Source organism: Diceros bicornis, chromosome 11, assembly GCF_020826845.1.
Source record: "Diceros bicornis minor isolate mBicDic1 chromosome 11, mDicBic1.mat.cur, whole genome shotgun sequence".
Taxonomy (NCBI): Eukaryota; Metazoa; Chordata; class Mammalia; order Perissodactyla; family Rhinocerotidae; genus Diceros; species Diceros bicornis.
Genome location: NC_080750.1, coordinates 67500540 through 67572628, shown reverse-complemented (window position 1 = coordinate 67572628; position 72089 = coordinate 67500540). Strand labels below are relative to the sequence as shown.

At 38.9% G+C, this 72089-nt stretch overlaps 1 protein-coding gene across 1 annotated transcript; it reads left to right on the top strand.

Moving 5' to 3' along the window:
* The first annotated feature begins 29255 nt into the window (after positions 1–29255).
* On the top strand, positions 29256–50728 carry BNIP3L (BCL2 interacting protein 3 like). The gene is made up of 6 exons (XM_058550481.1): positions 29256–29427; positions 36421–36604; positions 40257–40329; positions 45672–45775; positions 45911–46060; positions 47964–50728. The coding sequence occupies exons 1-6, from the start codon at positions 29328–29330 to the stop codon at positions 48010–48012; spliced, it is 660 nt and encodes a 219-aa protein (XP_058406464.1). The 5' UTR covers positions 29256–29327; the 3' UTR covers positions 48013–50728.
* The last annotated feature ends 21361 nt before the right edge of the window (positions 50729–72089 follow it).

Sequence of the window (72089 nt, the reverse complement as noted above, 5' to 3'; positions counted from 1 at the left end):
AAGCTATGGGCCAACAAATTGGATAACCTAGAAGAAATGGATAAATTCTTAGAATCATACAACCTCCCAAAACTGAATCAAGAAGAAATGGAGAATATGAACAGACCAATCACAAGTAAAGAGATTGAAACAGTAATCAAAAACCTCCCCCCCAAAACAGTCCAGGACCAGATGGCTTCTCTGGTGAATTCTATTAAACATTTAAAAAAGACTTAACATCCATTCTTCTCAAAAAATTGAAGAGGACAGGATGCTTCCCAACTCATTTTATGTGGCCAACATCACCCTGATACCAAAACCACAGAAAGACAACACAAAAAAGGAGAAGTACAGGCCAATATTGCTGATGAACATAGATGCAAAAATCCTCAAAAAAAATACTGGAAAATCGAATAAAACAAGACATTAAAAGGATCATACACCACGATTAAGTGGGATTTATTCCAGGGATGTGGGGATGGTTCAATATCTGCAAACAATCAACGTGATACACCACATTAACAAAATGAGGAATAAAAATCACATGATCCTCTCAATAGAAGCAGAAAAAGCACTTGACAAGATCCAACATCCATTTATGACAAAAACTCTCAATAAAAGGAGCATGGAAGGAAAGTACCTCAACATAATGAAGGCCATATATGACAAACCCACAACTAACATCATACCCAACAGTGAAAAATGGAAAGCTATTCCTCTGAGAACAGGAACAAGACAAGGATGCTCACTCTTGCCACACTTATTCAACATAGTACTGGAAGTTTTAGCCAGTGCAATTAGGCAAGATAAAGAAATAAATGGGATGCAAACTGGAAAGGAAGAAATAAAACTGTCACTATTTGTGGATGACATGATTCTATATATAGAAAACCCTAAAAAACCCACCAAAAAACTCTTGGATACAATCAATGAACACAGTCAAGTTGCAGAGTACAAAATCAACATACAAAAATCAGTAGCATTTCTATAACTAATAATGAACTAGCAGAAAAAGAAATGAAGAATACAATCCCATTTACAATTGCAACAAAAAGAATAAAATACCTAGGAATAAATTTAACCAAGGAGATGAAAGACCTATACACTGAAAACTATAAGACATTATTGAAAGAAATTGAATAAGACATAAAGAAATGGAAAGACACTCCATGCTCATGGATTGAAAGAATAAACATAGTTTAAATGTCCATATTACCTAAAGTAATCTACAGATTCAATGCAACCCCAATCAAAATACCAATGACATTCTTCACGGAAATAGAAAAAACAACCCTAAAATTTATATGGAACAAAAAAAGACCCTGAATAGCCAAAGCAATCCTGAGAAAAAGAACAAAGTTGGAGACACTACAATCCCTGACTTCAAAATATACTACAAAGTTATAGTAATCAAAACAGCATGGCACTAGCAGAAAAACAGACACACAGATCAATGGAACAGAATTGAGAGCCCAGAAATAAAACCGCATATCTATGGACAGCTAATCTTCAACAAAGGAGCCAAGAACATACAATGGAGAAAGGAAAGTCTCTTCAATAAATGGTGTTGGGAAAACTGGACAGCCATGTGCAAAAGAATGGAAGTAGACCAGTATCTCACAGCATATACAAAAATTAACTCAAAATGGATTAAAGACTTGAATGTAGACCTGAAACCATAAAACTCCCAGAAGAAAATATAGGTGGTACACTCTTTGACATTGGTCTTAGCAGTATCTTTTTGAGTACCATGTCTACTCAGGCAAGGGAAACAAAAGAAAAGATAAACAAATGGGACTACATAAGACTACAAAGCTTCTACATGGCAAAGGAAACCATGAACAAAATGAAAAGACAACTCACCAACTGGGAGAAAATATTTGCAAATCATATATCCAACAAGGGGTTAACTTCCAAAATATATAAAGAACTCATACAACTCAAGAACAAAAAAATGAACAACCCAATCAAAAAATAGGCAGGGGAGGAGCCAGCCCGGTGGCGCAAGTGGTTAAGTGTGTGTGCTCCACTGCGGCAGCCCGGGGTTCGCTGGTTTGGATCCCGGGCGTGCATCGACGCACCGCTTGTCAAGCCATGCTGTGGCGGCATCCCATATAAAGTAGAGGAAGATGGCCATGGATGTTAGCCCAGGGCCAGTCTTCCTCAGCAAAAAAAAAAAAAAGAGGAGGATTGGCAGATGTTAGCTCATGGCCGATCTTCCTCACACACACAAAAAAAATGGGCAGGGGATATGAACAGACATTTTTCCAAAGAAGATATACAGGTAGCCAACAGGCACATGAAAAGATGCTCAACATCACTAATTATTAGGGAAATGTAAATCAAAACTACAATGAGATATCACCTCACACCCATCAGAATGGCTATAATTAACAAGACAAGAAATAACAAGTGATGGAGAGGATGTGGAGAAAAGGGAACCCTCATTCACTGCTGGTGGGAGTGCAAACTGGTGGAGCCTCTATGGAAAACAGTATGGAGATTTATCAAAAAATTAAAAATAGAAATACCATAAGACCCAGCTATTCCACTACTGGGCATTTATCCAAAAAGCATGAAATCAATAATTCAAAAAGCTTTATGCCTCCCTATGTTCATCACAGCATTATTCACAATAGCCAAGACATTGAAGTGGATGTATCCATCAGCGGATGAATGGATAATGAAGATGTGGTATATATATAATGGAATACTACTCAGCCATAAAAAAGACAAAATTGTGCCATTTGCAACAACATGGACCTTGAGGGTATTATGCTAAGCGAAATAAGTCAGACAGAGAAAAACAAATACTGTATAATTTCACTCATATGTGGAAGATAAACACTTAGATAAGGAGAACAGATTAGTGGTTACCAGAGGGGATGGGGGTTGGGGGAGGGCGAAAGGGGTAAAGGGACACATATGTATGGTGATGGATAAAAACTAGACTATTGGTGGTGAACACGATGCAGTCTATACAGAAACTGATACATAATAACGTACACCTGAAATTGACACAATGTTATAAGCCAATATGACCTCCATAAAATAATTTTTAAAAAACAGCCCATAATGAGAAGAATAATCAAGCAATTGATACCAACCCAGAACAGTCACAGAAGATAGAATAGAAGTGCATTAAAGTAATTTTTAAATCTGTATTCTATATGCTAAAAAAATTAAGGAGAGACATGCAAGATATACAACATACTCAAATAATACTTCTAGGGATAAAAACTACAATGACATGAAAAATACACCAGATAAGATTAATGGCAGATTAAATATTGCAGAAGAAAAGATTAGTGAACTTGAAAGCATAGCAATAGAAACTATTCTAAATGAAACATAGAGGAAAAAAAATAATGAAAAGAGCACCAGTGAGCTTGAGGACAACTTTAAGCAACCTAATATATGAATAAATAATGTCCCCAAGGAGAGGAGAGAGAACAGGAGACTGAAAAAACTTTTGAAGAAATAATGGCTATTTTTCTAAATTTGATGAGAACTATAAACTCAGAGATCCAAAAAGTTTAATGAACCCCAAGCATAAGAACTATGAAGAAAATTAAATCAAGACACCTCATAATCAAATTGCTGAAAATCATTAATAAAGAACAAATCTTAAAGGAAGCCAGAAAAACAGAAAAAGACATTTTACATAGAGGAACAAAGAAAAGGATGATATCAGATTTCTCACTGGAAAGAACGCAAACAAGAAGACAGCAAAGCAACATTTTTAATGTAGCGAAAGAAAAAAACTGTCAACCTAGAATTCTATACCCCCAAAAATATCTTTCAAAGGCTAAGGCAATAGTGATATGAGCAAAAATGGTGGAAGTAATTTCAAGGGCCTGTTTCTCTATAGAAACACTGAAAAACCAAGCAAAAACTGTCAGAATCAAAATTTTCAGGACTCTGGATAATAGTAAACAGCAATCAAAGGAATGCTGAATTATGAAAAAGACAACTAAAAAATAGTAGGAAAGCTTTGTGGCATTTCTACTTGCCCTGGACCCACACGTCCCTGGCTCAGAGATGGTCCTGAGGATGGCAGTCTGCATTCCTACTGTGGGGCCCTGGTCCTTGGTTCCAGAGAGATACTAGCAGACTGTATTCTCAAAGAAACATGTTTGTCTGTTCTAACGCGTGTTGGGGCTACCTGAAGGTGCTTGCCTCTATTTCACCTAATTTGGAAGCCAATCAGGGCAGAAAAGTGGCTTTATAAAAGGAAATTCTTGGAATCACCATAAAGTAAATGAACTACTGCTGCTGCCTGAGCAAAGGATTACAGCTGAGGCAAGGAGTGGATGCACCAAAAACCTGCGAGGGAAAGCTGGGGAGAGTTTTTTTGGTAAATTACGGCATTCAAGTGACCAGGTATACTGAGGAATTTAGAAAGCCATGCATATGCCCAAGGCAGGACGTGTGCTTGCAAAGACCCGAGAAGAGCCTAAATGTTCAACCCCGCTGATCTCTACACTCAGCACATGTAAGAGGCAGAGGCTCAGACAGAGCTGCAAATGGCCTGGCAAGGCACTGAAGGAGTGCCCCAACACACACTGAGAGTGTATTTCACATTTATTTCTTTTCTTTTCTTTTTTCTTTGGCTCCAGACATTCAAGGAAATCTCTGTCAAAACACTAACTGAGCACAAGCTAAAGGAACAGAGACTTCAGAGATCTCACATGACAAAGAATATACACTTTACAAAAATAGTTTTTAAAAACCACTAAACGGGCCGGCCCCGTGGCTTAGCAGTTAAGTGCGCATGCTCCGCTATTGGCGGCCCGGGGTTCAGATCCCAGGCGTGCATCAACACACCACTTCTCTGGCCATGCTGAGGCCGCGTCCCACATACAGCAACTAGAAGGATGTGCAACTATGACACAGAACTATCTACTGGGACTTTGGGGGAAAAAAAAAGGAGGAGGATTGGCAATAGATGTTAGCTCAGAGCTGGTTTTCCTCAGCAAAAAGGGGAGGATTAGCATGGATGTTAGCTCACACACACACACAAAAAAATTCAAAAAAAAAAAAACCACTAAAAAACTAGACAACTACAGTCCATAACTAACAATAAAATAAACCCAAGAAGGGAAAAATCTGCTTTCCAGAGTTGCCATATTATAATATGCAAAATGTCCAGTTTTCAACAAAATATCATGAAGCATATAAAAAAACAAAAAAGTATGGCCCATTTACAGAAGAAATTAACAGAAACTGTGTCTGAGGAAGCACAGACATTGGACTTACTAGACAATGACTTTAAATCAACTGTTTTAAATATACTCAAAATGCTAAAGAAAACCATAAAGAGCTAAAGGAAACAGGGACAATAATGTGTCAACGAACAGGGAATACCAATAAAGAGAAAGAAATTATAAAAAGGAACCAAAGAGAAATTCTGGAACTGAAGAGTACAATAATTGAAATGAAAAACTCAGTAACAGATTTGAGCAGACAGAATAGAAAACTTGAAGATAGGTCAGTTGAAATTATCCAGTCTGAGGAGCATAAAGAAAAAAGAATGAATAAATACAAAGTCTTCTGGTTTGTGGCCTGGCATGTAAGAAGCTTGGAAGTCACCGCTCCATCCTATCAAAAAGTAAAAAGCTAAACAAACCGAAAAATCAACAACTCTTCTTAGATCCATAAGAGAAGTGAGGATGCAGGGCAAACTGCTACACCCCAAAATGGAGAGACTGTCAGGGAAATACAGAGAAGCACAACTTTCCCAGGTAGAAATTCATGAGCTGAAACTTCCCCAGGAGCCAGTGCTGGGGGTAGGAAAACCTGAACTGTAATTGATGAATTGCTAAAGGCTCAGTGTAGGCAACACTGAGAGTTAAAAACTCCAGGGGGACCCAGTCATTGAGAGGTCCCCACACTTGTGAATTTTACCTCCTAGATTTCTACCAGGTTCTCACAGTAAATACTGGAGAAAAATCCCCTTGTACTTCCAGCAGGAGGAGGGGAAAAGAAACCATTTTGAAATATGCCAGATCATTCCATTCTTAACAAGGTCTGCCCTCAGGAGAAACTATTTAACCAGACTCATAACTCTGGGGTTTTTATCAGAGCCTAATTGACCTGAGGGAAGGGAAATACCCAACCCAGATGACTCCAGCCTTCCACGTGGAGGAAGGGAAGTACTCAACTCCAGGCCCCTCTAGACTTTCCATGTGGGAGAAGGAAAACACCCAACTTCAGCCCACTCTAGCCATCCTGTCTCACCTAAGGGGAGTGGAGACTGAGAAGCCTGTGTGAAGGGCACAGTCTAGAAGCAGAGGCTCACCAAAAGGCTGAGACCTAATCATAGGACTGTAGAACATTTCCCCTCATCTACACCTTACCAGCATGTTACTAAAGGCTTATTTACAGCAGATCCTTTTACCCAGTATATCATGCTCCAGTTATCAAAAAAAAAAAAAACAAGACATACTAAAAGGCAAAAAACACAGTTTGAAGAGGCAGTGCAAGCATCAGAAGCAGACTCAGATATGGCAGGGATGTTGGAATTTTCAGGCTGAGAATTTTAAAGATTTTATTTATTTATTTTCCCCCCAAAGCCCCAGTAGATTGTTGTATGTCATAGCTGCACATCCCTCTAGTGGCTGTATGTGGGACATGGCCTCAGCATGGCCGGAGAAGCGGTGCGTCAGTGCACGCCCGGGATCCGAACCCAGGCCGCCAGCAGCGGAGCGCGTGCACCTAACCGCCAAGCCACGGGGCCGGCCCTCAGGCTGAGAATTTTAAACAACTATGATTTATATGCTAAAGGCTCTAAAAGATAAAGTAGACAACATGCAAAAACATATGGGCAAGGTAAACAGGGAGATGGAAATTCTAAGAAAGAACCAAAAAGAAATACTAGAGATAAAAAAACACTGCAAGAGAAATAAAGAATGCCTTTGATGGGCTTATTAGTAGACTGGAAAGGGCTGAGGAAAGAATCTCTGAGTTTGAGAATATCTCAACAGAAACCTCCCAAACTACAAAGCTACCAGACAAAAGACTGGAAAAAGCAGAACACAGTATCCAAGAACTGTGGGACAGCTACAAAAGATGTAACATATATAGGTTATAACAGAAGGAGAAGAAAAAGGAACAGAAGTATTTGAAACAACAATGACTGAGAGTTTCCCCAAATTAATATCAAACACCAAGCCACTGATACTGGAAGCTCAGAGAACACCAAGCAGGAAAAACGTCAACTACATCTAGGCATATCATTTTCAAAATACTGAAAATCAAAGATAAAGAAAAAAATCCTAAGGAAGCTAGAGGAATAAAGACAATTACATCTGACTTCTCAGAAACCACGCACATGGGAATGAAATGAAATATTTAAAATGTTGAGAGAAAAAAACCCACTAACCTAGAATTCTGCATCCTATGAAATTATCCTTCAAAAGTGAAAGAGAAATAAAGACTTTCTCAAAAAAAATTGGGGGAATTTGTTCCTGGTAGTCCTGCCTTGCACAAAATGTCTTTCTTTAGAGAGAAGGAAAATTACATAGGTCAGAAACTCAGATGTACATATAGACAGGAAGAGCATTGAAGAAGAAATAATTGAAGGTAAAATAAAAAGTTATTTTTCTTATTCTTAATTGATCTAACAATTACTGTTTGTTCAAAATAATAATAATAGTAAAGATGAATATACACTTATGTATAAGTGAAATAAATGACAACACAGGGAAGGGATGGAAGAATTAGATTATTTTGTAATTAGAAGGTATTGAAACTACCTGAGAAGCAGTATAATTTTATTTGAAAGTAGACTTGGATTAGTTGTAAATGTATATTGCAAACTCTAGGGCAACTGCTGAGAAAAGGAGGAAAGTAAAATGATATGCTAAGAAAGGAGAGAAAATGGAATCATATAAAAAACTCAATTAAAATGACACATGGCAGAAAAAGAGTGGAAGACAAAAATAGGAAGAAAAAGGGCAAAAAAAAAAGAAAAGAGTAACAAGTAACAGCCATAAAAAAGAATGAAATCTTGCCATTTGTGATAACATGGATGGATCTCAAGGGTATTATGCTAAGTGAAATAAGTCAGACAGAGAAAGACAAATACTGTATGATCTCTCTTATATGTGGAATCTAAAATAAATAATTAAAAAACCAAGCTCACCACAGATTGGTGGTTGCCAGAGGCATGGGGTCAGGTGTGGGAGAAATGGCTCAACAGTTATTGGGTGTTTTTAGTTTAAATAAATTGAATTAAACAAAAGAAAACTAACAAATATGGCAAATATTAGTCCAACTACATCAATAATAGCTTTGAACATAAATGTTCTAAATGGGCCAATTAAAAGACAGAGATTGTCAGAGTGGATCAAAAAAACAAGACCCAACTATATGTCTACATACATATATATACTCTACAGAAAAGTTATTATAAATATAAAGACAGATGTAGATTAAAAATTTGCAGCGTTACTCACAATAGCCAAGACTTGGAAGCAACCTAAGTGCCCATCAAGGGACAAATGGATAAGGAAGATGTGGTATATATACACAATGGAATACTACTCAGCCATAAGAAACAATGAAATCCAGCCATTTGTGACAACATGGATGGACATTGAGGGTCTTATGCAAAGTGAAATAAGTCAGAGGGAGAAGGTCAAATACCGTATGATCTCACACAATAAGTAGTAGATAATAACAACAACAAACAAACACATCGAGACAGAGATTGGATTGGTGGTTACCAGAGGGAAGGGGGGAGGGAGGAGGGTGAAAGGGATAATTCAGCACATGTGTGGTGATGGGTTGTAATCAGTATTTGGGTGGTGAACATGATGTAATCTATGCAGAAATAGAAGTATAATGATGTACACCTGAAATTTATACAATGTTATAAACCAACATTACTGCAATAAACAAAAAATTAAGAAAAAAGATATAAAGAAAAAAGAAGTAAAGAAATGAAGAAAGATATACCGTGTTAACATTAATCAAAAGAAAGCAGAAGTAGCAATATTAACTTCAGACAGAGCAGACCAGAAAAAGGAAAGTTTTTAGGGATAAATAATTATTATTAAATAATGATAAAGGGATCAATTCTTCAAGAAGACATAACAATCCTTAACATGTATGCACCAAACAACAGAGCATCAAACTACATCAGGCAAGAACAGATAGAACTAGAAGAAAGAGACGAATCTACTATTATAGCTGGAGACCTCAACACACCTGTGTCAGAAATGGACAGATCCAACTGGCAGAAAATCATTAAGGACAGTTGAAATCAACAACACCATTGATCAACTGGACATAAAGAACATCCATAGACTACTTCATCCAACAACAGCAGGATACACATTATTCTCAAGTTCACATGGAACATTCACAGAGACAGACCATGTTCTGGGCCATAAAACATACCTTAACAAATCTAAAAGAATAGAAATCATATAATAACTGTTCTCAGATCACAGTGGAATTAAACTAGAATTCAATAACAGAAAATTAGCTGGACAATTCCCAGATGCTCAGAGATTAAACAATACAATTCTAAATAACACATGGGTCAAAAAAGAAATCTCAAGAGAAATTTAAAAATATTTGACCTAAATGAAAATTAAAACTCAAGTTGTCAAAATCTGTGGGATGCAGTGAAAGCAGTGTTTAGAGGAAAATTTATAGTATTGAATGCATATATTAGAATAGAAGAAAGATCTAAAATCAATAATTTAAGCATCCATCTTAGGAAACTAGAAAAAGAAGAGCAAATTAAATCCAAACTACACAGAAGAAAACAATAAAAATTAGAAGAGAAATCAATGAAATTGAAAAACAGTAAATTGATAGAGAAAATCAAAGAAACAAATAGCTGGTTCTTTGAAAAGATCAACAAAATCAATAAGCCTCTAGCCAGGCTAATTAAGAAAAAAAAAAGAAAGAGGACACAGAGTAGTGATGTCAGTGTCATGGCGGAGTGAGCTTTCCCGTAAACTCTTCCCCCAATAAGATACAACAAAAGGAACAGTCACAGACCAACAATGGAATCCTAGACAGTGAAAAGCAGGATCGGAAAGATCCACACTGCCGCACATCTGAGAGTGGAACATGCTGGGCCCCCAGAGGAAGTGGGGAGAGGTAAGGAGAACTCCCCTCCCTCCCCATCAGATCAGTGATCCTGGTCTGCACGGCTCCCAGAGACGGGGGAGGGGTGACCCTCTGCGGGGAAACCGTAGCTCTTTGGGCTCTCTCAGCCAGTGGGAAACTCCCACACAGAGGACTCAAAATTGCTACAGGGTACCATCAACATCTGAGCACCCCAGAGAGCGGATAACAAGGGATAACAATGAGAAGCCCCCGACTCCAGGGACCCAGTGTGCAAAAGAGAGAGCACCCCCCTCCCTGCAAACCGGACCCTGCAGCTAAGCCGACCAGACCAGACCAAGCGACCCACGGATCGTGGATGGCAGCAACAGCCGGGGCAGAGCGCAGGCGGCTCAGATTACACAGCCCTTTACCCCCACACAGTGGCAGCGGGTGGAAATTACAACCAGAGATTTCCAGGATGAGGAAAAACAAAGCCAACATAGGAACCACAATGCAAAAATACATGAAATCACCAGACCAGAAGCAAAATGACAAGCACCCAGAAAGCAACCCTGAAGACACAGAAATCCATAACCTAAACGACAGAGATTTCAAAATAGCTATCATAAAAACACTCAACGAAATGCGAGACAACACAGACAAACAATTCAATGAGATTAGGAGTTTCTTCACAAAAGAGATTGAAATCATAAAGAAAAACCAATCAGTGCTGATGGAAATGAAGAACAGAATGGAGGAGATAAAGGAGAATCTGGAATCTTTAAAGAACAAAGCTGACAATATGGAGGAAAGAATTAGCATTTTAGAGGATAGGAATACAGATATGCTCCAGATAGAAGAGGAAAGAGTACTAAGGCTAAAAAGAAATGAAGAAAGTCTCCAAGAAATATCTGACTCTATTAGGAAACGTAACATAAGAATTATAGGTATTCCTGAGGGAGAAGAGAGGGAAAGAGGAACAGAGAGCCTATTCAAGGAAATAATAGCTGAGAATTTCCCAACTCTGGGGAAGGAGCAGGAAATACCAGTAAGCGAAGCCAACAGGTCACCTAAACATGTCAACAGGCAAAGGCCCACACCACGACACCTAGTGGTAAGGCTAGCCAGAGTCAATGACAAAGAAACAATATTAAGGGCAGCTAGACAAAAACAAAAAATAACATACAAAGGAACTCCCAGGCTCTCAGCGGATTTCTCAACAGAAATTTTACAGGTTAGGAGAGACTGGAATGATATATTCAAAATACTGAAAGACAAAACCTTTTAGCCAAGAATACTCTTTCCAGCAAAAATATCCTTCAAATATGATGGAGAAATAGTAACTCTTCCAGAGAAACCAGAGAAACAAAAGCTAAGGGAGTTCATGGCCACGAGACCCCCACTACAAGAAATACTCAAGAAGGCCCTCAGGCCTGAAAAAAAGAAGAGAAAGGGAATACAAAGCTTGGAGCAAGGAGAAAAATAGGTAGATAAACTCAGAAAAATAGTAGATCTTTACCAGAATAGGTTAGCAACAACTTAAATACCAAAATCAAAGATCAAAGGAAGGAATTCACCAAAAATAAATTTAACCTCATCACTGTAAACACACAGCCACAACACAAGATAGAATAAGGTATAACAAGAATGACTTAGAAGGGGAAGAGGAAAGTGATTGAATTGACTTAGTATAAGGAAATAGGAGGCCATCAGATAACAGACTATCTCATACACAAGATTTTTTACACAAACCTCAAGGTAACCACTAAACAAATAATCAAAACAAAATCACATATGATAAACAAGGAGAAAACTAGAAGAGTCATAAGACAGAACAACCACACTGAATTGGCAGTCCGAAACAAATGGGACAAGAAACAAAGGAAATGCAAAAGAACCAGAAAACAAGTGACAAAACAGCAATATTAAGCCCTCATATACCAATAATTACCCTAAATGTAAATGGATTGAACTCTCCAATCAAAAGATACAGAGTGGCAGGATGGATTAAAAGGCAGGACCCAACAATATGCTGCCTCCCGGAAACACATCTCAGCTCTAAAGACAAGCACAGGCTCACAGCGAAAGGATGGAAGACAATACTCCAAGCTAATGGCAAACAAAAGAAAGCAGGTGTTGCCATACTCATATCAGACAAAGTAGACTTCAAGATAAAACAGGTGAAGAAAGACAAAGAAGGGAAATATATAATGATAAAAGGGACACTCCATCAAGAAGACATATCACTTACAAATATATATGCACCCAACATAGGAGCACCAATGTACATAAAGCAACTATTAACAAACCTAAAAGGAGAAATCAACAACAACACAATAATAGTAGGGGATCTTAATACCCCACTTACATCAATGGATAGATCATCCAGACAAAAAGTCAATAAAGAAATAGTAGACTTTCTATATTACCTAAAGCAATCTACAGATTCAATGCAATCCCAATCAGAATCCCAATGACATTCTTCACAGAAATAGAAAAAAGAATACTAAAATTTATATGGGGCAACAAAAGACCCCGAATAGCTAAAGAAATCCTAAAGAAAAAGAACAAAGCAGGAGGCATCACAATTCCTGACTTCAAAACATACTACAAAGCAATAGTAATCAAAACAGCATGGTACTGGTACAAAAACAGACACACAGATCAATGGAACAGAATTGAAAGCCCAGAAATAAAACCACACATATACGGACAGCTAATTTTCGACAAAGGTGCTAAGGACATGCAATGGAGAAAGGAAAGTCTCTTCAATAAATGGTGTTGGGAAAACTGGACAGCCACATGCAAAAGAATGAAAGTGGACCATGTGCTATCGCCATACACAAAAATTAACTCAAAATGGATCAAAGACCTGAAGGTGAGACCTGAAACTATAAAACTCATAGAAGAAAATATAGGCAACACACTATTTGACATTGGGTTTAAAGGAATCTTTTCGGATGACATGCCTACCCAGACTAGGGAAACTAAAGAAAAAATAAACAAGTGGGACTTTATCAGACTAAAGAGCTTTTATAAGACAAATGAAATCAGAATCAAGATGAACAAACAACCAACCAGCTGGGAGAGAATATTTGCAAAACATACATCTGACAAGGGGTTGATCTCCATAATATATAAAGAACTCACACAATTGAACAACAAAAAAACAAACAACCCGATCAAAAAATGGGCAGAGGAAATGAACAGACACTTCTCCAAGGAAGATATACAGATGGCCAATAGGCACATGAAAAGATGCTCAACATCACTAATCATCAGGGAAATGCAAATCAAAACAACACTAAGATACCACCTCACGCCCGTTAGAATGGCTATAATCACCAAGACAAAAAACAACAAATGTTGGAGAGGATGTGGAGAAACAGGAACCCTCATACACAGCTGGTGGGAATGCAAATTGGTGCAGCCTCTATGGAAAACGGTATGGAGATTCCTCAAAGAATTAAAAATAGAGATGCCCTATGATCCAGCCATCCCACTACTGGGAATCTATCCAACGCACCTGAAATCAACAATCCAAAGAGGCTTATGCACCCCTATGTTCATTGCAGCATTATTCACCATAGCCAAGAAGTGGAAGCAACCTAAGTGTCCCTCGACTGACGATTGGATTAAGAAAATGTGGTATATATATACAATGGAATACTACTCAGCCATAAAAAAAGACAAAATCTTCCCATTTGCAACAACATGGATGGGCCTGGAGCGTATTATGTTAAGTGAAATAAGCCAGAAAGAGAAAGACAAACACTGTATGATCTCACTCATATGTGGAATATAAACCAACACATGGACAGAGAAAACTGGACTGTGGTTACCCGGGAAGTGGGGGTGGGGGGTGGGCACAAGGGGTGAAGGGAGTCATATATGGGGTGATGGACAAACAAAAATGTACAACCCAAAATTTCACAATGTTAGAAACCATTAAAATATCAATAAAAATCAAAAAAAAAAAAAGAACATTATAACAAGCCACCAATGGCCAAAGTCAAAAAAAAAAAAAAAAAAAGAAATAGTAGACTTAAATGAAAAACTGACGAGATGGACCTAGTAGACATATACAGAGCACTCCATCCAAAAACAGCTGACTACACATTCTTCTCAAGCGCGCATGGAACATTCTCTAGGATAGACCATATGTTGGGAAACAAAGCAAGCCTCAATAAATTTAAGAAGATTGAAATCATAACAAGCATCTTTTCAGACCATAATGCTATGAAACTGGAAATGAACCATAAAAAAAAAAACTGGGAAAGTGACAAAAATGTGGAGATTAAACAAGATTCTACTGAACAACCAAAGGATCATTGATGAAATTAAAGGAGATATCAAAAACTATCTGGAAACAAATGAAAACAAAAATATGCCATACCAAACCATATGGGATGCAGCAAAAGTGGTCCTGAGAGGGAAACTCATAGCGATACAAGCCCACCTTAACAAACAAGAAAAAGCCCAAATAAGCAACCTTAAATTACACCTAACAGAACTAGAAAAAGAAGAACAAACAAAGCCCAAAGTCAGCAGAAGAAGAGAAATAATAAAAATCAGAGCAGAAATAAATGAAATTGAGACCAAAAAAACAGTAGAAAGGATTAATGAAACAAAGAGTTGGTTCTTTGAGAAGATAAACAAAATCGACAAACCCTTAGCCAGGCTTACTAAGAAAAAAAGAGAAAAGGCTCAAGTAAATAAAATTAGAAATGAAAGAGAAGAAATTACAATGGATACCACGGAAATACAGAGGATTATATGAGAATACTATGAGAAATTATATGCCAACAAATTGGATAATCTAGAAGAAATGGATAAATTCTTAGACTCATACGACCTCCCAAAACTGAACCAAGAAGAAATGGAGAATCTGAATAGACCAATCACAAGTAAAGAGATTGAAATAGTAATCAAAAACCTCCCAAAAAATAAAAGTCCAGGACCAAAGGGCTTCTCCGGTGAATTTTACCAAACATTCAAGGAAGATTTAATACCCATCCTTCTCAAACTATTCCAAAAAATACAGGAAGATGGAACACTTCCTAAATCATTCTACAAGGCCAATATCACCCTGATACCAAAGCCAGACAAAGACAATACAAAGAAAGAAAATTACAGGCCAATATCACTGATGAACATAGATGCAAAAATCCTCAACAAAATTTTGGCAAACCGAATACAGCAATACATTAAAAAGATCATACACCATGATCAAGTGGGATTTACACCAGGGATGCAGGGATGGTTCAATATCCGTAAATCAATCAACATGATACGTCACATCAACAAAACAAAGAATAAAAACCACATGGTCATCTCAATAGACCAGAGAAGGCATTTGACAAGATACAACATCCATTTATGATAAAAACCCTCAATAAAATGGGAATAGAAGGAAAGTACCTCAACATAGTAAGGCTATTTATGACAAACCCACAGCCGACATCATACTCAACAGGGAAAGACTGAAAGCCATTCCTCTGAGAACAGGAACAAGGCAGGGCTGCCCACTCTCACCACTCCTGTTCAACATAGTACTGGAGGTTTTGGCCAGAGCAATTAGGCAAGAAAAAGGAATAAAAGGAATTCAAACAGGTAACGAAGAAGTGAAACTCTCACTATTTGCAGATGACATGATTTTATATATAGAAAACCCTAAAGAATCCGTTGGAAAACTATTAGAAATAATCAACAACTACAGCAAAGTTGCAGGGTACAAAATCAATCTACAAAAATCAGTTGCATTTCTGTATGCTAATAATGAACCAACAGAAAGAGAGCTCAAAAAGATAATACCACTTACAATTGCATCAAAAAGAATAAAATACCTAGGAATAAATCTTACCAAGGAGGTGAATGACCTATACAATGAGAACTACAAGACATTATTGAAAGAAATTGATGGTGACATAAAGAAATGGAAAGATATCCCATGCATGTGGATTGGAAGAATAAACATAGTTAAAATGTCTATATTACCTAAAGCAATTTACAGATTCAATGCAATCTCAATCAGAATCCCAATGACATTCTTCACGGAAATAGAAAAAAGAATACTAAAATTTATATGGGGCAACAAAAGACCCCGAATAGCTAAAGAAATCCTAAGAAAAAAAAACAAGGCAGGAGGCATCACAATCCCTGACTTCAAAACATACTACAAAGCAATTATAATCAAAACAGCATGGTACTGGTACAAAAACAGACACACAGATCAATGGAACAGAATTGAAAGCCCAGAAATAAAACCACACATACACGGACAGCTAATTTTCGACAAAGGAGCTAAGAACATACAATGGAGAAAGGAAAGTCTCTTCAATAAATGGTGTTGGGAAAACTGGACAGCCACATGCAAAAGAATGAAAGTGGACCATGTGCTATCGCCATTCACAAAAATTAACTCAAAATGGATCAAAGACCTGAAGGTGAGACCTGAAACTATAAAACTCATAGAAGAAAATATAGGCAACACACTATTGGACATTGGTCATAAAGGAATCTTTTCGGATGACATGCCTACCCAGACTAGGGAAACTAAAGAAAAAATAAACAAGTGGGACTTTATCAGATTAAAGAGCTTCTACAAGACAAACGAAACCAGAATCAAGATGAACAGACAACCCACCAGCTGAGAGAGAATATTTGCAAAACATACATCTGACAAAGGGTTGATCTCCATAATATATAAAGAACTCACACAACTGAACAACAAAAAAAAACAAACAACCCGATCAAAAAATGGGCAGAGGAAATGAACAGACACTTCTCCAAAGAAGATATACGGATGGCCAATAGGCACATGAAAAGATGTTCAACATCATTAATCATCAGGGAAATGCAAATCAAAACAACACCAAGATATCACCTCATGCCCGTTAGAATGGCTATAATCACCAAGACAAAAAACAACAAATGTTGGAGAGGATGTGGAGAAACAGGAACCCTCATACACAGCTGGTGGGAATGCACACTGGTGCAGTCTCTATGGAAAACGGTATGGAGATTCCTCAAAGAATTAAAAATAGAGATGCCCTATGATCCAGCCATCCCACTACTGGGAATCTATCCAACGAACCTGAAATGAACAATCCAAAGAGGCTTATGCACCCCTATGTTCATTGCAGCATTATTCACCATAGCCAAGAAGTGAAAGCAACCTAAGTGTTCCTCGACTGACAATTGGATCAAGAAGATGTGGTATATATATACAATGGAATACTGCTCAGCCATAAAAAAAGACAAAATCGTCCCATTTGCAACAACATGGATGGGCCTGGAGGGTATTATGTTAAATGAAGGAAGCCAGAAGGAGAAAGACAAACACTGTATGATCTCACTCATATGTGGAATATAAACCAACACATGGACAGAGAAAACTGTATTGTGGTTACCAGGGGCTATGGGGGTGGTGGTGGAGGTGGGGGGTGGGCACAAGGGGTGAAGGGAGACATATATATGGTGATGGACAAACAAAAGTATACAACCCAAAATTTCATAATGTTAAAAACTATTAAAACATCAATAAAAATAAATAAATAAAAAAATGAGAGAAAAAAAAGAGGACACAAATTACTAATATCGGGAATGAGAGAGGGAACATTAATATAGATCCCATGGGCATTAAAGGGAAAATAAAGGAATACTATGAACAACTCTCAGCCCACAAATTTGGTAACCTGGATGAAATGAATGAATTTCGTGAAAGACATGATCTGCCAAAACTCACACAAGAAGAGAGAGACCATCTGAATAGGCCTATATCTACTGAATAAATTGAATTAATAATTAATAACCTTCCAAAACAGAAAGCACCAAGATGGGTTCATTGGTGAATTACATCAAAAATTTAAGGAAGAAATCACATCAATTCTCTAGAATCTCTTTGAGAAGATAGAAGCAGAGAGAATTCTTCCTAAACCATTCTATGAGGCTAGCATACCCTAATACCAAATACCAAATGTGGTATACTAAATACCAAAACCAGACAAAGATGTTATAAGAAAACTGCAATGTCTCTCATGAACACAAATGCAAAAATCCTCAAAAACCATATTAGCAGATCAAATCCAACAATGTATAAAAAGAATTATATACCACAACCAAGTGAGATTTATCCCAGGTATGCAAGGCTGGTTCATATTAGAACATCAATTAATGTAATCTATCACATCAACAGGCTAAAGAAGAAAAATCACAAGATCATATCAATAGATGCAGAAAAAGCATTTGACAAAGTTTAATACCCACTCATGATAAAAACTCAGTAAACTGAGAAAAGAAGGGAACTTCCTCCACTTGATAAAGAATATCTACAAAAACCCTACAACTAACATCATACTTAACGGTAAGAAATTTGAAGCTTTCTCTCCAAGATCAGGTACAAGGCAAGAACATCCCCTCCCACCACTCCTTTTCAACATCATACTGGAAGTTCTAGCTAATGCAATAAGACAAGAAAATAAAATAAAAGGTAAACAAATTGGGAAGGAAGAAATAAAATTGTCTTTGTTCACAGATGACATGATCATCTACGTAGAAAATCCAAAATAATCAAGAAGAAAACTCCTGGAATTAAGAAGCAATTATAGCAAGGTTGCAGGATACAAGGTTAATATAAAAAAGTCCATCACTTTCTATATACCAGAAATGAATAAGTGGAATTTTAAATTAAAAAACACAGTACCCTTTACATTAGCACCCCAAAAATGAAATAGTTAGGTATAAATCTAACAAAATATGTACAACATCTATATAACAAATACTATAAAACTCTGATAAAAGAAATTAAAGAACTAAATAAATTGAGAGATACTCATGTTGATGTATAGGAAGACTGAATATTGTTGAGAAGTCAGTGCTTCCCAACTTCATCTATAGATTCAACACAATCACAATAAAAATCCTAGCAAGTTATTTTGTAGATATAGACAAAGTGATTCTAATGTTTATACGGAGATGCAAAGGCCCAGAATAGCCAACACAATATTGAACATAAGAACGAAGGTGGAGGACTGACACTACCGGACTTCAAGATTTACTAAAAATCTAAAATATCAAGACAGTGTGGTATTGGTGAAAGAACAGATAAATAGACCAATGGAACAGAATAGAGAGCCTAGAAATAGATGCACATAAATATAGTTAACTGATCTTTGACAAGGAGCAAAGGTGATACAATGGAGAAAAGATAGTCTTTTCAACAAATGGTGCCAGAACAACAGGACATCCATATGCAAAAAAAATGAATCTAGACCTGGACTTTACATCTTTCACAAAAATTCACTCAAAATGGATCATAGACCTAAATGTAAAACACAAAACTACAAAACTAGAAGATGACATATGAAAAAATCTAGGTGACCTTGTGTTTGGCAATAGCTTTTTAGCTGCAACACCAAAGGCATGATCCATGAAAGCAATAATTGATAGGCTGGACTTCTTTAAAATAAAAACTGCTCCTTGAAAAACATTGTTAAGAGAATGAAAAGACAATCCGCAGACTGGGAGAATATATTTGCAAAAGATATATCTAATAAAGGACTGTTCTGCAAAATATACAAAGAACTTAAAACTCAACTAAGAAAACAAACAATCTGATTTAAAAAAGGGGGGGGGCAAAGACGTTAACAGACACCTCATCAAAGAAGATAAACAGATGGCAAGTAAGCATATGAAAAGATGCTCCACATCATATGTCATCAGGGAAATGCAAATTAAAACAGTGAGATACCACTACACACCTATCACAATGACCAAAATCCAGAACACTAACAACATCAAATGCTGGCAATGATGTGGAGCAATAGGAACTCTCATTTATTACTGATGGGAATACAAAATGGTAGAGCCACTTTGCTATGGCAGTTTGGCAGTTTCTTACAAAACTAAACCATATTCTTAGCATACGTAGGATCTAGCAATTGCACTCCTTAGCATTTATTCAAAGGAGTTGAAAACTTATGTCCACGCAAAACCCTGCACACAGATATTTATAGCTTTATTCATAATTGCCAAAATTTGGAAGCAAGAGGTCCTTTGGTAGGTGAATGGATAAACTGTGGGACATCCAAACAATGAAATATTATTTAGCACTAAAAAGAAATGAGCTACTAAGCCATGTAAAGACATGGAGGAACCTTAAATGCATATTACTAAGAGAATAAAGCCAATCTGAAAGGCTACATGCTGTATGATTTCAAATATAACATTCTAGGAAAGGCAAAACTATGAAAACAGTAAAAAGATCAGTCATTGTCAGGCATTGGGGGTGGGAGGAGGCTGAATAAGTGGAGCATAGAGGATTTTTAGGGCAGTAAAAATACTCTGCATGATATCATAATGATAGATACATGTCATTACACATTTTCTCAAATCCAGAGAATGTACACCAAGAGTCATCCTTAACGTAAACCATGGACTTTGAGTGATAATTATGTGTCAGTGTAGGTTCATCAATTCTAACAAATGAACCACTCTGGTGCAGAATGTTGATAATAGGGTAGGCTATGCATGTGTGAGGTCAGGGGGTATATGGGAAATCTCTGTACCTGCTTGATATTGCTGTGAACTAAAACTTCTCTAAAAAAGTAAAGTCTATTAAAAAACAGAAAAAGAAAAATGAACAGAGCCTAAGACACCTGTAGGATGCCATCAAGCACACCATCTTATGCATAATGGCAGTCCTAGAGAATATTTGAAGAAATAATGGCCAAAGACTTCCCAAATTTGATAAAAGGCACAAATCTACATATCCCAAAAGCTCAATGAACTGCAAAATGGTAAATGCAAACAAATACACACTGCCACACATTACATGCAAATTGTTGAAAGCCAAACACAAAGAAAGAATCTAGAAAGCAACAGAGAGAAGTGATTCATCACACACAAGAAATCCTCAATAAGACAACAGCTGATTTCTCATTAGAAACCACGGAGGCAAGAAGACAGTAGGATAACATTTAAAGTGCTGAAAGAAAAACTATCAACCAAGAATTCTATATCTGGCAAAACTATCCTTCAAAAATGAAGACTGAATTAAGACATTCCCAGTTAAACAAAAGCTGAGAGAGTTCATTGCTAGTACACTTGCAGTTCAAGAAATGCTAAAGGAATCCTTCAGGGGGAAATGAAATGATATTAGACAGTAACTCAAAAACTTAAGAAGAAATAAAGAACTCTGGTAAAGATAAGTACACAGGTAAACATAAAACTAGTGTTGTGATTTTGGTCTGTAACTCTTCTTTTTGTTTCCTATAAGATTTAAAAGACTAATGCATAAAACAATAATTATAAATCTAGGTTAATGTGCATACAATGAATAAAGATATAATTTGTGACAATAACTACATAAAGGGGAGTGGAGCTATATAGGAACAGAGTTTTTGTATGTTAGTGAAGCTATATTGGTATCAATTCCAACCACATTGTTATAAATTTAGGAGGTTAAATGCAATCGCCATGGTAACCACTGAGAAAATATTTGAAAATACACAAAAAAGGAAATGAGAAGAGAGCCAAAACTGTACACTGCAAAAAAAGTCAATTTAATGAAAAGCAGTAGTATTGGAAGAAATGAGGGGAATAAAGGTATGATATACAGAAATAATTAGCAAAATGGCAGAAGTGAGTCCTTGCTTACCAGTAATTACTTTAATTATAAATGGATTATACTGTCCAATCAACAGGTAGAGATTGGAAAAACAGGTTTAAAAATTTTCATCCAAGTATATGCTGTCTACAAGAGACTCACTTTAGATCCAAAGACAGAAATATGTTGAAAGTGAAAGGATGAAAAAATATATTCCATATAAATAGTAACCTAAATAGGGCTGGGGTGGCTATACTAGTACTAGACAAAATAGTCTTTAATTAAAAAATTGATACAAGAAACAAAATAGGTCATTATATATTGATAAAAGGGTCAATTCATCTATAAAATATAACAATTAAAAACATATCCACCAAAAAACTAGAGCCCCCAAATATATGAAGCAAACTTGGAGAGAATTGAAGGGAGAAATAGAAGTTTCCACAATAATAGCTGGAGGGTTCAATACTCTCACTTTTAATAATTTATAGAACATATAGGCCAAAGATCAATAGGGAAATAGAAGACTTGAACAACAGTATAAACAGTATAAACCAATAACAGACATATATAGAACACTACACCCATCAACAGCAGAATATATATTCTTCTCAAGTGCAAATGGAACATTCTCTAGGATAGACCATATGTTAGGCCACAAAACTAGCCTCAATACATTTAGAAAGACTGAAATCATGCAAAATATCTTCTCTGACCACAAGAGAACGAAGCTGGAAATCAATAACAGAATGAAAACTGGAAAATTTGCTAATATGTATGGATTAAACAATACATTCTTAAATAACCAGTGGGTTAAAGAAGAAATTGCAAAGAAAATTATAGAATACTCTGATGGGCATGAAAACAGAACCTAACATTCCAAAACTTATGGGATGCAGCCAAAATAGTACTCAGAGGAAAATTTACTACTGTAAATGCCTATATCAAAAAAGACCTCAAGCCCATAACCTAACTTTATGACTTAGGAAACTGGAAAAAGAAGACCAAGCTATACCAAAAGCTAGCAGAAGGAACTAAATAATAAAGGTTAGAGCAGAGATAAACATAATAGACAAATAGTAAAACAACAGAAAGAATCAATGAAACCAAAAGTTGGTTCCTTGAAAAAATCAACAGAATTGACAAACCTTTAGTTAGACTAACTAAGAAAAAGAGAAGAATCAAAAAATTAAAATTAGAAATGAATTTCTGGGGACATTATTAACAACAAAACAGAAATAAGAAGAATTATAAGATATACTGTGAACAATTATATGCCAACAAGTTACAAAACCCAGATGAAAAGAATGAATTCTTGAAAGACACAAATTACCAAAACCCACTCAAGAAGAAATAGAAAATTCAAGTAGACCTACAACAAGAATAGAGATTGAATCAGTAATCAAAAACCTCTCAATATGAAAAGCCCAGGATCAGAAGGCCTCACTGGTGAATTCTACCAAATATTTAGAGAGGAATTAACATCTTCTCAAACTCTTCCAAACAATGGTAGAAGGCAATTTCTACTTCCTAACTCATTGTATGAAGTCAATATTACCCTGACACCAACAACTGACAAAGACACCACAATAAAACTACAGACGAACATCCTTTATGAATACAGATGCAAAAATCCTTAACAAAATACTAGCAAACTGAATCCTATAGCATATTAAAAGGATTATACACCATGACCAAGTGAGATTTACCCCAGCAATGCAAGGGAAGTTCAACATAAGAAAATTAATCAATGTAACTGATAGAATGAAGGAAAAAACCCACATGATCACTCAATTGACACAAAAAACACATTTGACAAAATTTATCTTTTCATAATAAAAACACTCAGAAAACTGGGAATAGAATTGAAATTTCTCAACATGATAAAGGGCATTTATGAAAAATCCATAGTAAACATCATACTCAATGGTGAAAGACTGAAAGCTTTTCCTCTAAGATCAGTAAGACAAGGATGCCTGCTTTCACTACTGCTATTCAACATTGTACTGGAAGTTCTAGCTAGAGCAATTAGGCAAGAAAAAGAAATGAAATGCGTCCAATTAGAAAGGAAGACATAAAGCTATCTGTATTTTCACATGACATGATCTTATACATAGAAAATCCCAAAGAATTAAAAAAAAAAAAACTACTAGAGCTAATAAACAAATTCAGCCAAATTTCAGGGTACAAGATCAGCACAAAAATCAGTTGTCTCTATATAATAGCAAAGAACAATCTGAAAAGGAAATTTAAAAAATAACTAATTTACAACTGCATACACATGAATACCTAGGAATAAATTTAATAAAGGAGATGAAAAACTTGTACACTGAAAAATATAAAACACTGCTGAAAGAAATTAAAGAATATCTAAATAAATGGAAAGACATCCCATCTTCATGGATTAAAAGACAATCTTGTTAAAATGCTAATACTACCCAAAGCAGTCTACGTGTTCAATGCAATTGTATCAAATTTCTAGAAAAAAACAGAGTAGAAAATCTTTGTGACATTGAATTAGGCACAGATTTCTTAGATATGACATCAAAAGCACAATCCATAAAAGAACAAATTAATAAATTGGACTTATCAAAATTGAAAACTGTTCTTCAAAAGACACTGTTAAGAGAAACAAAAGACAGGTACGTGTAGTGGGGGAAAAATCTTTGTAGAGGCACGTGCCTGATAAAAGATTTGTACTGAGAATATATAAAGAAATCTCATAACTCAAAAATAAGAAAACAATTCAATTTAAAAAATGTGTAAAAGTTTGAACAGACACTTCACCAAATAAGATATATGGATGACAAGCACATGGAAAGCTGCTCAGCAGCCTTATCATGAGAGAAATGTAAATTAACCCACAATGAAACAATACTGCACACTACGAATCAATGAAGCTAAATTAAAATTAACACAGTACCAGGCACTAACAAGATTGTTGAGGAACCAGAACTTTCACACACTGTTGGTGGAAAGGTATAGCCACTTTGGAAAATATTTAGGCAGTTTCTCAAAATGTTAAACATACTCCTACCATATGATCCATCTATTTTCCTCCTGGGTATTTACTCAAGAGAAAAGGAAATATATGTCCATACAAGGATTTGTACATAAATGTTCATAGCAGCCATATTTGAAATAGCCCCCAATTGGAAACAATGCAAATGTCCATCAATGCATAAATGGAGAAACAAATCATGGTATATCCATTCAAAGGAATGCTACTTAGCAATAAAAAGCAATGACCTGTTGATATACACAACAATGTAAACGAATCTCAAAATAATTATATTGAGTGAAAGAAGCCAAAACAAAAAAAGTAATGTATGATTCCATTTATATAAAACTCTGTACAATGCAAATTATGGTAACAGAAAGCAGATCATTGATCACTCGGGAGTGAAAGGAAGGGAAGGGCATTAGGCGGCTGGCCCGATGGTGTAGTGGTTAAGTTCTCATGCTCCGCTCCCATGGCCCAGGGTGCGCAGGTTCAGATCCTGGGTGCGGACCTATGCACCACCCATCAAGCCATGCTGTGGCGGTGTCCCACGTACAAAAAAAGTAGAGGAAGATGGGCACAGATGTTAGCTCAGGGACAGTCTTCCTCAAGCAAAAAGAGGAAGATTGGCAACAGATGTTGGCTCAGGGCCACTCTTCCTCACCCCCCTCCAAAAAAAAAATTAATTAAAAAATATTAAAAAAAATAAAAAAGGCACTAGGGAAATGTTGGGGATGATGTATATGTTTACCGTCTTGATTGTGGTGATGGTTTCACAGTGTATATGTAAGTCCAAAGATATCAAATTATGTACTTATAAATATGTAATTTGTTGTATGTCAATTACTGTGCAAAAAAATTGTTTTAAGAAAAAAATCTGCAGCCAACAGGTCAATCTTTTAGAAGATGCATTACCTTAGGAAATACTATCATCAGGTGGAACACTTCAGCTAGCCAGAGATAATTGTACAAATTGTGGCACTAGGACCCATAATGAGCTGTGAATCTATAACTACAGAACAGAAACTAAAACAAACATGGGGATTATGCTAACGACTATTGTAGATTATATTATTGTTCCCAATTCTTTATCCTCCTGGAATGCACTCCCTTTGCAATGTGACTTTGCCGTTGGCTATCTGACTTGCTTTGGCCAATGGAATGTGCATGGAAATGATAGTTACAGAGCTGCATCTGCTCATTTTTCTTGAGTTTCTTTCGTCATCGTGAGAGGAACATGCCCTGGCCAACCCATGGTCCAAGGAGGATGACAGACAGGGGAGCTGAGCTGGACCAACCCTAACCTTGGAACCAAATCCACCTGAGCTGAGTCTATATTAACTATCTTTCAATTGCACGAGAGAGAATAAATGTTTCTTGTTTAAGCCAGAGAGTTTGGAGTGTTTTATGACACAGCATGATTATGGCAATATCTATAGGGCACATATACTACGATGTATAAACTCTAATAATATTGAAATGAATAATTAACAAAAGTAAGTAGTGGTGGGGAAAAGGGAGAAAAGTAAGAGATAGGGCAAGTATGCTACCTTATTTCTACTTGTCAAACTTTATCATATTAAGTTGATAAATCAAGTGATCGATGTACAACTATATCTAAAACTACAACGGTATTAAGGTAGAATATGGTTAACTAAAAAATGGGTAGTAGAGAGAAACATAGAAGAAGAGGAATTATACTAATTTCATTATGGTTCCTTTCTGGGCATTAAAGAAACTGTCTAAAGAAATGGAGGACTAAAGGAATTATATAAATATATAGCTATAAAGGGAAATCATTAAACAAAAATAAAAATTTCTAAGTCATAAGATGAAATATATTATAAAACAAATAGGTCCATAGTGAAAAATATTTTAAGAGATTAAATGGAAAGCATGATATAAAATAACACTATTAAATCCAAATACATTTATATTATCAATAAATATAAATGTGTTAAACTATCCTATTAAAAGAAGAAAAATTCTGATTAGGTCCTAAAGCAAAGACTACTTTTTGAGTTATAAGTGACACACCTAATAGAAAGTGATTCAGAAAGGTGGAAAATTAAAAGGAGGGGTGCATCAAGATGTTGCAACTAAACAAAAACAACAACAATAATAAAAACCAGCATCATGATTTTAATAACACACAAGGTTGAACTGAGGACAAAATTTTAACCACTTCACAGTGATAAAGAGGCAGTTACGAATATTTGTGCATCACATAATGAAGCATCGACTATAGTGAAAGGAGATAGAAGAAACAGAAACATACTAGGAGTGGGAAATATTAATTGACCTCTTGGAATTGATGACACATAAAGAGGGGAAAAATACAAAATTTTAAATGACATTATTATTAAGGTAGTTCTAATAAATACATCACACCTGATACCTTGAACACAGAAACTACACCTTCTTTTCAAATACTCATGGAACATTCCCCAAAAGGAACCACATATTAGGCCCTAAAGAAAACCTAAGAAAAAACTCCAAACTAGAAATAGTGCAAAAACACACTCTGACCAGGGAGAAATTCTTAAATACCCAAATAATTAAAGAAAGAATGAAATAAGCATCAAATGAGGAGTGGTGACTAATGAGTACAGGGTTTCTCTTAGGGGTGACAAAAGTGTTCCAAAATTAGACTGTGGTGAGGGTTACACAACTATGTGAATAGGATAAAAACACTGAATTGTGAACTTTAAATGGATTAATTGTATAGTATATGAATTATATCTCAGTTAAGCTGTTAAAAAAAGGGTTAAGAATACAATTAGGAAGAAGCAATTAGATTTTAAAAAGGCCCTAAAATAGATAAACCATTAGGTAATACAATCAAGAAAAAATAGAGGACAAATAACACAACATTAGAAATAAAGGTGACATCCTGTAGAAACAGAGCTAATCCCCCTAAAAACACTAGGTCCAGATGTTTCCTTAGGAGAATTCTAACAAATCCTTAAAGAAAAGTAATTTCAATGTCATCTACGTAAGACCATAGAAAAGGGAACTTTCTAATTATTTTTTACAAAATGAGCATGATTGTACCAAAACTCACAAAAGATCAAAACATGTTGAAGACATTTTTGAAGAAGTACTTTTTTTTAATTAAGAAAAATAGAATGGGAAAACAATTTTGTAAATATGTGAATTATCCCCCCCAATTAATTTATTAATTGAATACATTTATGACCAAAATCTTAAAAGAATCTGCAATGAGATTTGACAAATCAATCCTTTAAAAAAACTTTTTAGTATGAAATTTTTCAAGCACATTAAAAAATTGGAAGAATAGTTTAATGTATCCATCACATTACAGTTAATGTAGCCATCATTACCTTCAATAATTACCAACACATGGTCAATCTTAGACAAGTCAAATTTTAAGTTCATCTTAAAAGTAATTAAACAGTCATGAAAATTTTTAAAACGATAAATGAGGAGAAACTTTCTCTAATAGTTATCAAACAGAGCTATTGTAGAAAGGCCTGAAATAGACTCGGCTTTTTGTGGGAATTTAGAATGTGATAAAGGTGCAATTTCAAATCAGCATGGAAAGGAAGTCTTAAAAATTAATAAATATTGTTGGGTCAATTAACTACTCAATTAGGAAGAAATGAAGTTAATTTACAACATATCGAAACTAAATTTCAGATGGATTAAATATAAAAATTAAACTTAGTAAAATCAGAAAAGTTATAGGGAATAGATTCATAACCTTGGTGTGAGCGTATTCCCAAGCCATACAAAAATTATAGATTTGATTACACGAAAATTTTAAACGTCTGCAGAGCGAAACAAAGTTAAAAGACAAGTGACAGTCTGAGAGAAATATATGCCACATATAAATCAGACCAAGGAAACTGGACAAAGATATGGATACATGAAGTAGGTGTAGTGTTTAAGCACAAAAAGTAGTTTCGTGCTGCCCACATATAGGAAACATGGCTTCTCGTGTTATGTCCCAGAAATAAATTAGGTGATGGTATTTGGGTGATTATTTTCTTCTCTATCTTTTCCTAAAATTTTCCAATTTTTACAATGATCTCGAGTTACATTTGTAATTAAAATCTTTGAAATTCCTTAACAACAACAAAGTCTGGCCTGCCTTATGTTGTTCCCTGTTTGGAGTGTTAATGTTCCACCAGCTTTGCTTTAGTTTATGGCGGGGAAGGCAGCAGGGTTTTTGCTTCCTTTGTGTCACCATGATACCTATTACAGAAGTGAGTCCTTACAGACATTAAACAAGAAGTGCTCACGGATTGGCTAAAACAATGCTGACCCTGTAGGTGTGGAATATTTTGTTGTCAACACATGAGCACCTTACACTTCCTCATTACACACTTCTCCCTAGCCTCTAAGCCCAGTTCCAGCCGCATAACTCACTTTATCAGACCAGTACAAATAACACGCAAGAACTCATTCCTGGCGCGCGCGTCAGCGTGACTCTCGCGTCTCCACGTCCGGAGCCGGCCTGGGAACGCCCGCGCCCCGCCCCGCAGCTTGTTGTGTTGTCATCACGTGGCTGGGGCGGGCCCTGACGTCAGGGGCAGGGGAGGGACTGCGCAGGCGCAGAAAAGGGGGCGGGGGACTCGGCTTGTTGTGTTGCTGCCCGAGAACCAGAGACGGTCCTGCTGCGGCCGCAGCTCTTCCAGCCGCCCGACAATGTCGTCTCATTTAGTAGAGCAGCCGCCGCCCCTGCACAACAACAACAACAACTGCGAGGACGGTGAACAGTCTCTGCCCCCGCCAGCCGGCCTCAACAGTGAGTGCGGGCCGGCGGGCTCCGTGAAGGGGATGGGGGAGGAGGAGCTGCTGTGGCCGCCGCTGCCAGCTCCGCGCGCGGGGCGGGAGGAGAAGGCAGCCCATTGGTCCAGGCCGAGAATGTGAGGGTGACTGACAGCTCCCGTTACCTGTCAGGAGGAGTGCTCTTGTCTTCCTTTTGACCTGTCTCCCCTTCCTCCCGGGGTTTTGGGTGAGGGGCTGCTGGGGTTAGGTGTCGGGGAGGGCAGGTGGGTGGGAAGAGAATGGGGACGAGCCGATCCCACCTGTGGTGGGCCCCTGAGCGGAGCCAATCGGGGCGTGGAGGGGCGGGCCTCAGGCGCGGGGAGGGAGGGTGGGCGGAGCGGGCGGCCGAGGGGACGTGGGCAGGGATGGGGACGTGCGGCGGGGACGCCGGGGGATGGACGCGGCCGGCCGGCCCAGGGGAGGGGGCGCCCGAGGGATGGCGGGCGGTCAGGTGTGCGACGGGGCGTGGGCCGGCCCCGCTGACCCCACCTCCCTGGTCGGCCTTCCCTTAGGGCTCGAATGTGAGCCCTCTTGTCGCGGGCCTTTGTTACCGCGGGCTGGTCAGGAAAATCATTTGGTAATTTAGTGGTTACTTGTATCACAGAGAGGTGGGGTGAGGAGCCTATGCTACCCTTTTTTTTTTTTTTTGAGATTTTTCAGAGTTACTCAAGTGTCTTTTTTTTTTTTCTTTTTGTTTTTGAAGCGATGGGGTTATGTGCCCTGTAAAACTGTTTATGAACAGCCTCTTGAGCCATCCAAGATTGCACAAATCACGGAGTCTGGGGCAATGAATTTTCAGAAACAGGGATTAAAAAGACACACACACGGGCGATTGAAAGTTACTGGGCAATATTGAGTTGCGGTCAGCTACAGTTGCTTTTCAGAACATTCTGATGCCCAGACATCTTGTGCTAAGGTGGTCCCTGTTGTCTTTAGAGCTCGGAGTCTTTTTGAATACGTTCTTGCCTAACCATTCTGTAATTCATCTCATGAAAGAGGTAGTTGGGACAGTTACCATATGGCTAGATGAAATCGTTTAAAAATCATTTGGGTGCTTAAATGACGTTTAAAGGCATTGCTATGTATTTCATCAGAGGGAGGTGTTGCAGCATGGCCTAAAGATTATTTTAGGGAAGAGAGTTCCTGTCCTCACAAGATAGGGATAGAATTAGAGTATTTTAAGATGTTATCATTGCTTATTGCTGTTGCTCCATCTTTTGGTGGATAAATTTCTTAAATGTTGACTTTTTAAAACTTTTGTCTATTTTATGTTCTAGAATGTAAGATTTATATATTATTTCCCGCAGTAAATTAGGATTAATTTATGTCTTTGAATGTTATTTGCTTCACATATTAATATGCATTTTTAAATTATTTACCCCTTTTTAGCATACTCTTCAGAAGCATGGGATTTTAGAATGGGAGGAGACTTGAGAGAGAACTCGCCCGTGTTATTTACCCGTCTAAAGTGTGCTGTCCAGATTCACAGCAGGCTGGCACCTAGAGCTGAGGTTTTTACTTTTACCAGACCTAGTGCTCCTTTCAGGACACTTCAGTGGCCTAGAATCCCCTGGTTGTGTGGGTTTCTTGTTCTCTCAGCATGTTATTCCACCTAATGTACAGAGGTGACCTGCCTATCTCTTTTTAATATACCGTTTTTTAATTGTACCCAAGTGTTTTCCTATGATACTTGTGTAAGTTGGGTGTTTGGTTACCTGTGTGTACATTTCACAGAAAGCAGAGGAATTTTAATTTTCCTTTGACCATTTAACAAAAAAATGAGGTTGAGCTATATGTGATTGTTTGACTCTGAGTCTCACAGCCCTTTGAAGTATTTGATGTCCTTGGCCAATCAGTAGCTGCTGCGTGTATAACAGCTCTTACAGAAGTGGAAGAACACTCAGCCTGTGTGGGATATCAAAATGTTGCTTTGGGAAATCTGCTAGATAGAAAGTGTTGTATTTGGGGTAGGGTGAGCTTTTAAAAGTGACTGAAAAGCTTTTATTTAGTGCCATATTTCATTCCTCGCCTTTTGCCTTTTACTGGTTTTTTTTTTTTTTTAGCTCATTATACAACACTGGACTGAACAAAACAAGAAGGCTTATTGATTCCTTCAAGTGATTTTTGAGTGCGGAGCAAAACAACTTATTCAGGCATCTAATACTATCCTAATTGCTGATAAGTTGAAGTTCTTTGTTGGGTAAAGTTGCACAACTAAGAAAAACAGGAGATGAACTCATTGTACAGATTATCCTTGGCTTGGGATTTTATCTTTAGTTCAGAGGTCAAAGCAGAGTTTTAATAGCAAATTATTGAAATATGTGGAATAATGAAACCTTTCTCTGATTTTTTTTTTTTTAGTTTAGCATTGTAGGAGGACTGTACACTTTCATTACAAATTAGTGGACAAATATCTGAACTACTTCCAAAGTTAAAAGGATATTTTCCAGTTTCCAGTTGTTAGTTTTATTCCTGAGAAAACTATCAAGTTACTTAAGAATATTTGTTTTGGACATTTATGTCTTAAAATTCAGTCAGTAATATAAGGAAAATCATGGCAGTAGAATTTTGTTATTGTTTATTGTAGGAAGAACAGCCTTTTATTTTCTTTTTAAACATCTTCGACCATGGTATACTTGCTTCCCCAGTGTGGCAAGAAGGCTTTTAAGGCTATGACATGTGAAACTTCACTGCCTTGTGATACTGTTTTGAATACAAAAGTAACTGGTGTGTAAGTACCTACTTGTGCAAAAGGACAAACTTTGTTTTTAGAAGAATGTCAATGACAGTTCTTGATCTGGATTCAATCTTCAGGAACTTGAATAAAATAAAGGCTTTGAGGAAAGAAGATAAGACATAATGAAATGTGTTACCCCTGGTTAGGATAAGAGTTACATGTGGGACCTTGAAAAGTTGGGGAAAAAATCAGCAATACTCTTTCTCCTTTTCTCCCCTCCCCCACCCCCTAGCTGTCCCACTCCCCTTTTTGCAAGAGCATTGAACTGGTGATTATAAAACTATCAAGAGTATGTACAACATACAGTCATGAATGTAATCACAATTATTGTACCAGCCTTCATGATGCGTACTATATTAGAGAATGTAGAAGCATGCTTCTCCGAATCTCTTAACAGTTCTCAGACTTAAACTGGAAAATATCTCTTGTATTGTGTATGTGTACAGTCTGGCATAAGAGAACAGTTTTTGGTGTGTAAGTAGTCTTTTAACAAAATAGAGCCTCCAATTTTTCGTTTTAAAGCTTTTTAGGAAGAAAGTTCACTCAGCTTTTTTTCAACTTTGTATTTCTTGGACAGCACAATCCTCATATCTTGCGTTGTTTCCTTTTCAAGTAAAAAGCGACATTGTGAGAATTGGTAGAGTTAGAACATCAAGAAAGTCTGAGGCTGTAAATCAGGAATGAACGAGGTGATGAGAAAAAGGCATGTGTAGTTCATCTGTAGTGGAAGACAAGCCTGCTTTTTTCCATTTTACTCAAAAGATAAAGCGAATATGTAACCCCTTAATGAATATCTGTCCTAACTTTCCCTGCAGCACTGTTTATTCCCTTAGATGATATTTCTGGAAGAGAATTATTGAGTTAAAGGAAATCTACCTTTTTAAGGTTCTTAATACATATTGCTAAATTACCCTCTAGAATGTGCAGGGAAGCCCTGGTTGTAATAACAAAATATTAGAAACACTCCTGTGGGTAATGATTAACCACTGCCATTTGGATGATGGGTAAAGTGTGGTGTATCTTTATGATGGGATACAATGCAGCTGTCCAGAAGACTGAAGTAAGGCAGTACGTGTGGACATTGAAGGACATCTACAAGCTGTTAAGGAAGAAACACTGTTTACAGAAAAATATGTACAATATGATTCCATTTTTTTTTTTTTTGGAAAATGAAAGCAAAACAATTATATTTCATTGAAAAACTCTGCAAGTCTAAATGTGAAACTTAACAGTGGTTTCCTTTGGGAGTAGATGTGGGAGGTTGAGAGCAGAGGTGTTAAAAACATCTTTACTGATGTATACATTCTCAAGGAATACAGTAATTTTGCAATAAGAAATGTTTTTTAAAAGATACAGAGTATAATTATAATAGTGATAACACCCAGCACTTAGCATGTACTAGAGACTTTGTGTACTTTTCTATGTGCTTTATTCATCTCCTCCTCCAAACAATGCTATGAGGTAGATAAATTTTTTTTTCTTATGTGAAGGGAACAGTATTTTTTTTACTGAGATATAATGGACATGGAATATTATATTAGTTTCAGGTGTGCAGCATAATGATTTGATTTTATATGTATTGCAAAATGATCACCACGATAAGTCTAGTTAACATCCGTCACCACACATAGTTACAAATTTTGTTTTCTTGTGATGAGAACTTTTAAGATCTGCTCTCTTAGCACCTTTCAAATTTACAATACATTATTGTTAACTATAGTTGCTGTAGTTTGCTGTACATTACGTCCCCAGGACTTATGTATCTTATGACTGGAAGTTTGTACCTTTTGACCACCTTCAGGTAGAAATAGTTATTATCCCTATTTTAGAGATGAGAAAATTGAGACACAAAGAGGTTAAGGAACTTGTCTAGGGTGTAACAGCTGTAAATGATAGACTGGGAGTCCAGCTTCAGCCTGTGCTCTTAATCAGTGCACTAATACACGCCAAATAAATGTTGTCTGCCTGGAGTAGAAATCCCTTTGGTTCTGCTATAGGGTGTTAAAGCAATTATAGAGATCACTTTTGCTAAGCTTTTCTATGTATGTCTCCTCAAGTTCCTAGATTCTGATTGCTAACATATTTTTAATGCAGAAAGTAGGATTTAGATATTGGTTTGGAAGTCCTTCAAAAAAGGAAGGTCCAGAAAACCTGATATTGTTACAGCCTTTTTCTGTTTGATCAGCTACTTCAAGGGAACATTAATTATATTTTAGGGAAGCCTGGCTTCCTCAGAGACCCATCTGGAGCTCCTGGTTCCTTAGTTCTGCTTCTGCCGGAGCAGCTCTTGCCTTTGGCTTGTTTTTGTTTATGGCACACATTGGCCTTCTGTACCAGAAAACTGGTCACGTTAGTTTAATATAAGTTTGACAATCCTAGAAACAGTGGGAGTAGAGAAAAACGGTTTGGATATATCTCTCTCTTTCTCTGTCTCTCTTTCCAATTAGAATATTTTGCAGAGCTTCAAATTTAGGGATGCTTTTACTATATTTCTTATACACTCCAGAGGCGCTCCAAATATTTAGTCAAATTACCTGCAGTATTAGATCTGTCTTAGCTTTGTTGAATTTGTTAATCCAGTATGAGTTCTATCTAGTCTTTCCATTTTGTGTAGCTAGAATGAGACCACGGAGATATCATACAACTATGTTGTTTGGCAGTGTAGTCCCAAAGAACTGGTGGTGACTGTGAGGCTGTGACAACCACTGGGACTACCTTAGAGGGAAAGGGAGGGAAGGGTAATTTCGTTTTTATTTAGCAAACATTGTTCTGAGTACTTTACAAATACAAACTCTTAACTAGTGATAATTGAGCATCTCCTGTTTACTAGGCACTTTACCTATGTTGCTATGTTTCATCCTCACAGCAACCCTGGGAGGTAGGCATTGTGATATTATGTCTGTTTTACAAATGAGGAAGCTGAAGTTCAGAAAGGCAGACCGACAGATAGCGGTGGAGTCAGATTTCCAACCAGGTTTGCCTTTGAGGTTATCTGGGATAGTCATCACCTCGTTGAGAGAGCATGTTAGGGTTTGAGCCTGTGTGGTGATTATTCTGATTTACTGATGGAGGACTGTTCAGCGACAGAACTCTCTTAACTCTTCTGCTGTGAGTTTAGAGGAATGGCCCCACCAACCTGCTTGGTTACATTTTCTAAAACAAAAATTTGTTGTAAGGAATGGAAATTATGAAAAAAATACACCACTATCTCTATTTGTTATTGAGTTGGTTAATTTGCTACTGTTATCATAAAATTAAAGCACCTTAATGGGTTCAGCGAACTCATTTGGCCAATAAATATTTTGAAGACTTATCCAAATTACTGAGGCCACGTCCCCTTTCCTGTGGCTCCACCCCTTCCACTGTTGGCCTGAGAAAACGTCAGTGTCCCTGTGGCGGGTGCGCAGTTGTTTTTCCCCTCAGACCAACAAGGCTAATGAAAATCCTAGAAAGATAGGAACTCGCGGGAGAGAAAAGACAAGTTGACAAGGTGTGTTTTGTGCTTAGGGAAAGGAGGAAGAATAGAAAGAGTGAGGTATAAAGGAAGAGAAGAAACTACTTTGTGGGACGGAGGTAAAGCTTTCTCAGAATTTTTAGCATCGTCACCTGATTTAGTTAAGAGCCAGCTGCATTAATTTTATGCTCCAGATCTGTACACAAATAGAAATTTTTATGATTGTATTTAAGTTTCCTCTCTAGGAGCTTCTCAATTGTTTGTGCTAATTAAGACATAGTTGTTAACTTAACTTAGGTGACCTTTATGAAGTTTCTAAGCCATATGTTTATTTCATTTGTGGAGAGGATGCAACTAAATAGCTGAGGTAGACTACAGAAAAAAAATATATGTAACTAAAATATTAAAGGTAAGTAACCTGTCTGGTAGTAAAGTAGCTATTTATTTTTTCAAAAGCAACCTGAAAGTTTTCAGTAAAGTGTTTATTGTATCTAAACTAAGCTTTAACCAGAGAGAAAATTGGCTGAAAGACACATTTTCTAAGGTACTAGTTTTAGAGTTGCAGCTTCTTCTAAATTGGTTGATTACGTGAGCTGCTTCAGGAACAGAACTATATACGTTTTTAGACTTTTATTGCTTCTTGTTTATTTTCTTCAGAATACTGTTGCATTTGGTTTGAGTCGAGTCAGAGTTTTTATCAGAACTCACCATATTCACAAGTGTGCATGATAAATTTGGTTGTGCTGTGGCTAACTTAAGTTATCTGACTTGTCCGACAGGTTCCTGGGTGGAGCTACCCATGAACAGCAGCAATGGCAATGATAATGGCAATGGGAAAAATGGGGGGCTAGAGCATGTACCGTCCTCATCTTCCATCCACAATGGAGACATGGAGAAGATTCTTTTGGATGCACAACACGAATCAGGACAGAGTAGTTCAAGGGGCAGTTCTCACTGTGATAGGTAAGTGATATCCACGTTTTGGTAGAATTCAGGAAACAGATGGGTTACGAGGTTAATTCCCATTAGACAATATAAATTGCTTATATCTTCATTTAACAAAATATGACTCCTGATTTATTGCAGCATGTGTGTTTAAATGAGACAGCTAATTGACAAGTACTTGAGTGCCCACTGTTTTTCCCCAGATCAAATCAATTTCCTGATTCAGATTGTATCATTTTTAGATGTTTATCAGTTTAAAAGTCAGTGGCATAGAATTAATGTAACTTTCTCCCATTTTTCTTTGTGTCCCTGTTTCACAGATCACATTCTGCCTTGAGTACAGTTATCTCTGTATATATCTGTCCTCCCTTCTAGATGGTGAGGCTCCAGAAGGCAGCGGTCATGTTTCGTCTCCTTTGTACCCTTGACAGCAGTGCTGCTGGCACGTAGTAGACACTAGTAATCGTTTGAGTCACAGGAACTGCAAGTTGATTCAAATTATAGCAGTATTTGCGCAGAGGCAGCACCAACCAGGTCTATAAACCTGTAAAGATAGTTAACTTTGAAGGCCATTCTGTTTTCTCAGAGGAAGTTTTATTTCAGACCTCGTTTTTCTGTATTTGACTTGGGGAAACTAATTCCACTGATTAAGGGCTGCTTATGGTGAAAGAGTGAGAATACAGAGATAAGTGCAAATAGAATGAAACCAAATTGTTAGTTTATTTTTTAGTGCAAGCTTTTCTTTTTTTCCGAGAGACTAGGTATAAAATGATACAGTGGTATATTTAACAATTCTTAGACCGCTGACAGCCGTACTGTCAGCATTATGGGGTACTGGACGATCTGGTTAACAAAGAGTTAACTGATGTTAGCCATGGAGAGGATGCAAATGCACAGGAAAAAGATTAAGGAAACATTTAAAAGTGTAAACAGTGATTATCTCTAGGGGATGGAATTGTGAATATTTTTCTTCTTTTGAATATTTTTGTACTTTGTAAAAGTTGTGTGTATATATATATCACATATTACTCACCAGAAAAAATATAAAAAGACAAACATCAGTTAAATCAAGTTCGAAGTTCCTGCGTGTCTTATGATCCACGGATGTTCCCTAGGCAGCAGAGGATTGGTTTGATGGCTCTGGCACACTGTGCTCCCGCCACCCCGTCTCATCTCTGGCTTGTCCCTGTGCTTCTTAAGCGCCTGGGTGGCTCTTGTCATAAGCAGAAGCAGAGCAGATGGCTCTTTTCTGAGCAGCTTGTCGTTGATTCCAGTAGCTACTGCGTTAGTCTTTCAGAATGAAGTTTATGTGTTATATTGCATTTATATTATAGGACTCGCTGATGGGTTTCTGAAGTTTTCTGCTTGTTATGGGCTTGTTGATAAGTATATGACCCTTGATCCTTGGTACCATTTGTCCCTGGACCTGTTGTTCACATGTGAAGCGAGGTGTGGCCAATGCTTTTGAAGACTTTCCTATCCCTCAGTTTAAATATCTTTATTTACTGTCGTCTTCTGAGGAGGCCTAGAACTGGAGCTCCGCAATGCTCTCCTGGGCTGTCTGGCTCACACACACTAACATTTAAAAATGTCTTCACAATTCATGTCATTTGAATTGCCATGCATCTCTGTATTTGAAGTTGTTGGGTAGTGTTTCTTGTAGGAGGAAAAGTTTTAGGATTGTTGGATATTAGTCTCAAAGCTAATATATGTATATTTTCAATATAAAAATTATTCCATAGACACATTTTTGTTACCGTGGTGGGTAGAAGGTAACCCCTGTGTGTTCTGCTTTGTGTCCCACCCTATTGGAGGAGTTTTCAGCCTACAAACTAGATTCACTCAGGGAGCTTTTAAAAATACCAGTGCACAGACTCCATCCCTAGAGATCCCCATTCTGTTGTCAGGGGTAGGGTAGAGCATGAGAATATTTTAAAAGCTCCCCAGCTGATCTCCATATGAGCCAGGGTTGAAGCTCTAATGCATTCCAAATTGTTAGGAGTAGTAGACAGTTTACCAGTGAAATACTTAGTGTTTTTCTAAGTGGCGTTGGTGCCAGTGGTAAAGAAGAATGCAGAAGTAGAGCAGGGCTTCTGTAGGATTCTTGACTTTGTCATTCTCCTGTCTTGACCTGGTCATGGCTGTGTAAGGCTGGCCCTCACCTTGATCTCTGGCTGTGAACCCAATGGTGTTATGCGCATAATGACAGTAAACTGAGGACAAGAGTGCCTCCTTCTACTTGGTTCCTGTGCAATAGCCTGAGATTTCCGGTTCAAGACAAAAATTGTCTAAATACATTAGTATGTTTGTTTGTTATAGAACCAGCTTTAATCTTTTCCTATCCCCATTCAAGACTCTCCTATATCAGTTATAGTAGTCTAGGCCTCATCAGTCAGATACATTTCTGGTGATCTTAATTTTTTAAGTACCTCTCACCTATATGTCTATATATTAACATTGTACGCGTGCTCTTGGTAACTTTAATAGTTAATATCTATTCCTTTAAGCAAGGTAGGCCTGGAGCATTTTTCATCCCTACTTGAATTTAGATTGGGGGCGGGGCTTGAAAGACCTACTGGTTTGCTGTGGTTACACAAGGGATCACTGATAAAGCTAAGGATAGAACTTAGCATGTTGTATCCATCTATTGTATCAAGTACAGTTCGTGATCATGTGTTTTTATCTAAAAATTTATATGTAAATTTTTGTAGTTCTGGGAATATATCTTGTACTTTTCATTAAAGGTTATGTATTCATATGTAAGCTTATATAATTCACTCTGAAATAGCTCAGAGCAAATATTTCTGAAATAAGTAGAATAGTGGTTCTTAAACTTTTTGGTCTCAGTACTCCTTTACACTACTAAAAATTATTAGGGACCCCAAAGATCTTTTGTTCATGTGGGTTATATATTTTAATATTTACTGTATTAGAAATTAGAACTAAGATAATTTAAAAATATGTGCTTATTCAACAATAACAAGCCCATTATATTGTAACATAACTTTTTTTAATGAAAAATAACTATTTTCCCTAACCAAAAAAGTCAGTAAGAATAGTGGTATTGTTTTACATTTTTGCAAATCTCTTTAATATCTGTCTTAATAGAAAACAGCTGGATTCTCATCTGCTCTTGCATTCGCTCTGTTGTGGTATCACACATCACGTAGCCTTGGGACAAGGTCACTATCCTCTCATGAGAGAATGAGAATGAAAAAGGCAAATAAATCCTAGTAGTATTAGGGAAACCGTTTTAACCTCGAAGAACGTGTGAAGGAGTCTTTGAGAACTGCTGGTGGTGAATTATTTAATGATGAGAGAACTTCAAGAAAAAGAACCCCAAACCAGGTTTCCGAATTTGAAGATCATTTTGCTTTTATTGGAAAAAGAGTAAAAATAAGAAAATGTGACAGTCTTGTCTCTTTAGGTAATATCTCCTTTGCAAATTTATCATTGCGAAGGAATTCATCACCCCGGAAAATTCCAGGACATTTTGGGAGGAAGGGTGCTCGATTTCATTTTCTCTTGTATAGGGTTATGATACACTTTCTGATGTGCTGCTTTTTCAAAGTTATACTACTGTACCTTTTAGTTTTCTAATTTCCAGTAGAGGCTAATTTACGTGACAAAATGAGAATTAAAACTAAGGGCTCAATTCTTTCTCTTTCAGCCCTTCCCCGCGAGAAGACGGGCAGATCACATTTGATGTGGACATGCACACCAGCAGGGACCACAGCTCTCAGGTGTGTGTGTGTGTGTGTGTTTAGTTTTCTGATTTACAATAAGTAATTAGAAAAAATGCAAACCTCTAAATGAGGATGTTTTGCTAAAATATATTAAAGAACAAGAAGACTTTAAAAAATAATTTGAAGCTGCTTTAAGTTATTCACTTTCTGATTCTCGAGTTTACTTAGGCTGATACAATCCTTGTTATACTCCTTTACAACTAAGAATTTGGGGTCCTATTACCCAAAAGAGTTAGAAAATTCTTGTCTATAATGTATCGTGCCAATATTCCAGGCTAGTTTCTTGAGTTTATAAATAGAAAACTGAGACAGGTGTCTTGTTTAAGGTCACAAAATAAGTGAAAAGGAAGGTTGTTGTAGAAGCAGATGTGAAAACTTTTTCCGCCTCTGAAATCAAAGCAATGATTTTGAGATGAATCTTAGCAGCTAGAGATAAAATTCATCTAAATTATGTGAGGTTCTTTAAGTTAAAGAAGATAAATATGGTTCACTAGGAGTTGACAATGTTGGAAATATAGATGGATATAGTATTGAAAGCTTACAAAGGTTTTATTATAAAACTTACGATAAATAAATAATTGTTAATGATTAGAATGTTCATAGCCAGCCTTTAATTGTATTGACGTGTCAGGTCACCTAAAAGTGTCAGAGTGCAAATCCTTGAGAACAGGAACCATTGTCTTTTTCTACTAGGTTAAGGTGCTTGAAGAATGTATGTTAAATGCATGTGTAAGTGAATTCTAACACAACTTTGTTTTGTGGGGTTCTCACTGTGCAGTGTCCTGAGTCTCTTTGCACTAGAAATATTTTGCATGTTATCTTGAATCCACCCAGTATTCTTTCTGTTTCAGAGGCTGCACAATTTGTCCCTACTTTCTGCTCTATTTGTGCTGTTCTCTGAAGCCTAGAAAATCTATGGGATTAAGTACAAATTTATTTTATGATGAGCTTTATATTACAGAAAAGCTTACAGTAGCAAGCAAAAGCTCTTTTGTTGGAAGATGTCTGACTGGAATTGTTGAATTCCTCACTTATGTATGTCAGTCTTGCCATATGCAGTAAGCTGTAACTAATAAAGAAGAAAATATATATAGTTTCAAGGGCAAAAAGTGTATTAAGGAATCCCAAGATAGAGAAATGAAATTAATTCTTTGCCGTAGTCTTTCCTGAGGAAAATGTCCTCAATCTGTACGGTTTTTTGTACCGACAAGTTGAAAATCTAGAGTAGCATTTTCCAAAATGCGTTTGGAGGAACATTTGCTCAGTGGAAAGCTCCATAAGATAGTTCTAAAGTCACATAAATGGAAAAGAATGCAGCCCCTGGGCTCCCTCACCCTCCCACTCCAGTAGTCACAGTGTGTAGCACCATGTTAAGGGCTCTGACAATTCCTGCAGTAAAGAAATCTGTTTATTTAAACCAAGAATTTCCCAAGCTTATTTGACCTTAGACCTCCCTCCGCCTGCACACACACTTTTTTCTCCTAATCATCTACCTAACAACTTAATGGAACACTTTGATAAGTGCTGTCCTGGCTCATGGAGTGGCAGGTGTACGATCAGGCTCAACTCATAACTGAATTTAAGTGGAATTCTAGAGCTGACGGCATCCATCCTAGAATTCCAAAGGAAATTGTGAAATTCGGGAGAGAAAATGTGAGACTTTGGCCTCTGTATCAGATTGTGATAGGATTGCCGTGTGATTTCTCTTCAGAAACAAGTACCTAAAAGAACACTGATTATCTGGTTATAGTGATATTAACAATCAGATTGGTCAATTTAGACAAGGTTACATTTTTGGAAAAGCAGTCTAACTCCTATAAGGTCAACATTATGACTTTCAGAATAAGACTTTTAATAAGGGGGAAATCAGTAGGTATAGTTTATTTAAACATTCAAAAAGCCTTTTACATTGCTTTTTTTTAAATTGAGGAAATGATAATTTAAAAATTAATTAGGGTTTGGAAGGATGGATTTTTGAGAAGCAAGCTTAGGGTTGGGAAACAGTTAACAAAGGACTGTTATGGTACTTGCACGCATTGAATATTTTTGTATATGTCTACATGAGGAATATATGACATTTTTAGCCTTTTCTAGGAGGAGGAAGGAAAGGTGCTAATATTTATTAGATATATTCTAGGTGCTAAATTTAATTAAAAAAACGTTTTCCCACCTGTAATGTTGTCAGTCCAGTGAGAGAGGTAGATATTATCCCCATGAACAAATGGGAAAGGTGAGGCTTTGTCTTAATTAAGTTACTGGTCTAAGATCACAGGGTGAGTGAGTGATGGAGCCAGGATTAAAACCGTCGCTGTCTGAGCCTGTGGCCCCTGTTCCTCCTACTGAAATAAGTCAAAACATGGGATTGATTGCAGGGGAGTTCGCGAGGTCGTGAGAATGAACTAAAACATGTCTGGTGAGATGTGGTATGTGGAAGCCTACAGTGTAATGCATTTAGGAAAAAGAACATTCGAACTATACTTTTAGGATGATAGTCCTCAAGAGTTTTGTAGCAGAAAATAGACTGTAGGTTATCTCTTGAAAGCATTTTTGCAGTGTGTTGCTGGGACCAAAGAGGCCAACGTAGTGTTGGGCATCATTGGAAGACGATTCAAACAGAAAATATCCTCATTTTTCCCCTTGTAAAACTGTGGTTTATCTGTTCATGGACCACGGTATGCAGTTTAATATCCGCATTTAGAGACCTAAGAGGGCTGGAGGTAGGCCAGGGAAGAAAATGTAAGTGATTAGAAGGTAAGGGACTTCCACATGAGAACAGGCGAAGATGATCAGAATCTTCTCTCCACATAGACGGAGGGGTTGAGAGAGGGTTATTGATTCGGTCTAAAGCATGCATCTGATTTAATTAGATTAAGTGCATTTTTACCATATCCTGGAAATCCAAAAATCAGAAAACAATTTAAAACCTAAAATTGACAAATTTAAAATTAATAAAAGGAAGCACAGGGTGGTAGTCACTGAGGAGAACTTATGATCCTTATTCTTAAGATAAGCATTCTAAACTGATCTAAGGATTTTTTTTTTAATGATTAGTCCAAAGATAACTTTGCTTCATGCAACTGAGAGAAAATTACATCATATTAAAAAAAAATTAAAGCAAAAAGTCTCATTACATTTTCATCCTCTTGGAAAGTATGAAACATGAACTTGTTCACAAATTTAAACCTAAATCTTTGAGCAGTTTTAGAGAGAGACGTGGAGACCCAAGTTGGAAACTGTACACAGAAGTGACCTGTGGTGTGTCAAATATAGTCAGATATTGTGTGTACACAAACTGATCTATAAGTAAATTGTAACAATTTATTGTTTTTGATTTGGGGATGTTTTCACTTTTACTCCAAAGAGCCAACTCATGATTCTGAGTAATCTCATTACCCACTGGAAAAAACTTAATCCCAAAGGCGACATTGTGTCATTCAGCGGAATTTGCCAAGTCCAGGAAAACTAAATAAGAATGATGCCACCAGAGTAGCAGAAATCCACAGGGATTTCACTTTCGTTTTGATAATCTCTAGCTATTGGTAGTCCGTTTGTACTGTCTGAAGCTACCTTCCTGGGGCAGTTATTTCATAGAGTGCTAGACCTGTCAGAAAAGAGTCCCGTGGATACGGCAGGCTGTGTGTTTCATGACTACCTACCGAGAAGAATGAAAGCTCTGGTCAAAGAGTGAATCCTATTCAAACAAAATAACCGAACAGAACAGTTCTTAGCTTGGAGACCGTTTGGTCTGAGGTCAGAGCATCACGTTCCTTAAAACTGAGTAAATAAATAGTGCTGTATCATTTTTAGGAATTTCTCATTCCTGTGGATTCTATTGAAACAGAAGCTACTGGAAATTTTAATTGTTCTTGACCTAAAACTGTAGGTTATCATTAGCAAGAAAAAAGATTTTTTCATATATTTGATATGAACGATGTCAAATTCTGACTCAGTATAAAATAAATTATTCTAAAAAACTTTTGGCCTAAGTAGTTTTGACTAAACCTTGGGAAATGTTTGGATATCGATTTGTCTAAAAAATATAATCTCCTTCCAGGGAGTAAAACCTTGCTTAAGAGTGGAGGCTCTAGGGCTGGCCCCGTGGCTTAGCGGTTAAGTGCACGCGCTCCGCGACTGGCGGCCAGGGTTCGGATCCCAGGCACGCACCGACGCACCGCTTCTCTGGCCATGCTGAGGCCGCGTCCCACATACAGCAACTAGAAGGATGTGCAACTATGACATACAACTATCTACTGGGGCTTTGGGGGGCAAAAAAGGAGGAGGATTGGCAATAGATGTTAGCTCAGAGCCGGTCTTCCTCAGCAAAAAGAGGAGGATTAGCATGGATGTTAGCTCAGGGCCGATCTTCCTCACAAAAAATAAATAAATAAAAAAAATAAAAAAATAAAATGTTTAAAAAAATAAATAAAAAAAAAATAGTGGAGGCTCTAGAGACAGTTTGCCAGGGTTTGAATACTGGCCCTGCTACTTATGGAACCTTAGGCAGTTATGTGCTCAGTTTCTGTCTCAGTTTACTCACCTGTAAAATGGAATACAGTCATCTGTCACTTAGTGACAGGGATACGGTCTGAGAAATGCGTCATGAGGCGATTTTGTCGTTGTGCGAACATCATAGAGTATACTTACACAGACCTGGATGGTACAGCCTATTACACACCTAGGCTGTACGGTACTCATCTTATGGGACCACCGTCTTACATTCAGTCCGTCATTGACCAAAACGTCATTATGCAGCACATGACTATTAATAGTTTCTACTTTTATAGCATTGTTGCAAGGTAAAAGTCAGTGCATGTAAAGTGCTTAGAATGATGCTTGTCTCTTGATAAATACTTAATAAGTACTATTATTATAAATTTCATCATCACATCTCCTAGTTTATTTTCTCATCACTTTATATTTGTCAGCATATACTTTTTGCTGTGTTCCCTTTTATTTTCAATTATGAAAATGAAAATTTTTAAATGCATACAGAAGAGAATATTACAATGTTCCTCCATATAAGCATCACGCATATTCAACAATTATCACTATTTTGCCCACTTAGTTAACACTTTATCCCGAAATACACTTTTTTCAGGTTCGTATTCTATGCTTAGATATAACAACAGTGAAACTCACTCAAGTTTTTTTTAAGATATTAAATACTCTGATCTTAGATCGTTTTTTGTCAGCCTTTTTAGAAAAACAGCATGTTTCTTACATGAAAATTACACACAACCTTATGATTTTCATGTATTTTGTCTCAATTTGTCTTTTGTAGTAGGAAGAATCAGTGTTCCTTTTTTTTTCTTTTTTAAAGTTTGAATTCTTCTTTACAGTCAGAAGAAGAAGTTGTCGAAGGAGAGAAAGAAGTTGACGCTTTGAAGAAAAGTGTAGATTGGGTTTCCGACTGGTCCAGCAGACCTGAAAACATCCCACCAAAGTAAGTTCTGACGGGTTTCTTTTCAGTGGACACCGTGGATGTAGCTCACACTCTTATGTGCAGTGGACCTGCTCATTCCCAAGCTATTTTCAGCAAATGCGTTTCTGACACCTGCCTCTGAATTTCTTCCCCCAGGGAGTTCCACTTCAGACACCCCAAACGTTCTGTTTCTTTAAGCATGAGGAAAAGTGGAGCCATGAAGAAAGGGGGTATTTTCTCCGCAGAATTTCTCAAGGTGTTCATTCCATCTCTCTTCCTTTCACATGTTTTGGCTTTGGGGCTAGGGTAAGTACTGGTGGACTTCCAAAGGCTTTTCCCTTCATTTGACCCTCATATTTTATTTCTAGATGTACAAAATACATGTCAAAGCAGTTTGTTTTGTTCTGCTTTTTATGTCCTAGTGCAAATATGGTGAACTTAGAATTATTAAAGTTGATACACTGTTGGTATACCGATAGGCATTTTTAATAGTAGGCTTTTTTTTTTTTTTTTTTGTGAGGAGATCAGTCCTCTGCTAACATCCGCCAATCCTCCTCTTTTTTTGCTGAGGAAGACGGCTCTGGGCTAACATCTGTGCCCATCTTCCTCCACTTTATATGGGACGCCGCCACAGCATGGCTTGCCAAGCAGTGCGTCGGTGCGCGCCCGGGATCCAAACCAGCGAACCCCGGGCCGCCGCAGCGGAGCGCGCGCACTTAACTGCTTGCGCCACCGGGCCGGCCCCTAGTAGGATTTTTTTAATTTGAAAAATCAGTTCATATTAATCCCCTAAATGATCATTTTTAAGTAGACTCTTCTATGTTTGATTTTCATTTTGGGGTTTTGTTGTCGTTCATAAAGTACTCAAGATTAGCTACGTTTTAAAGTAAACTAATCTTTAGTGTGTAAATTTTGGGGTTGATATGAACATTTTTTTTCCCCAGATGGGAAAATACACCATTTTATTGAGTTGTCCTTGAATGAACCTGGTAGGTTGGTTGGGAATACTGTTTTTTTCTCCTTGTGGCATTTTCACTTATTCTTCTTAAATTGACCCCACATTTACCTGTAATTTGTTAATTTTTCAAGTACGTCTTTTAAATTCTTTTTTTTTCTTGATGTGAACAATTGAGGAAATGTATTTTTGAAAGATTTTAGGAGTTAAACACTAGCTGTTCATTTTTATCGAGACCTATCTATTATTCTCTTTAAGCATGTCCAGTGGGTCATTTTCTGTATATAATATGCAAAAGATATGTCATCCCTTCTCTTCTCTTTAAGCAGCTCAGCATGTGGGAGAGACGTTCACAGTCATGACCATGGAAACGTGTTTGTGACTGTCCCACACACCCTTTGTCTTTCTGGGTGCGCGGTCTGCTTTTGTGATGGCGAGGACAGTGATCACAAACAGCAGAATGGAGGGTGTTTGTGGAGGAAGGGAGTGTGTGCATGTCGTGTAGGGTTGGTGTGGGGGCAGGGGTGGAGTTTAAACTCCCCTACAAGATTGACTGTATAGGAATGTATTTGCCCTCAAGAGGTTGGTTTTTGTACCTTGCAGTATCTCTTCCTTTCCTGAATCGTCAGACTGTTTCTCTTGCTGGCGTAAGTTAACTGTTGTGATAGATGAATGTAGAGAAAAAGATTTTTAAAAGTTGGTTGGTGTTATTACACTGAGGGCTGAGGCTAGTGCCATAGTTTCCTTAACTTCCTTTCTGCTTATGTTATTTAAAGGTAAAATACATGTCTGGCATGGAAAAGTAATATTAGGCCCTTAATGCTTAAGAGTTAAACTGTTAGTAAGAGCCCCCTTTAAAGCACTGGCAGCTTTAGAATTTGGCATATTATGATATTTTGTTATCTGAAGTATCAATAGAACACTTTGTCCACCGCAAAGGTACGTCTCACAGAAGGTTGGTTCTGCTTCCCTCTTTGGAAAGGTGTGTTCTCTCTGGCTTTGCTCTAATTGCTGACCCGTGCTGTCCAGTCCTGTCTGATGAATAAACGTAATCATAGAAAACCCGTTTGGCTGGCTGGTGACCAGCTTTAAGTCAGCGATGGTTTCAGGGTGTTAGGGAGCTGCGCACATATCCCTTTAGAGCCTTTTACAAGGACGGAAAAGTTTAGTTTTTAAGTACAGTTCAACCTGTGGACAAGCTGGTGTACAACTGTTGAAACAGATGGAACGTGATACACTCTTGTTTTCTTTCAGCATCTATATTGGAAAACGACTGAGCACACCCTCTGCCAGCACCTACTGAGGAAAAGAAAAGCCCCTGGAACAGCGTGTGACCTGTGAAGTTGTGTATTGTCACAGTAGTTTGTTTGAACTTGAGACCATTGTAAGCATGACCCAACCTGCCCCCCTCTTTTTACATATCCAAGTTCCAGTAACTCTCAAATCCAGTATTTTATTCAAACTCTGTTGAGGCATTTTACTAACCTCATTCCCTTTTTGGCCTGTAAGACACTTTAGAATTTCCTAACAGAGTTTACTGTTGTTTAGAAATTTGCAAGGGCTTCTTTTCCGCAAATGCCACCAGCAGAGTATAATTTTGTCAACAATGCTGTTGTCTCCTTTTAGTACCACCAGACTTAGACCTGCATCGTCCATGGTATAAATTTTACTCTTGCAAGATCAGTACCATCTCTCTCTTAAAACAAGATCAGGTTAGCAAATGATGTAAAAGCTTTGTTGTTTTGTTTTTTAAGACAAAGACAAGCTTCCCTAAGCTTGAATTTATAATTATTAAAGAAGAAAACAAAAATAAAAAAAACAAAACATAAGAAGAAAAATATCCTGGGCAATAAAAAATTATTTTAAACCAGCTTTGGAGCCACTTTTTGTCTAAGCCTCCTGATGGCGCCTTTAATTTGTAGGAGGCAGACTGTATCAGTGATAGGTCGGCATAGAATAAGAACTCGAATACATCAGTTTTAATACTAGTGTGTAGTAATGCTGTCTTTTCTATGCTGTAGAATCTTTATTTCTGATAAGGAACGTCTCAGGCCTAGACATACATGAAATTGCTTTTGGGATTTTTGTGTGTGTGTTTGGTATTTTTATGTTTATTAGCTGCATGTGAATTTTTCATGACTTTCTTTAAATTTTTTTTATTTCTTTTCTTTTTGCTAACAAGAGGCTTTGGAATGAGTTCCAGTTTGTGGTATAACTACAGGCTTCTTGTTTTAGGAAGCATCACTTATCCTCTGAAGCCTTTAAACTCTGAAGACAATTGTTCAGAGTTATTCCAAGCACTTGTGCAACTTTGAATAACAGACTTGGTTTGTGGGAACAGTTGACAAAGTTCTGAAAAGATGCCATTTGTTTTCTTCTCTCTCTCTCTTTTCAATGTTTACTGTGCAATCTTCCCAAGGTGATTCCTGTGATTCTGCAGGCACTGGTCGTTTTCTTGTGTAGCCATCTTTTGAGTTAAGTTAAACTCTTGAAGTTCCAGAACACTCAACAACTTCCTTCAATGATATACGTTTTTTGTTTGTTTTTAAAATGTGAAGCTTTAGGACCAAATTGTTAGAAGGCATCAGGATTACCAGTTATTTCAAGTAGATTTATTGGATTTCAGAACATAGCATGACTCCGAAGGATACCGTTATATGTTTTATATATAAATAATTACTGTTTATGATATAGACATTACTATGGAATATTTACAGAACCATTGTTCATTTTAAAACTAGCAATCTATTCATTAAATAAAGTGCATCAGGTTGACTTGAATAAAAACACTATGACAACCAGGTTTGCCAGTTTGCAGAGACTAACTCTTTCTTTCTCTCACGTCAAGTTTTGTAAAATTGATGTGTTATAGTGGAAAATAACATACAGATTAAACAAAAAAATTAATTTCTGACTATCTTTTTTCAAGAATATAGCTGACTATCTTTAAGAAAGATGATATATGCAGAATAGTTTTCTGAATTATTTTACTTTGTTTTTCTTTCTAGCATTTGATGTCTAAATAATTTTGGACGTCTTTTTATTATACCTTGTTTCTGTCTTGTTCTTAAACCTGGTAACACTTGATTTGCCTTCTATAACCTGTTTATTTCAAGTGTTCCTATTTGAATTTCTTTGGGAAGAAAGTAAATCTGGTGGCCCACTGATTTTGAAAAACCTGAATAAAGTTGGAAAGGCTGGTGACGTTAAAGAGAACTAAATAGCTAAACTGCTATAATAGTTTGTATTACAACTGGTATCATGGGAGAGAAAAGTCAAATTTTACTTAAAATAAGAGCAACTTTTTACAGGCAGCACATTGCCCTCTTTTGAAATTCAGTAGCAATTGTTATCAGTAGTGTGATTGAACTTGGGTGTATTTTTAATTTTTTCAACATTGAAAATAAACTTAGTTCTGCCCTTTTTCATAAAATATCTGTGAAATTTTGGACTATTACTTAAAACATGAATACAGGATCACAGTAGAACTTATAAGCTGAAATCATGCAGTATTTATTGATAACCCCAACATACGGGATAAATGTTTATGCTTCTACCCAGATTTCTGTTGAACGGAAACAGATTATGTGATTGGAGAGGAGAATTCAACAATTAACAGTTGACATTTTAAGATTAATGTTTAAAAAGTTTGATACCTGTTTATAGTTTGGAGACAAAAAGGCAGGTTTCATTTTTCTTATGTTTGATGAAAACTGGCTTAAAATATTTGTAAATAGAAATAAGAGCAAAACTACACAAACTTGCACATTGAAAAGTGCAGCAAGTTACTTCAATTGCAGTAAAAATATTTACGATTCTAAAAATGAAAATTGAAGACTTAGCCAGTGAGATAAATTTTTAAGTGAACCAGTTGTTGAAATGATTGGAGTAACTGAGCCAAAGTGATTATGCATTATTCATCTATTTAGTTAGCACTTTGTATCATTATATACAGTTTACAATACGTGTATAACTTGTAGCTATAAACATTTTGTGCCATTAAAGCTCTCACGAACCTTTTTCTGTCAGTCTATCGTTTTATGTCACGTGTGTCGCCTGGGAGTTGAGAGGAGAGAGGCCTCCCTGTCCACACAGAAATGTTCCATCATGGGGATCCTCAGATACTTGAGTTCCCAACAGTGTCCAAGTGCTGTGGGAGCGAACGATATTCCTGCCCTCCCGAGTGTCCTACCCTCAGGAGACAGTCACCACATAATGTAATTATTCCTCAGAGAAGGGCATATGAAGTACCGTGGGGCCTTGACATTCCGAGCATTTGTTCTGCCTGACAGCATCAGGGTGTTATGCACAGAGGAGGCGACACATTGAAAGATGAGTCTGTTCAGCAAGGGCAGAGGGAAGTTAAGAGCATGCCTGGAAAGGGAATGGCAGGAAGTGACAGGTGAAAATATATTCCACAAATAACGTGAAGTTCATTGTGGCTGGGAGACAGTATGGGTAGACAGGAAAGTGAAAATGTAGTTTAGTGTTGAACCAAATTGAAATTTATGTGCCCTTCTTGGCAGTTGAACTTATTTGTATGTATCGGCTTATTTAAAGCAGGAAAATGATTGAAGACTTAAGTTTTAGATGGTTATGAAAGAGTGAAGAAAAGAGTCCCAGAGGCAAGGAGATCAGTCACTTGTCTAAGTCAGGAGTAAGGGCCTGCCCCAGGCTATGACCCGAGGGATGGGAAGGTGGGCAAGGGTGGAGATGTGGATGGGAGAGACAAAGCTGAAGTCAATGGCAAGAAGATGGTTTAGAGAGGAAGAAGGCACATGAGCTCTTCTTTTCAGGCCTGAATATTTATTGATGCTGTGCACTGAGAAAGTGAGGACAGGTGGAGAAATGGAGAGGTAAGGGGAGGGAGAGAGGATTTCAATTTTGAATACATTGAACCTGGTTTGAAGATAACCAGTAGACACTTCTTATGTAGAACTAGACCTCGGGAGAAAGGTCTGAAGTGGAAATGAAACACCCTGAGACACACATGCAAATATATTTATAATATTTAAAGATTTGACCATGGGGAAAGAAGAAAGGAGGTAACAAAATAGCAGTGAAGTCCAACATTTGAAGCCTGAGCAGAAGAGAAGCTCAGAAGGTGAATGACGTAAATAGTCCCGTAGGAGAACCCCCCAAAAGAGGAGTGACCAATCCTATAAATTTAGTGGTTAAGGAGGGTGAATTAAAGAGAAGCTTTTGAGGTTGGCAATTGAATCACTGCCAGAGCATTTTCTGTAGAAGCAAAAGTGGTCCTGGATAAGATTGTACTGGGTCAACGAATGAATAGCAAGAAAGTGTTGGCTCTTCTCAGTAAATTTGGAGATGAAGGAAAATGAGGGGAAAGATTTCAAAGAGAGACAGGAAGGTAGGATTGTTTGGGTAGGTTGGGATATAGAGACAGGAGTACGTTTGTACCCTGGGGAAAGAGCTCAAAGGGAAATATTAAAGATACAATGGAGCAGATGCACAATGGAATGAGATCCTAGAGGGAGTAGGAGGGGTATAGTAAGGACTCAGAGGGGAGATTAACCTTGGAAATGGGGAGAGGGACTCTTGGAGCCATTGAAAGTTCAGAAAACCCAAACATTTATGATAGGAAATGAAAAGGTAGGTGAGAAAGGGTGAAGAGAGATCTGTTAGCAAAGGAGTGGCAAGTTAAGGAAATCTACATCTGGTGGCCTGTTTTTTCAATGAAGCCTAGGGCTTTGAAGACAAGGATGGTGGGGAAGATGGGGCTGTTTTCCATCAATATCTCCTGATCTGAAAAGAGATCAGAACTAAAGCTGAGATTCTAGAAGTCTTATAATTGCTCCTGCCATTCCCCAGTGCAACCAAAAGCATCAGTCAAGTCTGCCGGGTTGAAAGCCCCAGACTAGGCTCTACCACTTTTCAGCCTAGTCAACTGGATGCTTTTGAGTTTCAGCTGTCTTGGATTGGATTAAATGATCTCTTGGAACTTTTTAATTCTATCCTTGCTGTTAGCAAATTATGGTTCAGTCTAAAAAGCAGGGTTGAGGGTGGCTGAATTAGGTAAAGGCGTTATGGGCATCTTATAAATGTTACTTTATATCTGGTAGTGGAACAAGAATGTGTGTTTATTCTAAATGTCTCCTTTATCCCTTTTGGTAAATGGACCAAGATAATGAACCAGAATGCAGAGAAAAAGCTATAAATTCTGGGTTTAGGTGAGCTAAGATTCCAAATCACAAATGATTAATCTTTAGTAAACTAGGAAGCCCCGTTCCTGACATTCTAATTTACATGTTTTAGCCCTGGGATGGTTTATCGTGCCTCTGCTCCATGTGGGTATGAAGTTCAAAGTATTCCCACTTCGTAGACTAATTATAAAATTTAGCGAAATCTTTATTTAGCGAGTAGGGAGAACAATTTGGAAAGATTACTATGTCTTCTACTTCATTTATTATTATTTTTTACCTAGAATGGTAGAAATACAAACAGAAACACCATGAAATTAGTTTATAAATTCAAATCAAGGGAAAGACAGTTTTGCCAAAGGCCTCATTTCTCCAGCTGAGAAGACAAAGAGCTCATCAGAAGTTAATGGACAACAGCAAGTCCTATAAACAACTGAAAAGTGCATTTGAGTGAGTTTTCAAAGAGCGTTAAATGCTAGCAGACGGTGAAGGTGAAGCCGCTGATCAATTCTTAGACCTGGAAATGCGGATTTGGAGTTTGCCTAGTGAAATACGGTTGGAAACTTGGGGTGAGGGAGGAAGGACCGCAAAAGCTGGCAGAAATGATTTGGTTACCCCTTAGCAAAAGGTACACCACCTCTGCAGTTCATTATCATTCTTTGAAATGCGCAACAAACAAAAACTCCTTTATTTCCTCGACCTCAATGAATTTTACCTCCACTCCACTTAATGTCCTGTCCTCTACTCCCACTCCTAGCTTGAGGAAGGAAAAATCGTGGATATACTTAATAAGGAAACAAACTGACAGTTTTTAAAGAAAGAGCTCCAAAAGTAATTCTGGCACACAGCCAAGATTGCGAATTGCTGATCCGTGGGTATCTGGGAATGATGCCCATAGCTCTTATCCAGCCAGATCTCCACTGCACTCCAGACCCAGAGGTCCAGCTACCTGGTGGACACTGCCGTTTGAATGTCCACTGGCATTTCAGACTTCACATGTCCTGAGCTCCTCTTACCCATCTCTCCTGCTCCCTCTCCTTGCATGCACCCGTCTTCTTAGGTTGTCTGTCTCGAGAGCTCGAATATTCCTTCAATGGCCCAAACCAGAAACTTGCCAGTTCTTCTCCACTCATACATCGGTCAGTCAGTATGGCCTGTTAATTCCACCTTCAAAATATCTCTGCTCCACTTGCTTTTTCCCACCTTCCGATACCTTAATCCCTGCCACCGCCTCCCTCCGTTGGATCACCACGAGAGCTTCCTAACTGGTCTCTGTGGCTCTGTACTTCTCTCTCAGCAGCCACAGTAGTTGTTCTAAAATACAAGTTGGATCATATCACTGTGTCACTTGAAACCCTTAAATGGTTCCTCATGGTCTTGAGGATAAAGTTCAAGTTCCCTGAAGTGGCTGCCAGGCCCTTCCTCGTCAGGCCTGCTCATCTCCAGCCTCACCTCTCCCCACGGCCACCCCAACTTAGGTCAGGCTGAACGTATCTTCACATTCTTCTAACACCTGGCCTTTGTAAATGCTGTTTCCTCTGCCAGGGGTATCCCTTCCCCCACACCTCACCCTCTTTGAAGAGAAACCTTCGTTGACATCCATCACACACACACTCCACACCCAGCTGGGGTAGGTGCCTCTCCTATCATCTCCCAGAACGTCTGGCATTTACCCCCATTGTGGCACCATTCACCCTGAATTATGATTGTCTTTTTCACTTGTCTGCCTCCCTCATAGACTATGAGGTAAGTGCGGTATCTTGTTTGTTTTCCACTGTGACCCAGAATTGACACAGTGCTTGTCACATAATGCAACAAGTTGTCTCCATAGCCTGTTGAGAAAACCTGCATCTGTGGAGGATTTTGTTTTTGCCCAGCATTGTGGTTGCTGTTAGTTAGTAGAGTCCTAGTAGGTACTTTTATAGTTGAAGGAACCAGGGCTCAGACGTGTTAAACCATTGGCCCATATCACACCATTAATCGATTACAGCGTTGGGATGCCAATTCAAGGCAAAAGCACTTTCCAGGGCCTTGGTCTCTCTTTTTAAATCAAGCATCTGGGGTTTCTTAATAATTCTGAAGTGTCAATTTATATCCTGAAGATCACAGCTTCTTTTTTTTTAAAAAACTCCTTTGCCAGTTATTTATTTATTTTTCCCCAAAGCCCCAGTAGATAGTTGTATGTCATAGCTGGACATCCTTCTAGTTGCTGTATGTGGGACGCGGCCTCAGCATGGCCGGAGAAGTGGTGCGTCGGTGCGCGCCCGGGATCCGAACCCAGGCCGCCAGCAACGGAGCACGCGCGCTTAACCACTAAGTCACGGGGCTGGCCCCAAGATCACAGCTTCCAACCAAGGCACTAGACTTCTGCAATCATTAATATTCTTGAAAATGCTTGTCAAATGTTCTAATGGTAGATCTGGGAAACAAAAGAATCAGATCAAACCCTGGGCATTGTTGTGAGCATGGCATATTTTGTTGTATTTGGCAACACTAATAATCCTTGTGTAAAGATAGATTCTAAGCTTCAAGCTTTCCATGTGGGCATCACTAAGTTCAGCATCATGAATAAATCTGAAAAAGAAAATCCATACGCATTTCAACCATTTCTGAAAGTTAATTTTCACATCATCTGTACTTTTATAAATGCTGTAATGTTCCTGCCAAAGAATCCATATTTTGGGGGGTGTAATTCATGGTGAGAATAGCATGGAAAAACTGTCAGTATCACTGGCTTCTTACCCATTGCCGTGTTAGCCACGTAATTTAATAAACAAGTCACTGTTTTGGGTGAGGAGTGAGGAGCAAGGGAGGGAGGAGTAGAAGGAGGAAGGAAAGATGGCAACGTTGAGGGAGCACTTAGCATGGACAGACATTGCACTTACATTCCTTAATCCTCACAGCAATCCACTTGAGGTGGCTGCTCTCTCTCTTTTACAGAAGAGAAGATCTAGATTCAATAAATGAACCAGGTCTCTGCCCCACATTCTTTCTCCTAGAACAGCTTCTGAACCCCGTAGGGTTTTAGTCTAGAGCTAGGTGACCCTACCTCCGAGTGAACTGTCCTTCATGTCATGCACACTCCCTGGTTGCTGGGTCAACTTTTTATTCTTGAGTGGATGTGATTTTTTTAGTGAGAAAAGAAATCAGGTATTAATGCAGTGGGCACAATCTTAAAGGAATTTCCAATATCAACTAATGCAGTGTCTTCCAAACTTTGGCTTAACATTTGTGGGTTTTGCCATTGAAATGTCAAGTGTATATGAGTTTTAAAAATTATTCTGTGTAAGAATAGGGATCTTCAGTCCACAAAGGCACATATGTCCCTTTTATGTCATGCATTCTTTTAACCAGCAAACGTTCACTGTGTACATGCTACATGCCAGGGACTCTTCTGGGACACCAGGTTTATAGCTGTTGTATTAATCAACTCTGACTAGTAGATTCTGATGTAGATTAGTCAACTCGGACTAGTAGATTCTGACTCTGATACACATAGGATCTGTTAAAAAGTTGATTACGGGACCGGCCCCGTGGCTTGGCGGTTAAGTGCGCGCACTCCGCTACTGGCGGCCCGGGGTTCGGATCCCGGGCGTGCACCGACGCACCGCTTCTCCGGCCATGCTGAGGCCGCGTCCCCCATACAGCAACTAGAAGGATGTGCAACTATGACATACAACTATCCACTGGGGCTTTGGGGGGGAAAAAAAAGGAGGAGGATTGGCAATAGATGTTAGCTCAGAGCCAGTCTTCCTCAGCAAAAAGAGGAGGATTAGCATGGATGTTAGCTCAGGGCTGATCTTCCTCAAAAAACAAAAACAAAAACAAAAAAACAAAACAAAACAAAAAAAAGTTGATTGCAAGTTAACAAAATCATTGAGAGGGCTGGAGAGCCACTCCACAGAACTGAGGGAAACTGCTGAACACCAGGCACTATGTTCTCCAGTTCTCCTCCCAGGACCTCACTCGGCAGCCACTGCTGCTGCCAACACCAAAGCTGCTTCTGCCCCAGGAGCTCACCTTTGGAGCCACCACCACCACGACTTCCGCCCAAAGGAAAGAAGTGAGTTTCCCAACTCTTTCCTGCTGTGTTACCAGTTCCTGAGCCAGAACCTCTAAGGATGCGCTGACTGGGGGATTGCACATGTCCTACCTGCAGGAGAGGCTGGGAAAGTGAGTGGTGCTGGGGATGGTCTTTGACCTTCCTGCCCTTTCCACCAAGATTCATAAAATGGTTGATTCTTCCAGCATAGAAAGTTCAGGTGCTGGATGGCCAAAAGGAAGGACAAATGTCATCTATGACTGAACAAAACAGACACAGAACTTTCCGTCCAGCAGGGAAAGTAAACAGATAAATAATTGCACAAATTATTATGATAAGTGTTAAGAAGAAGTAAAGAAAACTTGGAGAGCCTGTCACATGGGGTCTTAGAAAATGTGGGTGGGCAGAGGAAGTGGCCTTAAACCAAGCCCTGAGAGCTGAGAAGCAGCCACTAGGGGAAAAGGGTGGAGAACATTCTAGGCATAGGGAGCGGCATATGCTCTTCAGGTAAAAAAGAATAACATGTAAGTAAAAGAAGTGATGAGACGTAGAGAGATGGGAGAAATTGGAGAGGCAGACAGCAAACAGATTAGGCAGGGCCTTGGAGGCCGTGCTAATGATTATGGCCTTCATTCCAAGATTTTGGGGAAGTCATCAAAGACTTAAACAGAGGACTGACAGGCATAGATTTGCATTATTGAAAGCCCACTCTTTTAAATTTAGAGGATGAACTGCGGAAGGATAAGAATGGGTGTGGGATGACCAGTCAGGAGGAAGAGATTATAGTGGCTAAAAACTAAATTTGTTGTTGTGGAGATGGGGAAAAAAGGGGATTTGAGAAATATCCAGTAAGTAAAATCAATAGAATTGAATGAATGATGGGGTATAACACCTAAAGTTGAAAAGGGTCACTCCTAGGTTACTGCCAGAAGGCGGTTCCATTTCCTGAGAGACAGCAGTCTAGTAGTCCAGAATGAGACTGAGGGCTTCTCAGTTCTCAGGTAACTGTTGGACAGATGAGTCTGGAACTCAGAGGGAAGAGCTGGGCTGCTGGTACAGATTTTGGTCTTAATCAGCAAAAGGATGGTAGATGAAGCCGTGGAATGGATGATATGGTTTAGAGGAAAAGAGTGAAAGAGAACAAAGAGCTCTAGGAGAGCCCCAGAGAACTGCAACACTGAAACATTTAGACAAGGGAGAAGCTAAAAAGAGGTTGAAAAGGAAGAGCTAGAGAGGAGGAGGAGAGCCAGGCATGGGGACTGGGAAAAGACTGTTTTTCTAGAGCCGCGACGCCAAATGTTGTTTCAAGATCAATTTAAATGAAGGACTGTGGAGCATTTGCTGGTTTTGTCAGTAAGGAAATCCTTGTTTTGTTCTGGTTTCTTTTTGGCATAGTGAGTTCTATGAGACAGAGAAGAACAAGCCACCTCAGGCTTTCTCTCTACCCTTGACCTCCAAGCCCCTGATTGCTCTGTAAGGCCAATGAATAGTGTCTGCCAGGGGCAACCGTTCTTCTGAGGACAGTGATGTGCTTACTTTCAACACCAGTAAACCAATAAATATTACTTGTAAAGTAATTGTTAAAGGAGTGTTTGCAACTACATCCAACACTTGGAATCACACCTGGTATGTGAGGTTGAGAGCACAAGGCAGGGAGCTCAACCGTTCTTCACAACCCAGGGAGAGGCATTTGGGGTGAATTTACAGATCAGGTTCCAAGGGGACAGAGAAGGAGCCAGGGAGAGACCACAGATGTTCTCTAGTTGAGAAGGGCTTTGGAATGTAAATCTCCTCTTTTTCCCAAACAAAATCTCCAGTGAAGTCTGCCTTACTTGTCCCAGAAACTGAGTGGGTAATTTTGAGGGCACTCAAAGAGACGTTGAACTTCACAAGTGGCTCAAAAGCCACTTTCAAAACCCACTCAAATTCAGAGAAAGCCGTATTTACTAAATAACTTATTTTTCCCCATTAAAAAAATATAGGCTTAATGTACATGATGTAAAACTTTTCTTGTTAGTATACAGTCCTGTGAGTTTTGACAAATGCATAGAGTTGTATAACCACCACTACAGTCAAGATACAGAACGGTTCTATCACCCCCCCCCAATCTCACAGCCTCAGAGTATTCATAGTATCCTTATATTAAGAACAAAATCCTGATTGGGAAACTGGAAACAACCTCAATCAATGGTAGTTTTGGATGATTATAACAGTCACCTGACAAAATTGTTTGAAAAAAAAATGGGAGCAGGCAAAGAAACTTAACAGATTTAACAGTTACAGGTTTTACTGGTGGTGTGGCCTCGTCATTGCAAGTGTTGGCTCTTGTTGCAAGCATGCCTTTAAAAATCTCTTTACCAGCAATATTTAGTGGCCTAAATGATATTGTAAGAAGCTCTCTCCAACCTGTTCTAAGCAAATCAGATAGATAAATATATGTTTTTAAAGGAGGGACAGCCATAGCCTCGCTCAAAACAGGATAACCACCTCCGTAATGCAGAACCCTAACCCTGTGAGCAGAGGTGGAAGCTGCGGGCCCTCTGGGCTCTAGTTCAAAGCAGGCGGTGGCACTGGAAGTCTGGAGTAAGGGCGCCCACAGGAGGTGGGCGCGGAGCCAAGGCAGCCCCACCTGCAAGCTGGCGTCTGCGGGAGACACGCTGAGGGCAACCCCTGGCACCACTGCGTCGCGCCCCGGCTGGTAGGAAGCCGGCAGGCCTAGGGAGGACAGGGCCAGCCTCACACCCTGGAGTTGAGGCGGCTGAGCCATCACTGCCACAGTCTGGCCTCGGGGCCCTGGGAGTCTGGGCGGAGACACCACAACCCGCACAGGTGGAGGAGGCCCCCCGAACGAGGGAGTACAACCAAGACCTCAGAATCGTCGATGAGCCTGCAGACCAAGATCGCCAAACAGGCAGGTACCCAGTGCTAAAACAAAGCAGGCAACACAGTCAGCCATCAGGAGAGGACTGGTTCCAGATGAAATGAAAATGAAAGGAGTTATTTATTTATTTATTTATTTATTTATTGAGGTCATAATAGTTTATAACTGTGAGATTCCAGTTGTACATTATTATTTGTCAGTCACCATATATATGTGCCCCTTCACCCCTTGTGCCCACCCCCCAACCCCCTTCCCCCTGGTAACCACCAAACTGTTCTCTCTGTCCCTGTGTTAGTTTATATTCCACATATGAGAGAGGTCATACGGTGTTTGTTGAAAGGAATTTTTTAAAAAATTGTGATTAAATATACATAACATAAACTTACCATCTTAACCACTTTTAAATGTACAGTTCAGTGGCATTAAATACATTCACATTGTTTTGCAGCCATCACCAACATCCATCTCCAGAACTTTTCATCTTCCCAAACTAAAACTCTGTACCCTCTAAACAGTACCTCCCCACCGTTGCCTCCCTCCCCTCTCCCTAGCAACCACTATTCCACTTTCTCTCTCTGTGAATGTGACAGTATTTGTCTTGTTTCACTTAGCAAAGCTTCAAGGTTCATCCACGTAGTAGCGTGTATCAGAATTCCCTCCCTTTCTACGGCTGAATAATATTCCATGCTATGTTGATGGGCACTTGGGTTGCTTCCACTTTTGGCCCTTGGATGATACTGCTATGAACATGGGTGTACAAATATCTGTAAAGGGGGGTTTTCTCAGCATAGCATAATGATTAAAAGCCAGACAGCCTGGGTTTGATATTTGTTAGCTGTGAGACTTTGATCAATTTTCTAAACTTCTCTTCCTCTACCTTAGTTTCTTCACATGTAAAATGGGGTAATAATAGTACCTACCTTAGAGGGTTGTTGTGATTACATGAGATTTTATATATACACAAAATGCTTATAACAGTGCTTGGCACATAAGGGCCATATAAATATTTATTATTATACCTTGAATTACATATGTTTAGGATCCCCAAGGAGATAAATGAAGGAATAACATCTATTAAAAAATTATAAAACAGAATATGCAGAAATGAAACAAAATCAAATGGATATAAAGAAAACATCTTGGAATAAATTACACAGTCCCGGAAAAATAAAAGACACAAGGTAAATGGTAAACTAGAATCAAAGAGAGAATCAGTATTCTAATTAACTACAATTAGAAGAGGCAGATATTTACCACAAGGCAGCACAGACTCAGAGAGCTTCCTCGTGATGCTCAAATACCTGTTATTTAAGGGGGGCGAGGGGCCATTTCATATCCTCTGCTTTATTATTTTCATTACACATATCACTCTTAATACATATATATGTGTACACATGTGCATGTGTGTGTTCTCTGTCTACATCTACTAGAATATAAGCAGAATTTTCTTTTTTTCAATTTTGGTCATAGCTGTATCATGTAGCAGGCACTCAATCATACAAATATAAAGATTCTTAATGGCCAGCACCAAGGGATGGTTTAAATACATTCTGATGCACCCACAAATGGAGTATTACACAGCCATTTAAAGTGACCTTGTAGAAAAATAGTTAATGACCAAAACAGTGAGAAGGATGAGATCACCATAAGAAATAGAAGTTCATGGTCAGCAGATGGAATATTGAGGCTTAAGATATCAAGGTGGAAAGATTCTGATGATGAAAAGGCCCAGGAGTGTGGCTGAAATAAAACGGAAGTGAAAGTCATCCAAATGAACATTGAAATTACCCAGCTGGTCAGTGGGGCTTGGGATGGAGAACGAGGCTGAGCAACTTCCAGTGTCCTCAAGGAGAGACGGTGAGTGATCTGGAATTGGCAGGGGACACAAAGATGTGGTGGCCGAGACGGTGGGGGAGCAGCTGGCAGGAGCTGCTGAGGAGCAAGCAGTGACGGAAGCAAAGGCAGTGACCACCCCGATTCCTGGCCGTGGGCTGTGGGAGGGGCACCCGCCTTCGCTGGAGGCGCAGCGAGGCTTTGGCTCACGTTCGGGGGCACTTTACTGTGGGTTCCAGAGAGTGTGAGGTGAGGAGGGAGAGGGCTGCACTGAGGTGAGGCAGGGGGTGGAGAGGGTCTTCCTTCTGAGGAGAGCTTGTGTTGAGGGAAGAGGACGGGAGGCACTTCACTGCTTCTCCTGTTTCCAGCGTGACCAGCAGGGCTGAACAAACATGTGGCACCCTTCAAACCAACGTTCTTGCGATAATGAATATCAATCTGTGCACTCCTCTCTTGGTATTAAAAAATGTTGTATTTATTTTTTCTACTTGTTTTCTAATAAAAAAATGACTTGTTGACTCCTCTTTCTCCACTGGACCACATATTGCTCACCAACATCTTGGGCAGATTCCATAACTTGCCGTTGCTTTTGGTTATTAAAAGTCCAATCTGATCCACTTTAAAACTCCCATCTCAGGGCCAGCACAGTGGCGCAGCGGGTCAGTTTGTGCACTCCGCTTCGACAGCCCAGGGTTCGCCAGTTCAGATCCTGGGTGCAGACCTACACACCCCTCATCAAGCCATGCTGAGGTGGCGTCCCACATAGAGCAACTAGGACGATGTACAGCTGTGACATACAACTATCCACTGGGGCTTTGGGGAGAAAAAGGAAAAAAGGAGGAAGATTGGCAACAGATCTCAGCTCAGGGCCAATCTTCCTCAAAAAAAAAAAACCTCCCATCTCAAGTTCCATTTAAATTGATCTCTTTCCCCCACCTTCCCCAGCACAGGCCAGGCCTCAGCCTCAGGGAGTGAAGGAGAGGGGGCTTGCTCTACTCTCTGCTTCCTCCTCCCTCTTCTCATCTTGGGACACCCTCTTTCCCCCCACTCCAGTGTCTGGGAGGGAAGGAGGGAAGGGAGAGAGACGAGGCGTGATCTGGCCAAGTGACCTTGTGTTTGCTGCCTGTCAGAGGTGGCGAGGAGCGAGGAGTGCTGGCTGTCCCCAGCTTAGTATGACGCTAGTGGGTTCTGCCAGTGGATGGTCTCTACACCGTTGGTGCATGAGGTTTTCTCAGGGTGGGGCTCAGCAGGCATCAGTTTCTGTATTCACTTCCTTTTCCAAACTCCAGGGACAAATATCAGGGTCTCCCCCAAAATCCCCCACCTCTCTGCTTTCCACACTGAGGGCAGCACTGGGGCAGGCTCAGCGGGCTGCAGCTGGAGAAGGGCCTGCTGCTCACCCGTGTGGCCCTGATGCTCTCGCAGCCCCCTCTCTTGGCTCTGTGAACCCTCCACATCGCCAGCTCTGAGTTCCTGAGGACTCCAATGATGCCTCTTCCCTTCATCTCCCCAGATTTTTCTTTTTATTTATTTATTTTTTTGTGATGAAGATCAGCCCTGAGCTAACCTCCATGCTAATCCTCCTCTTTTTGCTGAGGAAGACCAGCTCTGAACTAACATCTATTGCCAATCCTCCTCCTTTTTTTTTTTCCCCCAAAGCCCCAGTAGATAGTTGTGTGTCATAGTTGCACATCCTTCTAGTTGCTGTATGTGGGACACGGCCTCAGCATGGCCAGAGAAGTGGTGTGTCGGTGTGCGCCCGGGATCTGAACCCGGCCCGCCAGTAGCGGAGCGCGCGCACTTAACTGCTAAGCCACGGGGCCAGCCCAGATTTTCTTTTTAATTGTGAAGAAATTCACATAACATACAATTAACCATTTCAAAGTGAACAATCCAGTGGGACTTAGTTCATTAACAATGTTGTCCAGCCACTACTTCTGTCTAGCTCCAAAGCGCTTCATCACCCCAAAAGGAAACCCTGTACCAGTTAAGCAGTTGCTCCGCATTTCCCCTCCTCCAGCCACTGCCAGCCACTAATCTGTGTTCTATTTGCCTATTCTGGATATTTCCTATAAATGGAATTATGTAATATGTGGCCTTTTGTGTCTGGCTTCTTTCGCTTAGGGTATGTTTTTGAGGTTCATCGACATTGTCACATATATCAGGAGTTCATTCCTTTTTATGACTGAATAATATTCTATTTTTTTATTATACCCTCCCCAGACTTAAAAATGCAGTATTTTTTACATACAAGATATACAAAATAACATAATGAATACCACCAGCCAACTTAAGGTGTCAAACGCTGTTTGTGAGTTACTTTATGCCTTTAAGAAACACATCTTTCTGTCACTTTAATAGGATTTCAGGAGGCAGCAGAAGTAGATGAGTGTATTTGATCTGCCCTCTTCACTCAGAAGTCCCTATTTGACTTTGTTGAACTATGTAGATGTTGAACTTTGATAAAAATAAAGCTAAATAAAAATAAAATAAAAGAAGCTCAAATTTATAAAAAATCAGAAAAATTGCAATTGAAGTGAGCGTGAGTTATTTCTCTATATCCTTCAGACTGGCAACAATTAAAAAGAGCCCTATCATTAAAGGAAGGGAATAAGAGGAAATGTGGAGTGTTAGGGCCTTTGTGGAGACAATCTGGCAGTATTTATTAACATTTGACATACATATGGCCTTTGGTCTTGGAATCTGACTCTTAGGAATCTATCCCATGGGAAAAGAAAGTCCCAATTTTGTAATGACGCGAGTACAAGAATGGTTGTCAGTGTTGTTTGCAGAAGCCCAAACTGGAAACAAGTGAAGGCTTGTCAGTAGGGAATGACTGAACGATCGTTCATCCACACTGTGGAATATTAAACAGCCATTAAAAAGAATAAATTAGAGCCATAGCAGATGTCTTTCAGTGAATTCCATGAGGTATTGTTCAGTGAAAAAAAGTATGCTGTGAAAAAGTCTGTAAACTATTATTCAAATTTTATTTAATACTGTCCACTCTCATTTATATGAAAAGATACATATATATATATGTAGTGTGTATGGCATTATATGACTTAGGGGAAAAATAACTAGTGGGAGGTGTGGAGATGGGGGACCCCACGCAGAGGAAGATGAGGGAGAGGGAAGTTTTTGTTGTTGTTAGTGCTGTGGAGTGTATTCCTACCCTAGCCACTCCGTGTACAGCAGAACGCAACCCTGCCCAGTCTTTTTGCGCCATCCTCTCACGTTCTGGCACTGTATCAGACAATGCTCCACTGCTATTCATAGGGTTTTCATGGCCAGTCTTTTGGAAGTGGCTGGCCAGGTCCTTCTGCCTAGCCTGTCTTAGTCTGGAAGCTCTGTTGAAACCATGGGTGCTGGTATTTGAAATCCTGGTGGCATAGCTTTCAGCATCACAGCAACACGCAGCCACCACAGTATGACAACCACAGACAGGAGGTGTGGTTCTGGGAAACAAACCCAGGCCTCGGTGGTGAAAGCACCAAATCTTAACCACTAGACCACCAGGGCTGGCTAAACAATACAGTATAACAACTTTTTCCATAGCATTTACATTATATTAGGTATTATAAGTAACCTAGAGATGATTTAGAGTATACAGGAGGATATGCATAGATCATGTGCAAATACTACACCGTTATATATAAGAGACTTGAGCATTCGCAGATTTTGGTATCCATGGGGGTCTTGGAACCAATTCCCCATGGATACTAAGGGATGACTGTCTGCACTCCCATGTTCCTTGCAGCACTATTTAGAATAGCCAAGATATGGAAACAACCTAAGCATCCATCAATGGATGAAAGGATAAAGAAAATGTGGTGTGTGTGTGTATATATATATATAGGAATATTATATACTCTATACAATATTATATATAATATATTAAATATAATATTAAATTATATATTATTAATATATAATAAATATCAAGATGTATTATTATAATATTAATATTAAATTATACCATATATAATATAATGGAATATGTATTATATTATATATATTATTTATGTAATGGAATATTAGTCAGCCATAAAAAAGAATGAAATCTTGTCATTTGGGACAACATGGATGAACCTTGAGGGCATTATACTAAGTAAAATAAGTCAGATAGAGAAAGACAAATACTGTATGATCTCACTTATACGTGGAATCTAAAACCAAAAAACAAGAAACCCCCAACTGATAGATACAGAGAACAGATTGGTGGTTGCCAGAGGTGAGGAGTCGGGGGTGGGTGAAATGGTAAATGGAGTCAAAAGACACAAACTTCCAGTTATAAAATGAATAAGTCATGGTGATGTAATGTACAGCATGGTGACTGTCGTTAATAATACTGTATTGCATATTTGAAAATTGCTAAGAGTAGATCTTAAAAGTTCTCACAAGAAAAAAATTCTGTGACTATGTATGGTGACAGACATTAACTAGAGTTATTGTGGTGATCATTTCACAATATACACAAATATTGAATCATTATGTTGTACATCTGAAACTAACAGAATGTATGTCAACTATATCTCAATAAAAAAATAACATAAAGTCAAAAGATTAATGATAAACTGGGAAAATGTTTTTCAACACATATGATAAAGAGAAAAATTGCCTCTTCTTATAAGGTAGCCACCCCCACTCCAATTTCTATGTAAGTGGTTACAGTGTTGGGAAGGGAGGAGGCTGGGATTAGGGAAGGACCTTCACAGGAGATAGTGCATTATAATTTTTGGAGTTCATAAAACCTTTGTGAAACCTTTCTCTCAGAATCGGCCTTATGTAGGGACGGTGCTCAATTCCATGGTGTTGGGGTCACTATGAAGCCTGTGGCATCTTCCATATCCTGGCCACAACATGACCCCACCTTGATTTCTGTTGCCCTATGACCCTAGTGACTGGGGCTGGGTGCATGGGTCCTGGGAACCTTAACACCCTAGTTGGGCAGCTTCATCCCAACTATAGGTTTGGCTTCCAAATTGACTTTATGTAGATAATATCTTTATATACTGATTGCCTTCTGGGACTTCTCCAAGAGGATATCTCATAGTACTTCACATTCAACATGTCTAAGATGGATATTAACATCTTCTCCTCAAACTCCTCATCCTGTTCCTTATCTCCTCTGAAAGTATTGCCACCACTCAACTGCTTCAGTCAAAACTGGGTAACACCCATACTTCCTTCTCTGCCCCTTCTCCCCAGGTGGAATATATCAAGTCTACTGACTCCAACTCCACTATTTCTCCAGCATCCACCTGCTTCTCTCTCTCCCTACTGCTCCTCCCCTGGTTTGGTCACTATAATGTTTGGTCTGGGTTATGGAGCAGCCTCCTGATAGGCCTCCCTGCCTCCACGTTACCACCCTTCAGAGGATTCTGCACACAGCAGCCAGAGTGATCTTTCTAAAATGCAAACCTGATCATATCACCTGCTGCTCAAATCCCTTCGATGTCTTACAACTGCCATTGATATAAAAGCCAAACTCCTATTCTTGTCGAGTGGAGAAGAAACAAATGTATAAACAGATATTTAAATAAATTGTACAAATAAAGGCCATTTTAGATAATTATAAGGGCAATCAGAAAATAAAACAGGGTGATGCCCTAGATGTGAGTGTAGATATTGATATAGGTGGGATTTGGGGAGGAAGATGACATCTTGTTGACCTTGGTCCATGAAGGGCAGCATGATCAGGCGCCTCCCCTTCTCACTCTCCCACCTCTTTGAAGGCACCGTGCTTTCTGGCTTCCAGGCCTTCACACAACCTGTTATCTCTGCCTCATTTGCTCCTCTCTCTCCCTTCACTTGACTAAGACCTACACTTCAGTTCACTCCCTTAAGGAAGTCTGCTCACTCTACGGAACACTGTGCTTTGAAAAGTATGTAATGCTAAGCTGCCTTGCAGAAAATGTGTTCCAAGTACGCTCTCAATAGCAAGATATCAAATGGCTGGTTTTCCCATATTTACACTCCTATAGGTGGCTTTTGTCCATTCTTTTCAATCTTGACCATTATGCTAGGCACAATGATAGTGTCTCATTGTTGTCTTTTTTTTATTTTTATTTTTTGTTTATTGCAGTAACATTGGTTTATAATATTGTAAAAATTTCAGGTGTACATCATTATATTTCTATTTCTGCATAGATTACATCATGTTCACCACCCAATTACTAATTACAACCCATCACCACACTCATTGTTGTCTTAATTTGTGTTTCTTTGATTCTAGTGAGACATTTTTATGTTTGCCATCCATTTGAGTTTTTCTTTTGTGAGTTTCCAATTAATCTCCTTCATTTATGTTTCTGTAAGTACGCTCATAGTTTTATCATTCATCCAACAGCATGTTTATTGCATGCCTGCTATATATTAGGCAATTGTTATGGGCTGAATTGTGTCCTCTCAAAATTCATATTGAATTGAATATGGTTAGGGTTGAAGCCCTAACCCCCAGCACCTCAGAAAGTAACTGTATTTAGAGACAGGCCCTTTAAAGAAGTGATTAAGATAAAATGAGGTCATTGGGGTGGGTCCTAATCCAATAGGACTAGTGTCCCTATAAGAAGAGAAGATTAGGACACAGACACACACAGAGGAAAGGCATGTGAGGACACAGGGAGAAGACGGCTATCTGCAAGCCAAAGAGAGGGGCCTCAGGAGAAACCAACCCTGCCCACACCTTGATCTTGGACTTCCAGCCTCCAGAACTATGAGAAAATAAATTTCTGTTGTTTAAGCCACTCAGTCTGTGATATATTGTTATGGGAGTCCGAGCTGACTAACATGGCCGTGTTCTGGGCACTGGGATTTCAGCATTGAATAAGATGGATAAGTCCCTGTTCTTACGGATTACAGCAGGACGAAATAAATAAGATAGACACATAAACTTATTTTATATTATATCTTACAATATTTATGTCTTATTATAAACAAAGCATTTATAATTACATATAAGATATAATTATAAGATAAGATATAAGATAATAACGGCAATAGTGGTAAGTGCTACGAAGCAAGTAAATAGGGTGATGTAACAGAGTGATGAGGGCCGTCAGGAGAGCTAGGGGGTTGGAGCCAGTGTCTCTGAGGAGGAGAGACCTAAACTTGTGCTGAGACCGGAAGACAGGTAAAAGCTGCCATACAGAGGGTGGAGACTGACAGAAAGCAGGATGGTGTTTGTCCGGGGCTGGAGGGAGGGGGAATGGGGAGTTACTGTCTAATGAGGACAGAGTTTCAGTTTGAGAAGGGGAAAATTTCTGGAGATGGATGGTGGTGCTAGTTGGACAGCAACGTCACTGTACTTAATGTCACAGATGTACACTTAAATATGGTTACATATATACTTTAAAATGTCCACTGAAGAATGGTTAAAACGGTAAAATTTATATTATATATATTTTACCACAGTAAAAAAAAGGAAGGAAATAATAACAGTATCTGCCGCATAGGCCTACTGTGAGGATTAACTGAGCATATACATGTAGAGAGCATGGAGCAGTCCCAGGAGCAGCAGGCGCTTGGTGAATGTTCGTTGTTATTGTTTTCTGAACATATTCTCCTCAACAAGAAGCATGCTTGCTTCATGGGTGACAGTCCTTAACTGTCCACCATCTGGGCAGACTCCCCAGCTGACTTCCATATGCCCTCCAGTAGCCACCACATTTACTTCTGAAGTGTCTCTCATTCTTCTCAGGAAAATGGGCAGAATTGCTTAACTTGATCTTAGCAGTTTTAACCTTTGTTATAAATTAATCAGTTTGTTGACAAAAGTTGACCCAGGACATAGCTGTCAATACTTAGAAGTGCCTCAGCCGCCTGTTGATTGTATAGTCCAAGAACAGCTGGGTCATCTAGGTCCCCAGCAGGGAACACATTCCAGACGGCCTGGAGGGGGAGGAGGTGCTTGGGCAGTGCCTGGGACTTGCATTCAAGCTGCAGCGTTGGTGCCAGCAGCAAGGCATGCTGGGTCTGTGTGGTGCTCCTGCTCCTGGCTCTCAGATCCTCGGGTAACGATCCCAGCGGCATTATTTATCATATGTTGTAAGTGTCTGCATCATCCTGCAGTGAACCACTCATCTTTGAACACCCAGGCCTATTTCAGTGTCTGGCAATTAGTTGAGCAGTGAATGCTGTAGCGCATGAATTAACTGCTATAGCATTTATAGCTATAAATGTCCCAGGTCTTTACCTGGGACAATGCTGAGTAGGCAGAATAATGACCCCTCAAAGATGTCCACACCCAGTCCCTGGAACCTGTGAATATGTTTGTTACCTTACATGGCAAAAGGGACTATGCAGATGTGATCAAGTTAAGGATCTTGAGGGCCGGCCCCGTGGCTTAGCGGTTAAGTGCTCGCGCTCCGCTGCTGGCGGCCCGGGCCCGGATCCCGGGCGCGCACCGACGCACTGCTTCTCCGGCCACACTGAGGCCGCGTCCCACATGCAGCGACTGGAGGGATGTGCAACTATGACATACAACAGTCTGCTGGGGCTTTGGGGGGAAAAAATAAATAAATAAAATCTTAAAAAAAAAAAAAAAGTTAAGGATCTTGAGAAGGGGAGATTATCCTGGATTATCCAGGTGGGCCCAACGTCATCACAAAGTCCTCATAAGGGAAAGAGGGAACATTCAAGTCAGAAAAGATGTGACAGTGGAAGTAGAAGTCTGAGTGATGTGGGGCCACAAGCCAAGGAAAGCAGGCAGCGTCTAGAAGGTAAGGAAACTGACTCTCCTCTAGAGCCTTCGGAAGGAACGCAGCCCAGCAGACTCATTTTAGACTTCCGAACTCCAGGAGTGTAAGATAGTAAAGTTGTGTTGTTTTAAGCCATTAAGTTTGTGGTAATTTGTTACAGCAACAATAGGAGACTAACACGCACACATCCTCTCGTTTAAACCTCATGACATCCCTGAACGGTAGGTATTGTTATCCTACTATGGAGGAGGAAAGTAGGACTCAGTTAGGTAAGGACTCAGTTGTACAAGGTAGTGAGCAATGGACCTGACTTTGAAGGAAGAGCTGGCTGACTCCCAGCCATGGGCTTTGAGTCCCTCCTGCCACCCAAGACTCCCTCCTCTAAAGGAGATTGAAGTTCAACTGTGAATCCTCAGCTGCCGTGTACTAGAGAGGTGGCAAGAGATCATCGCTGGTAAAGACAGACTCCTTGGAAGGAGAGAGACTGTAAAATAATCAAACACATTGGCTTGATATGTCCAAGGTTTTATTCCTACTGCTTTTCTCCTTTTTTTTTTTTTTAACGCCTTTGATTTTTTTTTTTGTGAGGAAGATCAGCTCTGAGCGAACATCCATGCCAATCCTCCTCTTTTTGCTGAGGAAGACTGGCTCTGAGCTAACATCTATTGACAATCCTCCTCCTTTTTTTTCCCCAAAGCCCCAGTAGATAGTCGTATGTCATAGTTGCATATCCTTCTAGTTGCTGTATGTGGGACGCGGCCTCAGCATGGCTGGACAAGCAGTGAGTCGGTGCACGCCCGGGATCCGAACCCGGGCCGCCAGTAGCGGAGTGTGCACACTTAACCGCTAAGCCATGGGGCCAGCCCCCATTTTTTATTTAATGAACAACACTCCCGAATTTTTTTGCTTGTTTAAACAAATCCCTGTTTTAGTGTCTTGGTTGCTGGACATGCATAAGTTGGGTACTAGATTTCTCCAGAGAAACAGAACCAGTAGCGTATCTAGATCTAGGTTTGGATATATATAAAGAGACCTTATATTGGCTCATGTGATTATGGAAGCTGAGAAGTCCCACAGTCTGCCATCTGCAAGCTGGAGACCCAGAAGAATCAGTGGTGAAGTTCCAGTCTGAGTGCAGGAGAAGATGGAGGTCCCAGCTTGGAAACAGTCCTGCAGGCAGAGCAAACTCTCCCTTCCTCTGCCTCTTTGTTCTATTCAGGCTCTCTGTGGATTGCATGAGGCCCACCCACATTGGGGAGGGCAATCTGCTTTACTCAGTCTACCAATTCAAATGTTAATCTCATCCAGAAGCACCCTCACAAACACACTTAGAATCATATTTAACCAAATATCTGGGCGCTCTGCGGCCCAGTCAAGTTGACACATAAAATTATCCATCAGAAGTCTCATGTGGATAAATGAGAAAAGTGTCCTGGTTACAATTACAGTTCAGGACTTGGAACCATGCTGAGCTCACAGTTGACATTAGTTGGTCAAGACTCACTCAATTTTAGGTCCAGAAAGGACTTCAGAGGGCATCCTACTGAGACTTGTGTTTAAGAGCTTGAAATGCTTAAGTGTTTTGCTCGGATACATATAGCTACTTAGTAGTGGAGCCCCAAGTGCCCTCAAATGAATGAGCAATTACTTGTTAGGATAATAATGAGTTCACGTGTATTGAACCTCGCCATGTGCCAGACACCCTTCCCAGCTCATTCCCTGTATTAATGCATTTAATAAAACATGAGCCTCTAATCTGAC

Bases quoted from the DNA above. Each gene is read 5' to 3' on its own strand.
- BNIP3L (XM_058550481.1), top strand. From the start codon at position 29,328: ATGTCGTCTCATTTAGTAGAGCAGCCGCCGCCCCTGCACAACAACAAC. The intron at 29,428-36,420 runs GTGAGTGCGGGC...CTTGTCCGACAG, and splicing joins CCCGCCAGCCGGCCTCAACA to GTTCCTGGGTGGAGCTACCC. The intron at 40,330-45,671 runs GTGTGTGTGTGT...TCTTCTTTACAG, and splicing joins GCAGGGACCACAGCTCTCAG to TCAGAAGAAGAAGTTGTCGA.